Here is a 72,089-nt window from a genome sequence, read left to right on the forward strand (position 1 = left end):
CTCCCCGTTTCTATTAATAGTAAAATGAATATATGAAAGAAGGAGCTGCATATTGAGGTAGAGATTAAATATACCCCATTATTCAAAAGAACCCAGCGTACCAGTGTCAACCCTCAGGTTTTGCAGAGTTACAGGCAAATGGGATTGAAACATGTGGATTTGTGAGTTGATGGGGGAATCTACCCAATTGACTCCTTAAACAATAGACCTCCAACTTTCTCACGAATCACAAATTTGCTGAAGTATGTGTGCGAGGGTGAAAATGGGTTACTTGGTTATACTAGGTGGCTCAATGATCAGGCATTCAAAGTATTTACAACTTGCCAGGCAACCATAAAAATTTGCCATGATGTGATCGCTGCACATCAACTTCATATACAACAGCTCATAGGACAAGTTGTACAACTGAATGACACTGTAATTCAACAAAATAATCAAATTATTTCAATGCAGGATACTATCCATGACATTGGTATCTCATATGAGGAGGCAAAGGCACAATTGGAAGACTTGAGAAAGATCAACAGCAAGCTAACACATGAGCGCAAACGAAAGAAGAAGCCAATTAATGAGTTAATTGTGAATAGTGGCCAGTGGAAGCAACGTATCAAAGCATGTAAGGTAGCTCAGAAAGAGAACCCAGGTAAGGGTGAGGTTGGATCGTGTATTAGTAGATTGCTGAAGGCAAGTACACTGGAAAACGCTTTAAGCAATCGTAACTTTAAGGCTATGAAGGAGAAGGTGATTGAGTGCGCATTAAACGATGTGTCAAATGAGTTCTCAACTGTGGATACACAATCTATTTGTGACAGGGCCGGCATTAGTACAATGACTTACTCAAAGATATTCAAAGGTGTGAAGGCTGGGTTTGGCCATGTGCTCAAGAGAAATAGAATCAGTCTCTTCCTCAATCTTCAAAGTTAATAGAGGCCAAAGCTAAGGTTTCTGATTGAAGTAATGGAGGAAAAACAAGATTGGCCAAAGCTAAGGTTTGGATAAGTCTTAACAAATTGGCTTCCTCACTTTGAAAGATGGTGTTTAACAATGAAGATAAGCAAGAATTTATCAATGCTATGCATAGCTTCTACGAAAACATGGTGGAAACATGGGGCAAAATATCTATCACACATTACATGGTGCATACTAAGTTAATATTTTAAAATTTTATGAATTGTATAAACTATTGAGCATAGCTTTATTCATGTGTGATATGTGTCTTTGTAGCATATCCTTGAGGCACATGGACCATACTTTGCAAAAAAGGGAAGCATTGGAATTTGATCCACACAAGGGATGGAAAATTCACATTGGATAGCACGTGGTGCATATTAAAGAAAAACTAATCATGGTGGAGGGGTGAATGGTATCAATCCAATGATCCAATTGCTATCTTGGTGGTATAGGATTATAGTAGCGGATGAAGCTAAACTCTCGCAAAAGAGAGAAAATGAAAGTGCTGATGAATCAACTGCAGACATGATGGAATCATGTCGTGTCACCAAAAGAGTGCATTATGAAGCCTCAAATGCCAAAGAAAACCATACCAAGTGGCTAGAAACAAGGCTTTGATAAGGCAGCAAATGGGTTCGAAAAGAGCTAAGATAGTAAGATGAATAATGTGAGTCAGTGTGAATGCAATTCATGGTTTAAGAGAGAAAGAGAGTGTGTGCATCTATGTGAATGAGTCTCACAGTTTAGGGTTATATAAAAGAGAGTTTCACTTTCTATCTTATTGATTGAGTTCTCACATCTCTTGTGCAGGAAAGATGGCTAGGTCTAAGGCAGTTGCAAATAAGCTTCTGCTCAAGGCCCCATATCATGTTCAGCCCCTTGGAGCATCTACTAGCTCAGATGCACTCCCTTCTCAACCTAATCCACCTTCCTCAAGTCACCCTCACAAGGGTCCTCCTCAACATCCCCACAAGAAACGCAAGTGGAAGCCAGGTATAGTGGCCTTGAGAGAAATTAGAAGGTATCAATGCTCTTTTGATCACATCATTCCGAAGGCGAGCTTCTCGAGACTTATTCGTGAGATTGTGCAAGACCTCTACCGCACAGAAAGAAGGAGGTGGTTTTTGGTACAAGGTTAGGATAGACCTGATCGCTTCACAAAAGAATGTCTTCATGTTCTACAGTGTGCTGCAGAGGCCTTTTTAGTTGACTTGATGAAACTGATGCTCAACATTGTGCAATACATACGAAGTGCATCACTGTAACTCCCAAGGACTTTCAACTTGTAAGAAATCTTCAAGCAGCGAAGGATGCATTTGTTCTAATGGAATGAACACAGTTTGCAATGTTATCTTTTTTGGCATAGTGTTATCCTTGTACATTGGACATATGACTATGTCCCAGTGCAAAACTATTGTATGTGCCCTTAAAATATGAATTAAAATTTTACACTTGTCCTTCATTCTCAACTTTGACTGTGCATCTTCGCTGTATTTTCAATTCTTACTTACAGTTTTTGTTAGCACTGTCAATTTCAATAGGAATAGCATGCAAAAATTTTCCATTTCTTGTTGTAGACTTTACTCCTAATGCCTCTATATAGTTTATGTGGTGTGAAGTTTCTAAGGGCCAGTAGTCGCAATGTTGATTTCTCAATTATCAATCCATCCATAATTTTGGTGTGGGGTAATTTTTAAAATATTAAACTGTATCGGAATGCAACGAAACTTCACATGCGCACTCGTTGGGTGGCCAAGAGCCCAAATCTTTTTTTTTTTTGAAAAAAAAGTGCCTGCAGACCTGTGGTCCGAAGTCTGGCATCAAGAGCCACTTTTTGAGTGTGCGTGTGAAGTTTCATCGCATTCTGATACAAGGTTATGGATTTATGATCGCATGATGGACAGTGCATATGAAGCTCCATTAACCCGATTTTGGGGTTTAAATGGGTTAAAAGTTCATTCTTCTTCTCATTTTCACATCTTGATTTCTTTGCTTCCTCCATTTTCACATCCCCAACCTCTATCTCTTCTCCATATTGCCCTCCTTGCATGGCACGAACCAAGCAAGCATGTTGCCATTTGGCCCCGGGAAGACATCACGCCAAGGCTCGCCACTTGGAGTATAAAGTGAAGGCTCCTCAAGTGCAGCAACAAGTGCTCCCCGTAGAGCACAAGGACCACCATAGAAGAAGAGGAGATGGAAGCTTCTTTTCATAAAGTTGTTCGAGAAGTTATGAAAGACTTTGAGCTGAAAGGGATGGGAAGATTTTGGGCACGAGTGCGGGATGGCCCACTAGCAGGAAGGTGGACTGCTATAGCCATGGAGGCCCTACAAACCGTTGTAGAGGGGTTTCTCATCGACTTGTTTGATGATACACAGCTTGCAGCCATCCATGCAAAGCGTGTTACAATCACAGACAAAGATATGAACTTTATTATTGGGCTTCGATATGGCAAGGGTGTTACAACTATATTTATCATCTCTCACTTGACTTGGGTCTCACCTATATATACTAACTCTACATCAATATGAATCATTCTTTGGGAGCATGTCTTGTGTATCTCTCTCATACTCTCTCTCTCTCTCTCAACATGGTATCAGAGCTATGGATGCATAGCAACAACAAGGAAGATAAGTTGTTTCATTGTTTATACATGATTGAATTCTTTGCACAAGTGATGATTTGATACGTGAACTTGTTCAAATTAGAAGTATTAGTTAATTTTGTCTTTAAAAACAAAACCATGTTTGGGTATGTAGCTCTCGTCATGCTCTCGAATTTTGTCAAAACCTCTTGTCAATCAGAGTTCTGGATCAAAAGTTATGACAGTTCAAGATTCAAGACAACAATTCTGCTCGAATCTGCGATTCTTTATTTAAAACTGTAATTCTAATTACAATTTGTTAATCACTCGTCTTTATTAATGACGTTGATTACGACAAGTAAACATCTTGCTATTTTTAGCGATGTTTTATTCTCGTTCACGTTCTTTGTTCGACCGAAATAGCACTTTTCTTATATGCGTCATCTCATCTTGCATGTTACGTCTCTCTATTTCGGGCTTTCTTTTTATTCATTCAATACTTTTTGTCGTTCTTACATGCATTTCCCTATTTTGATTGTCATGCGTCTTAACTACGCTCGTCTTGTTCATAGTTTGCAGATTCTGCGATCTCATCTTATTTGTTTTCTCTCGAGATACAGACATGGCCAATTGCGTAATTGTTCACGGATATCCCTCTGGCCAACGTTTGGTTCTTCCAAGGACAAGGATTTCCTGGGTGGAAAGCAAAGATGATGCTAATTCTTGAAGGTGACGAATTATTTGATATTGTTTTGGGTGACCTGTCTTGCCTAGTTCAACCTATTGATGTGATGAATGACAATTCTCTGATTACTGATGGCCCATTATTTGAACAATGGAAAATTGATCATACTAATTGGATTTGTCGTGACAAAGCGGCTCGTCATTATATATTGTCTGCACTTCCTGACTCACTTATGTTGGATGTCTTTCATCTGGAAACCTCTCATGCTGTTTGGGAGTATCTTATCTCAACGTTTGAGAAGAAATCGGTCTCACTAAAATTTTATATCTCCAAACTCGTTTGAAGAATCTTCAATATAAGGTTGGTACTTCTATGCACTCTCATATTGAGGCTTTTAAAGACTTAATCGGTCAGCTTGGTGCTGCCGGCACTCCTATTGCTAAAAAATCAGATTGTTACTCAACTTCTTCATACCATCAAATATCCTTTATATGACAATATCATCACTATTTTGTCTAACAAGGATGATATCCACTTTGAAAAAGCATGTATATCTCTTATTGAATATTTTCAACGTCATGAGTATCATTTGGAAAAATCTAATGTTGTTTTGGTCACTCGCGAACAAAGGGATTTTGATGCTGCTTTTGTTGCTCGCAAGCGTCCCGCTTCACGTTTTCAACAGGGTGGACGCCCTAATCAAGGTGGTAAATCTTCTCGTCTTGCTTATCCTAACAAACATTGTTCTTATTGTGATAAGAAAGGCCATGTGGCTTCTGATTGTTGGGCACGTCAATATGATGAGGAGCATGGAGTTACTACAAAGCAACCTTGCTCGTCCAAAAGTTTTCCTTCTTGTGATTATTGTGCACATACAAATCATCCATCTTGTCGTTGTTATAAACATAGATATGATGAAGAACATTCTCGAGCTTATATTGTTCAACAAACTACAACTGATGATGATCATACTCATCAGGAGCTCAATTTCGTCCATCATGATATCTCTCTAGAAAAGGTACTTCGTGTTCATGATGGTTCTCTATTCATCGTTGATTCAGGTGCCACTTGAAACATGACATACCAATCGCAGTGGCTTCACAATTATCATTCTCTTCCTATCAAGAAGTTTGTTTACATTGCGGATGATATGACTTGTCAAGTCAAAGGAGTGGGTGATTTATATCTGGGGACTATTTCATCCACTAGAATATTAAGATGAGTTCTTCATGTTCCAGATTTGCAAAGAAATCTTCTTTTTGTTGCTCGTCAAGTTGATCTTGGTTTGTTTCTTGGCTTTGATCATAATCAATGTCGTATAGAGAAAGACGGACATACTATAGTAGTGGCTCCTCGACATGGTAATCTATTTGAGCTATCATTGAATGATACAGTTGCAAATGTTGTTACTGCCCCTAGAGATGCAGATTGCAAATTATGGCATCAACGATTTGTACACTCCAATTTTGCCAAAATTCTTGATTTTCATCGTCATGGTCTTGTGCAAGGTATGGATCTTAAATCTCATCCACGTATGGGAATATGTGAGTACTGTGCACTTGGAAAACACCATCGTTCGCCTTTCCACACTTCTACTTCATCACATTCCTGTGCTCTCTTGGATTTGGTTCATACCAATATTTGCGGTCCTTTTCTTGCCTCAAAGTCTCAATATCGATCTTTTATAACTTTCATTGATGATTTCTCACGGTACACACATGTCTATCTTCTTTGACATAAGTCTGAGGCTTTATCTATATTTAAACAATACAAGATAAGTGTGGAGCTTCAAACTGGATTCTCTATAAAGACTCTTCGCAGTGACAATGGCAGTGAATATGTATCCAATCTATTTTATGACTTCTGTAAGGATCAAGGTATTCATCATGAGTTTATTCTCCTCAGCAAAATGGTGTTGCTGAGCGCAAAAATCACACTATTCTTAATGCTATACGGTGCATGCTTATACACTCTGGTTTGTCTCGAAAGTTTTGGATTGAAGCACTTTTAACAATCGTTTTTATTCAAAATCATCTTCCAACAACTGCACCTGCTAGTAAAATTCCTATAACAATCTGGACAGGGAAGACACCTTCAGTCTCTCACTTTTGCACATTTGGCTGCATTGCTTATATTCATGTGCCCAAGGACACTCGACATAAGTTGGATTCTCCAGGTTTGAAGGTTATTTTTCTTGGTTATTCAGATCATTCCAAAGGTTACAAATTTTATGATCCTTCTACTCAAAAGGTTATCATTAGTCGTGATGCTATATTTGATGAGAAGACTATGGGTGGCACATGGTCGTCAGATGTTGCAGATGATACACTGTCTTTGCTTAGTGCATTTCCTTACTTGCTTTGTGAGTCTACTAATTCTAATGATCATAAATCTCCTTCACCTCCAAAGAAGATTGATGAAAATTTGGAGATATATGACAATCTTCCTGTTGAGATAGAGCATGGATTCTATTCTATTGAATATGATGTCTTTGATGATGCTATGTTTGTCCAAGAGGATCCAATATCGTATATGGAAGCTATGAATTTGTCTCACAGGGATCAATGGCAAGAAGCTATGCAAGCTGAGTACGATTCTTTAATCTCCAAAGGTACATGGAATCTTACTGAACTCCCCCCAAATCATGTTCCTATCAAATGTAAATGGGTTTATAAAACCAAGACCAAAGCTGATGGCTCGTTTGATAAGTTCAAAACATGACTTGTTGCAAAAGGTTGCTCGCAAATTGCAGGAGTAGATTATCAAGAAACATTTTCTCCCATTGTGCGCTCCACAACTGTTCGTATGCTTTTGGCTTTTGCAACACTATTTGATCTAGAAATTCACCAAATGGATGTTAAAACGACTTTTCTCAATGGAGATCTTGAAGAAGAAATCTATATGGAGCAACCTGAAGGTTTTATGATTGCACGAAAGGAGCATCTTGTATGCCAGCTTCATCGTGCATTATATGGATTGAAGCAAGCCTCTCATGCTTGGTATATTAAGATTGATCAGTTCCTCACATCTAAAGGTTTTGTTGCATGTTTTGCTGACCCAAATCTTTACATCAAAAGGGAGGACAAATGTTTTATTATTCTTGCTCTATATGTTGATGATACTATTCTTGTGTCAAATAATATTGCTTTCTTGGATGCTATAAAGAAGCTTTTATTGACTGCATTTGAAATGGTGGATCTTGGTGAGATACATTCTTGTTTGGGTATTCAAGTTCAACGACACTGACAACAAGGCATTCTTCTTCTTCACCAGACAAAGTTTATTAATGATATTGTTAAGAAGTTTGGGTTGACAAATGCGCACTCTGCCAACACTCCCATTCTTTCGAGCTCTACCAAGGGTACATCTACAACATACAATGAAGAATCAGCCATTCATCAACCTTTTGCTAATCTTGTTGGTTGTCTTCAATTTAATGGTTTAAACACAAGACCAGATATTTTATTTGCAACTAACTTTTTGGGACAGTATCTTTCTTCCCCTTCCACTATTCATTGGAGTGGTGCAAAATGTATTCTTAAGTACCTCAAGGGTACTAAGGAGTTTGGTCTTATTTATCGTCATCGAGAGGATTCTTCTTTATCTTCTTCAACTTCTCTTGACCTTATTGGATATACAGATGCTGATTGGGCAAGTTCACATTTATCCATGTGATCTATAAGTGGGAATTGTTTCTTTGTAAATGGATGTTTGGTTTCTTGGTCCAGCAAGAAACAACAATGTGTTGCAGTTTCTACAACTGAGGCCGAATATGTTGCTGCATCATTAGCAGCTCACGAGCTAGTTTGGCTTTGATAACTACTTGCAGATTTGGGACATCCTTCATCATCTAGTACACCTCTTCGATGCAACAACCAAAGTGCTATTAGTCTTACCAAAGACTATATACAACATAGTAAATCAAAGCATATTGCTATTCATTATCATTATGTTCGACATGAAGTCAAGAAAGGTTCCATTATAGTGGAGCATTGTCCCAGTGATCAAATGTCTGCAGACATCTTCACAAAAGCTCTTAGTGAAGCTCGCTTTAGTTCATTAAGACATGCACTTGGTATTGTTCCAAGTTCTTGTCTCACTGATTGAGGCATGTATCATTGTATTCAAGAAAACTTTATAGTAAATCATTTTTGTATCGTAGGTATGTGTAGGGGCTCGGGTTTTTCCCTTATTCTCCCCAAGGGTTTTTTTCACTTGCAGCCAAAGACCTTTGTTTGAGTGGGGGTGTTACAAATATATATATGTGTTAGAAATGCGGGATCTAGAGCATGACATAACCGGAAGCTATGGAGGATGGAAGGAGAAGTGTAGACTCATGATGGAATGGACACTGTTTGTTACACAAGTGAATTAGGTTCCAAGATTGAGACTTGGACTCATAAACACAATCTTGTGTATGTGGACAATGACATTGACACTTTACTGAAATGAAAAGAGTACTATCATTGCATTAAGAAAGGAAGCAAGTACAATGCTTTATAGGAAAGTAGGAAACTGCAGTAGGCACCATTGTGCATATGGGATAAGTTAGCCTGCATGTCCTTGACCCTGAGACTCCATACAAAGAGGCTGTTTGAGTGTGATTGCTGATTCTCAACACCCCTCCTCAATCACAACTAGGAAAGGCACAAAGTGTGTAGAGGCTGTAATGAGAACCACCTGCAAAGTGTGGGCATACCACAGACACGGCAAAACACCAGAGGCTGTCGCAGAAAAAGCTAAGTGTGGGTACCATAAACATGGTGGACATCCAGAGGCTGTAACAGGGGCCTCACAAAGTGTACAGGGACTGTAATGCCAAGTTACATAAGGAGTTTACATAGCTTATGGCAGGAAGCATTAGGGCAAGGAAAAATACAAGGCTATTAAAACAGTCTATCAGAATTATGAGAGTACAAGGACTGATGAGTCTTGTCCTTCCGATCCTGGTGATCTTCATCTTCTTCTTCCTTTGCTTCATTTTCTTCTTCTTCTTTGACTGCGACTAGATAGGCCTTTTGGGATCTCTTTCTTGCGTGGCAGAACTTCTCGGTGTGTCCGGTCCTTTTGCAGAAGTCACAAAAGAGCTGATCTTTCTTGCCTTTGTACCTGTTGCCAACATATAATGCATGCTCATCTCTAGAGGTACTTGGTTCTTCTTTAGTTTTTAGCTTCTTTTCTTCTTCTAACAGTGATGCCTGGATATCAACAAGTTCAGGATTTGGCATGTTAATTAAAGTTGTTGATACGTTATTATATTCAGGAGGCAAGCTCTTAAGTAGAACACCGATGCAAACATCTTCATCCATTTTAATGTTTATTCCTGCAAGTTGGGTTAGGAGTCCTTCCATGTAATTGAGATGTGTGGCAAGTGATGTGCTGGACTTCATTTCAAGCCTGAAGAATTCAATCAGGAGACCATACTTTGATGATTTAGATTGTGCACCGAACAGGATGTCAAGTCTTTTCCATGTATCCTGTGAGGTCTCACAGTTATCCACATGATGGATATAACTGTCGTCTAGCTCCAATTTGATAATGGCCTGGGCTCTGTCATCATTCTTTTGCCAAGTAGTTGCAAGGTCCGCGTCCCGCGGTTTCTTCTCTTTGCCATTTGTGATAGCCCAGAGACCCTTCTTCATCAGGATGAGCTTGATGCGGGTTTGCCAAGTGTGGAATCCGACTCCTTTGAATCGAGCATTTGGCGAGTCTTTGCCCATGTTAGATTTACGGGAACAGTAGCAAATCAACTTCAGACTTTATTAGATTTGAGCAACAGAAGAATTGATTGAGAGACACAAGTGCTAAAAAGCACTAACTTAGTGTCAATGAATACCAAATCTGCAAAAGTCTTTTACTCCAAGTGATCTTCCCCTTCTTGATTTGATGTTGATGCCTTCAGATCTGAGTGACAGTACTTTAACGAACTTCAGAGAGTATTGCTCAGTGATTAAAATCACTGTTGATAACTTCAGTGAGAGAAACAGTGAAAAATGTCAAGATTTTGAAGCTTTTGGCTATGGTGAAATTAGGGTTTCTGAGACAGGGGCCTGGTTTTTTGCTGATTGCAGGAGCTACAGTGGATCATTTTCAAAACTTTTTACATATCTAGGAAGCTTATGTCATGGGCTACCAAAGCCCCATCATGATCATCAACATCGTGGTCAGTATGCAATGCGCAGGTGCTGCGAACAGAATCGGCGCAGATCTGGACAGCGAGGTCGAATTTGAGCAATGCTGGAGCTGTAGATCATCAATGTTGGTGTTTAAAGTGACAGGAAGCTGCGCCCTGAGCCAAGGAACATTTCTCCAGAAGAAATCGTGTTGAAATTCTGCCTGGTTGAAGAGTTATGGAAGCTCCAAGCAAGGTAGGTCCTGTCTGGCTATGGCAGACACAGAACAGAGATTGGGGATTTTCACAATGCTGAGCTCCAGATGGTCCAATGTCCTGGATTGATGTGATATAAGGAAGCTTTATGAGTTGGGGAATACTTTTCCAGAAGGAAGCTCCAAGAGATTTGACCTGTGGAGTGAGATATAAGCAGTTCAATCTGACAGGGTGCTGCTGGCTATGGTTGCCATGGAAGCTTCAGTGAGAGTAGAGTTGAGAAAAGAAGTCATACACTGACACTGAGCTGGGTGGAGGTTCAGAAGAATCAAGAGAGGCTAGAGAAGCAATGCCATGCCCAACTGGGCTCTGATACCATGTTAGAAATGCGGGATCTAGAGCATGACATAACCGGAAGCTATGGAGGATGGAAGGAGAAGTGTAGACTCATGATGGAATGGACACTGTTTGTTACACAAGTGAATTAGGTTCCAAGATTGAGACTTGGACTCATAAACACAATCTTGTGTATGTGGACAATGACATTGACACTTTACTGAAATGAAAAGAGTACTATCATTGCATTAAGAAAGGAAGCAAGTACAATGCTTTATAGGAAAGTATGAAACTGCAGTAGGCACCATTGTGCATATGGGATAAGTTAGCCTGCATGTCCTTGACCCTGAGACTCCATACAAAGAGGCTGTTTGAGTGTGATTGCTGATTCTCAACAATATCATCTCTCACTTGACTTGGGTCTCACCTATATATACTAACTCTACATCAATATGAATCATTCTTTGGGAGCATGTCTTGTGTATCTCTCTCGTACTCTCTCTCTCTCTCAACAAAGGGGACCCTGCCATAGTTTACTAGATTGATGATGCAAGGTTTGTAATGGGTGTTATAGCGCCATAACATCTTGAAAGCCCAAAAAATTTTGTGCTCTACCACATTGGAATATTTATTTATATATACATAATATCTCGTACGATGTGTACTGAATTTAAATAATTGAGTAAAGTTTTTTTGTTTTGTTTCTTGAAATGTATGACTCTTAATTTTTTTTAAATGTACAAACACATCAAAAGTAGTATTACAAACGCAAAAAAAGTAGTAATACGCATTGAATTATACTAATATATGCAGATACGTTGTCGAAGGGTTCGTGAAAGCAATATCGCATCCACAGAGGACTTTGAATAATTTCAGGATAGAATGCCAATCAAGTGAATATTGTGTGTATGGTTCAGACTTCAAAATAAAGGGTGAAATCTTGTAAATTCAAGTATTTGTCCAGCTCATCTTATGAGATAATTGACAGCTGCAATTGAGGCTCCTATAACAGAAACACCAAGAAACAAGCCCGTTTTGTACCTATGATGGATGTCATGAATATGATAGAACCTCCATTATTGCTCTCTTATCCACTGTACAGGCTATAAAGGATGTGGTTGAGAAGCTGAACATGGATGAATACAGGATCTGAATACGTAGCTCAGAAGCTCCTAATTCACTCAAGAAGCCATGGCAATAACATTACAGAAATGCAGCAAAGTTCACTGTCAAAATCAGTAACACTTCTGGCTTTGTTGAACTTAGCAATCTCTAGTTCACTGGCACTTTCACTGCAGTTTTCACTGTCACTGCCACTATTGCTGTCAATCCTATAGTTGCCACTGTCACTATCACTGAAATCACTCCACTTTCAAAGTAAACAATGATAAAGCATAGATATTGCACAAATTCTGAAATTATCTCTTTACACCAATCCCTGGAATTCTTTATTCAAGGCTTCAATGAATTTTGTGACAACATTAAGTTCACAATGTCCCGTGCAGCTTCAACCAACTCCTGGAACATCTCAGCAAATTCTGTTTCCTGGTTGTTTGATCTATTAATTGGAGTTCCATTAAAAAAAAACAGCAAGTCTTGCAGTCCTGGCCACAGCATGTAAACGCAACCTGGACCAGAGTAACTCTGTCTGGAACCACCCCTTCAATGTGCATTTGCTGAAAAAGCTAGAGGGCCTCATCAAACTCTTCAGTTTAAGTGCATACACTGATCATCATAGCCCATGTAAAGACGTTCCGTTCACGCATATCCACAAAAACGGACCTGGCATCCTCCACAGCCCCACAGCTTCCGTACATCTGAATGAGGAGGTTAGACAGATATACGTCCCCGTTGAACCTGGTGCTTCTGATATGCGTATGGACGCATCGGCCATCACCAAGGGCTTTCAGCTCTGTGCACTTGCGCAGGCACAACGCATATACAGGGGAAGCGTCTTGAATCCTGCTACCTGTATGCAAGCTCTCCAATTGAGTGAGGTTGAGAAAGGGATATGCCCCGGGGTGCTATCGAGGTTTCTTGAGCCCTTACGACTGATGAGGAGCTCTTCTTCTTGTGTGAGCTGTGCCATCGAGTGCAGAAGCTTTTACAGAGTTGAGAAAGAGCAAAGTCATGGCAGGCGATGGAGATCAAGAGGCAATCCTGTGTTGATGGATGATGATGAAAACCACAGGAACAGAGCAAAGAAAAGGCAAGCTGCTATGCAAGAACAACTGTGTAATAAGGCTACAAACGCGACGGAAAGAAAATAACTTCTGGGGCCCCCGACTTGCAGGCTATGGAGATGAGAGCTCCTCGAGTAGCTGCTCCAGAACACGTCGTGTGTGATGCGCCTTGCTCGGCAGGTTTCCCCTCAGCCTCCCCATCCTCAATTCAATCTCTGTCATTCCTGTCTGCCACAAAAATCAGACCTTCTGTGTTCTAATGTCGCTGACGAAGAGAGTGCAGACCCAGCTTATCCGTAATTTCAGCAGCATTCATTCCTCCTCTTTGTCATCACGCTTTCGATCTTCGTCACCTTCTGGAATGTCTTGATTATCGTCTGATTGTTTTCAGTCGTCCTCCTCAAGCTTCAACTTCGTTAGCTCTTCTTCATCTCGACCTCTCAATGCAGCACGGTGTCGAAGGGTTTACGAAAGCATAGTCGCGTCTTCAGAAGGCTTTGATATATATCAAGATGGAAGATCAAACAAATAAATAATCCAATGTCAGAGATGGTTCTAGCATTCAACTCTGAGTCATATATTAATCATACAATAATTCCAGATTTCAATCAATAAATTCTGTTTTAGCTTCAGCATGTCATACAGGTAAAGTATACCAATAACATTCTTGTAATCCACTGATAGTATATGATGTTATTCTTGTAATCCACTGATGGTATATGACTCTCTTTATAGTGAGCTCAATTATCAAGTTTTCAGGGTTACTCCAAGCTGAATAGGATGAATAGGTGATATTATATTATTATGATGGGCTGTTTCTGTAACCTTTAAAGAACCTTGCAGTTTTCATACATGGTTACCACCTCCTTATGTAAAACCTTGGAGTTTATCTTATCCAAAAATTTAAGGTATGTGTCATGAAAATTGGGCTCAATACTTTGCGAACAGTATTCAGCATCTCAGTTGGTGTTAAGCGAACTTTATCTGCCACCTTCTTCACCATGGGGCTTAGCTTGGGGAAGAGGAAAGCTGATGGTCTGGATTTAGGAGAAGCAGCTGGATTGATATACAGGCATCGATGCCTTGAACAGAGCATTAGATTCAGGATCCACAAAGCTCATAAAAGATGGAGCTTATAAGTAGCATTTCCCATACAACATTTGAATGAGGTATACTGTTTTTGGAAGTGGCATTATTTCATAGTACCCTGTTGCTGGTTAGCTCTTCCTCGTCGACAGAGCAATGCTTATCCTCCAATTGATGATGACGACTCCCAAAACTTCTCCCTTCTCAGATGTTTATCACTTTGTCATACTGACAAAATCCATCTGCATTCTCTGTATACAGTCCAATTCCTGGATGCTATGGCGCGCGAGAGGCAATTCCACAGTCATTATTGCATGATTTATGAATGCTTTTGATTCTGTATGTGCAACAGTGATTGCTCTCAGAGAATCAAAACGCTGATCTTAGTACAAAATCGGGCAGCCTGGTCAACCTGCAAAGAGTCGCTTGCTTGCTCTGTAAGCGATGAAGAAGAACAGGAAATTAAGTGCCATTTTATCACGACAAGAAGAAATTTCCCTCTCGTTGACTCCAGAAATTCTTTCGCTGTTCTTCTCGTCTTTCCTATTGATTCTTCCTCCCTATTCTCTTTCGGCATCGTCCTTCCTCTGCCTCCCAAAAAATTCCGCCTTTTACCCCTTAATTCTCTCCTGCGCAAGGCTTCAGCCCTTCGTCTCTCAATTTAGAGCTTTCTTCCCCATTTGTCTGCTTTTCTGCCCCTTGAGTTGGCTCAGATCTAATCGAAGTAGAGGAACTGCAAACTTAACTTCATGTGCCTTGTCAGCTATCTTAACCAAGCACATCTCCAATCCTTGTATGTTACTGTTCGTGCTGATCTAACGCACTCTGGGATCATCAACTTCTTCTACAAGCCCCCGTTGATACTGCAAGTACTGTAACCTTAAATCTGCGACCAATCTGAGAAATTTAGAAGGATCACTGTTTGTGGAAAAACAACTTGCAGGTGAATAATAGCATAGTTTTGCCCCTTTCCTCTTCGTCCCTCCCTCGTCGCAATAGCGTTCCCCAGCTCTCCTCCAATCCTCTCTCTTTTACCCGACCTTTGCACACCCTCCTCCCTCCACAAGTACAAATGGCACAAGAAGATGGGTAACTGATCAGATGACTTGATTGCAGGCTGGTCATCGGCAGCAATATCTAAAATCCCCACAGCTGTAATCTCTTTTCCTGGAGGCAAAATTCTCTCTACATCTAGAAGACCAACAGGATAAACTCCGCAGAATATTGCTTGCAGAAAAGTGTATGGAGATGCTTGAACAGGATGTAGGTGTTGATAAATAGTAACAAGTGGTAAAGAGTGTTTTGAAGAATCATCCCTTTGTATGTGAGCAAAATCCCGATTATGAGGCCCTCCCAGAGCCTCCCCTGTTCCTCTCGTTCTTTATTACTTCTTTCCCTCCCCTCTCCAAGCAGCCTACAACACAGACAGATCCCTCGTTTTCGTAAGCAGGCTGTTTATCATGTTGTTCTTCCTTCGTCGCTCCTCTCTCCTCGATCCCCTTCAGAGCTCCCCTGTTTTTCTCCTTCTTCCGTATTCGTCACTATTCCCCCCCCAGAGTGCCGCTCTTTTCGTTCATTCTGCCCCCCAGGAAAAACCAGAGAGGCCTCCCTTTTCACTCCTCTTTTTCCAGAATTAGTGGCCCTTTTCTTTTTTTCAATACATACGCAGATTGTGCCTATCAAAAAGTAGCCTCCTTCTTTATAAATGGAGAGTGATAAGGATAGCACAATCTCCAATCAAAGATTAGCATAGCATGTACACAACTTGCCCCTTCAAGACAGATTAAACAGTGATGTACTGCCACCTGAAGTAACACTATTACTTGTCGTGGGGGGGGAAGGGTCCACTAAAGTAATCAAGACGATGAGGCCTATAGAAGCCGAAACATGCTACCACTATGCGTATCCATCTTGGTGAAGTGGGCAAAACAAACACCAGCAACAACAATGTGCACCAAAAAGAACCCACCTCGCACACACAATCTCACCAATTGTATGTACTGATGATGTCTTCCGTTTGATTTCAATGGAAAATACTCCAAAAAGGAACACTTGTATTGTCATCTCACTCGCATACCACAAAGGGCCATTGACACCATACTCCCATGTAACATTAGAGCTTTGCAAAATAGTAGCTGCCCAAGTCCACTGTGATACAATGACACTCACAATCAAGCCTGTCTTGATGCTCCTACTAGTTGTATTGTACCATTCTGAGGTGTGCTAAACATCAAGCAAGCTCTCACATTTGGCAAACATATCCACCAATGTACTTCGATTTGCATCTCTTGGAAATAGTTTAGTACTTCCTCACAAAACCCATAATCGACATATCTTAAAATATCAAAAAAAAATCCCTGCTCTTCTCTGTCTTCAGCATAGAATGAAAGAGCAAACATAACAACTAAATATGTACAAAGTATCAAATCACACGCACAACTTTTGGGTGGTTTTCACACCTCGAATGCACAGCAATACGACATCCACCCCCTCTAATCTTGCGCATCCTCCGGATGGGCCAACTACCCATGATCATTATCATCAAGATCCACAAACAAATCAATCTCTTCGTTATGCATTTCCGGTAGATCAACAAGATTTTCAGCCATATCATCTGTCCCTTCCATTGGAGTTTCTTGTCGTTGCTCTTCTCTTGAAAATTCTTCCAATGCATAATCCTCATCATCTCTTTTCTTGAAAATCTTGATTCTTTTTCCAGCAATAGGCACTCTAAGCACTGTTCCATCCAATTCTGTCAGCTCATATGTTGCATTATCAAAGACATGTCTGACTATGTATGGCCCAAACCATCTTTTCACCATCTTCCGAAAAATCTGCAATAACTTCCTCATTTTCCGCATGGTTCTAGTGTGGCTCTCATCCCAAAATAGTTTCTGCCCCTTTCGAAACAGCTGATAAAAACAATCTGCTATGTGTGCAAAATGAGGTATCCAAATCATATAAAACACACAAGCTCCAATGAATCTCTGTATCTCTGAAGTGATAGAACAATACTCCATAATCTTGCCTATAAAATCCACCTTCTTATCCACAGTCTTGTATTTCGTGTCAACCCTGGCTTCATTATGCCCTTCTGCATTACATAAACCTTGCTGTAAATCAGCAATTCTGCACTCCAATGGCTGAATATTCTCAGCCCTCTGCTCTATGGACTGCATAGGAATAGCCCCAAACTCTGAATGCTGAAATATTTCAGCAGTAGACTCTGTTGGCTGAAATTTTTCAGCCCTCTGTCTCTCTGAAAGCTGATCATAACCAGCTGGAAACTCTGTTTGCTGAATTTCTTCAGCACTCAACACTCTTTGCTGAGTTTCCTCAGCCTCTGACTCAATCTGTGACACAAAATCTGCAATTTCATGAAACATGTCCAGGGACTGCACTAATACATTACCATGACAATTCAGCATATCAGTTTTCAGCATATCTGCCATCTCTGTCATCGTATCTGCACAAATCACACTGTCATACATCCCATCTATGTGCTCATCATCCTCCAAAATTCCTGCATTTTTCAAATTTTTCTCCTTCCTGCATATATACTGCCTGGCAGCTCTAGGCAACCTAGAAGTCTTCTGATAGTTCATCGAACTGTTTGCTGAAATCCCAACATAACCGGAGGAGAAAACACTGCTGCCAGGAGGCGAGAACTCCAATCTCCTCTCCTCTGTACCACCGTCGTCTCGCGAAACGGCGGTACCTAATGAAAACCCGAATCCCTCACAGTGGGCAAGGGTGCATCTCTGAGAGTATCCCTGTTTCTAACATGGTTCACACATACAGTCATAAACTGAACTGCTCTCATACCATCTTTACTGCGAATCCGTGCATATGCAGATCCATCATCCATGACCTTTGTCTCCATGCGCATCTCTGTAATGAATGGCTGACCAAGAATTATGGGATAAGAGCATGACTCCTGCACAAAGAAATGAAAATCCTCCTCTACATCACCAATAGAAACCCTGACACTAGGGCAAGCAGCATATAAATCACCTGTAGTGTTATTGGCGGCTCTCATACGCCACCCATGCTCTACATCCATAGGCCATCTGTTACTCTCATAAACTCCACGAACAATGAGATTAATCTTTGAACCATGATCAACCAATGCAACATAAGGCACCTGTTTTTCTCCAACCTTTACCATCGTCTCTGTAGTTGCCCTAGCCCAATGGCTCCGCGAAAAGTGACTACGGGGTATCAAAACAGGCTCATCAATTTCAGCATAATGCATAGGCTGAACCCTCTTCTCTACCTGTGGCAAAACAGAAGCATTATCAACCATAACCTCATCATCATCCTCATCCAACTCTCCAATCAAAACTCCCTGTGTATCAGTGGTAGCCAATGCATGTCTTTTCCTCTTTAGGACCTCCTGAAACTGATCCTGAAACTCTCTTTTTGAGATGCCCAAAATCTCGGAAATAGTGAAAGTCACCTCACTGCCAAGTATCTTATCATTAAAGGTTTTCTTCATATCTGTAGATGTCTCAATGTCGGACATCAATCTGAATCCTGGCTGCTTTCTCTCTCTAGGCTCTTGCCTCTTTTCCCTCTTTGGAGCATCCTCCATCTGTCGATCTGGCCCTGGTCTTGAAGACGGTCCTGCAGTAGGTGGAGTAACAAACTCACCCCCTCTAGTCTTCTTAGCTGCACTTGGATTTTCTTCAACCCTCTTACGCTTCTCCTCAACAAATACATCTGCACCATGAGATTTAGCCAAATAAGCATAAATAGAATACATGTCAACAGGCGAGTCCCATCCTGTCTCTGATCTGATGCTAGAGCCTGCGCTAGTCAAAACAGTTTGCTGAATTTTCCCCTTGTTTGCAGTCTCCATAGCATAAGTCCATAGTGCGGACTGAGTCTCTGATCCCTTCTCAATCTGTACTCCATATGCAGAAGCATCACCTCTAGCCGTCACATAAGAAGTACGCGCCCATGTCCTCCACTAACTTCTTCATTCCACCTTTACCAAAGTTGGTAGCAAGTGGAGCTCCTGTCTCAGTCAACCAAATCTTACCATCTTGCCCCCAATATACCAAATTCTGCCTCCTTGCATCCTGGAAAGAGTCACAATCCCTGCAATGCTGATGCTCCGTACTATCACACCAAATACATCTCCGATCTCTCCTAGGTGCACTAGGAGCACTCCTAGGTGCAATAGGAGCACTAGAAGAAGTAGCAGGCGCAACCGAAGCAAACTGCTCCTTCAACTTACCCACCAACTCCGCTTTGACTGACTCAAGTGTCAAATCTGTGATACCTTTGATTATGTCATCAAGAGAAGTAGGCACGGATGGAGCGGATGGTTTTGGAGCAGAAGGTGTAGGCATCGGTCGTGGAACAGGAGGAATAGGTGGAGTAGAAACAGTAGGCACTGGCATAGGCCAAGAAACTGGCTGAGGAGGAGAAGAAATAACAGGGATAGAAGTAGGTATAGGAGCAGATGATGGTGTAGGTGTCATGGAACCATTCTGTAGGCGAGTTTTCCATATCCTCCTCTTGGTCAAAGTCGAGACTGCATCCTGAGCATCCTGCCAATCAGTTTTAAGACCCATAGGCTTCGTGCGATCTTCAAGAAGCTCACCCAATTCTTCTTGAAGAGCAGGATCTGCAGCTTGCAAGAAAAGCTCAACTTTTTCAACATCCAATGCTCTTTGTTCAATGACATCAAGCTGACTATACCTCTCTTCGAATTCTCGAATCAACTCCGAAGCAGCAAGACCTTTGTTTGGCATGTAGACCCACTCTCGGAATGACCGCCGAGTAGCCATACCAAAGTCCTCAAGGAAATATTCTTCTTTAAGAGCCTTCTTAAAATCTTGCCAATGTGTATTTTGAATAAATAAATCAGTCACCTTTGTCCTCAAAGCAGGTGTGACAAGACGAAGGAAGTACTTACTCATAAGTCCAGCAGGAACTCCAAAAAATCCCATCTTGATCTCATATGTCTTCAAATATGCTGAAACATTTCGCCCATCAAATAGTTTCTTCTCACTCTCAACTGCTTCAATAGCCTTAGTCGCGCTGTTTGCATTCTCCTGCTCCGAATAGAGTTGCCTTTGCTGAGACAACTGCTGTTGATGCAATTGTTGTTGCTGCTGCATATACATTTGTGTTTGCTGATTTTGGAGCTGCATATACATGGACATATTCTGCAAAATCTGTTTTAGATCCTCCGTTGAAGTACTTGACGCAGCAGTCATTGATGGAGCTGAAGTAGAGGCAGCTGGAGTTGTAGAAGAAGCTGAAATAGAAGCTGAAGTATCTCCCATCCTGAAATTTCTGCGACGCTTTCACGTCGGGTTCACCAAAGATGTCGAAGGGTTTACGAAAGCATAGTCGCGTCTTCAGAAGACTTTGATATATATCAACATGGAAGATCAAACAAATAAATAATCCAATGTCAGAGATGGTTCTAGCATTCAACTCTGAGTCATATATTAATCATACAATAATTCCAGATTTCAATCAATAAATTCTGTTTTAGCTTCAGCATGTCATACAGGTAAAGTATACCAATAACATTCTTGTAATCCACTGATAGTATATGATGTTATTCTTGTAATCCACTGATGGTATATGACTCTCTTTATAGTGAGCTCAATCATCAAGTTTTCAGGGTTACTCCAAGCTGAATAGGATGAATAGGTGATATTATATTGTTATGATGGGCTGTTTCTGTAACCTTTAAAGAACCTTGCAGTTTTCATACATGGTTACCACCTCCTTATGTAAAACCTTGGAGTTTATCTTATCCAAAAATTTAAGGTATGTGTCATGAAAATTGGGCTCAATACTTTGCGAACAGTATTCAGCATCTCAGTTGGTGTTAAGCGAACTTTATCTGCCACCTTCTTCACCATGGGGCTTAGCTTGGGGAAGAGGAAAGCTGATGGTCTGGATTTAGGAGAAGCAGCTGGATTGATATACAGGCATCGATGCCTTGAACAGAGCATTAGATTCAGGATCCACAAAGCTCATAAAAGATGGAGCTTATAAGTAGCATTTCCCATACAACATTTGAATGAGGTATACTGTTTTTGGAAGTGGCATTATTTCATAGTACCCTGTTGCTGGTTAGCTCTTCCTCGTCGACAGAGCAATGCTTATCCTCCAATTGATGATGACGACTCCCAAAACTTCTCCCTTCTCAGATGTTTATCACTTTGTCATACTGACAAAATCCATCTGCATTCTCTGTATACAGTCCAATTCCTGGATGCTATGGCGCGCGAGAGGCAATTCCACAGTCATTATTGCATGATTTATGAATGCTTTTGATTCTGTATGTGCAACAGTGATTGCTCTCAGAGAATCAAAACGCTGATCTTAGTACAAAATCGGGCAGCCTGGTCAACCTGCAAAGAGTCGCTTGCTTGCTCTGTAAGCGATGAAGAAGAACAGGAAATTAAGTGCCATTTTATCACGACAAGAAGAAATTTCCCTCTCGTTGACTCCAGAAATTCTTTCGCTGTTCTTCTCGTCTTTCCTATTGATTCTTCCTCCCTATTCTCTTTCGGCATCGTCCTTCCTCTGCCTCCCAAAAAATTCCGCCTTTTACCCCTTAATTCTCTCCTGCGCAAGGCTTCAGCCCTTCGTCTCTCAATTTAGAGCTTTCTTCCCCATTTGTCTGCTTTTCTGCCCCTTGAGTTGGCTCAGATCTAATCGAAGTAGAGGAACTGCAAACTTAACTTCATGTGCCTTGTCAGCTATCTTAACCAAGCACATCTCCAATCCTTGTATGTTACTGTTCGTGCTGATCTCAAAACGCACTCTGGGATCATCAACTTCTTCTACAAGCCCCCGTTGATACTGCAAGTACTGTAACCTTAAATCTGCGACCAATCTGAGAAATTTAGAAGGATCACTGTTTGTGGAAAAACAACTTGCAGGTGAATAATAGCATAGTTTTGCCCCTTTCCTCTTCGTCCCTCCCTCGTTGCAATAGCGTTCCCCAGCTCTCCTCCAATCCTCTCTCTTTTACCCGACCTTTGCACACCCTCCTCCCTCCACAAGTACAAATGGCACAAGAAGATGGGTAACTGATCAGATGACTTGATTGCAGGCTGGTCATCGGCAGCAATATCTAAAATCCCCACAGTTGTAATCTCTTTTCCTGGAGGCAAAATTCTCTCTACATCTAGAAGACCAACAGGATAAACTCCGCAAAATATTGCTTGCAGAAAAGTGTATGGAGATGCTTGAAGAGGATGTAGGTGTTGATAAACAGTAACAAGTGGTAAAGAGTGTTTTGAAGAATCATCCCTTTGTACGTGAGCAAAATCCCGATTATGAGGCCCTCCCAGAGCCTCCCCTGTTCCTCTCGTTCTTTATTACTTCTTTCCCTCCCCTCTCCAAGCAGCCTACAACACAGACAGATCCCTCGTTTTCGTAAGCAGGCTGTTTATCATGCTGTTCTTCCTTCGTCGCTCCTCTCTCCTCGATCCCCTTCAGAGCTCCCCTGTTTTTCTCCTTCTTCCGTATTCGTCACTATTCCCCCCCAGAGTGCCGTTCTTTTCGTTCATTCTGCCCCCCAGGAAAAACCAGAGAGGCCTCCCTTTTCGCTCCTCTTTTTCCAGAATTAGTGGCCCTTTTCTTTTTTTCAATACATACGCAGATTGTGCCTATCAAAAAGTAGCCTCCTTCTTTATAAATGGAGAGTGATAAGGATAGCACAATCTCCAATCAAAGATTAGCATAGCATGTACACAACTTGCCCCTTCAAGACAGATTAAACAGTGTTGTACTGCCACCTGAAGTAACACTATTACTTGTCGTGGGGGGGGGAAGGGTCCACTAAAGTAATCAAGACGATGAGGCCTATAGAAGCCGAAACATGCTACCACTATGCGTATCCATCTTGGTGAAGTGGGCAAAACAAACACCAGCAACAACAATGTGCACCAAAAAGAACCCACCTCGCACACACAATCTCACCAATTGTATGTACTGATGATGTCTTCCGTTTGATTTCAATGGCAAATACTCCAAAAAGGAACACTTGTATTGTCATCTCACTCGCATACCACAAAGGGCCATTGACACCATACTCCCATGTAACATTAGAGCTTTGCAAAATAGTAGCTGCCCAAGTCCACTGTGATACAATGACACTCACAATCAAGCCTGTCTTGATGCTCCTACTAGTTGTATTGCACCATTCTGAGGTGTGCTAAACATCAAGCAAGCTCTCACATTTGGCAAACATATCCACCAATGTACTTCGATTTGCATCTCTTGGAAATAGTTTAGTACTTCCTCACAAAACCCATAATCGACATATCTTAAAATATCAAAAAAAAATCCCTGCTCTTCTCTGTCTTTAGCATAGAATGAAAGAGCAAACATAACAACTAAATATGTACAAAGTATCAAATCACACGCACAACTTTTGGGTGGTTTTCACACCTCGAATGCGCAGCAATACGACAACGGTCCAATCTCGTCTTCCACAACAACACTCGCCTATACTTCGTTTTCCTCCGTCACAACTTCGACTTTCTCCTTCAGCTTCCTTTGCTCTCCGTTTCTGCCTTTCCAGCCTCTGCGCCACAGTAATCTTCAAAAGCTTCTCCTTTCGTTACGTCCAAATCTCTTCGTTCCTCTCCCGTCCATCCTTTTTTTCATGCTTTTTTTTCTTTCTCCTTTCTTTCTGTCCTTGAACTCCCGAATCTTCCTTGCCTTTTTTTGAATCTGCTTTTTCCCTCCCTTGTTTTTAGCCACCCTTTTCTTTCCCTTTCGACAGGATTAGTGGCCCTTTTCTTTAGCTCTTATGCTAGCACAAGCTTTCAAGATGCTAACAAAGGTGACACCGTCCGGAGAGACACCCTCCAGTTACATTCGCTCAAAACATTTAAGTGCTTGGCTACCATGTCCATATTGGCTATAGCCTACAATTAATACACTCCACAACACTACATTACAAAGTGGAAGCTTGTCAAACTCATCTTGTGCTTTTACAAGCAAGCCACATTTGCCATACATATCCACCAATGTACTTCGATTTGCATCTCTTGGAATTAGTTTAGTACTTCCTCACAAAGCCCATAATCGGCATATCTTGAAATAAGTGTAGCCCATGAGATTGCATCTCGAGTTACCAATCTATCAAAAACTCCCTGTTTTTCTCCGTCTTCAACATAGAATGAAAGAGCAAACGTAACAACTAAGTATGTACAAAGTATCAAATCACACACACAACTTTTGGGTGGTTTTCACACCTCGAATGCGCAGCAATACGACATCCACCCCCTCTAATCCTGCGCATCCTCCGGATGGGCCAACTACCCATGATCGTTATCATCAAGATCCACAAACAGATCAATCTCTTCATTATGCATTTCCGGTAGATCAACAAGATTATCTGTCATATCATCTGTCTCTTCCATTGGAGTTTCTTCTCGTCGCTCTTCTCTTGAAAATTCTTCCAATGCATATTCCTCATCATCTCTTTTCTTGAAAATCTTGATTCTTTTTCCAGCAATAGGCACTCTAAGCACTGTCCCATCCAATTCTATCAGCTCATATGTTGCATTATCAAAGACATGTCTGACTATGTACGGTCAAAACCATCTTTTCACCATCTTCCGAAGTGCAGTATGCTGATTTTCAAGGCTACTATCAAAGACCAATACCCAATCTCCCTCTTCTATTGCTCTAGGCCGCAAGCGATGCCTGTTGTCAAACCTGTCCTTATTCCTTAGTCTAGCAACCTTCAATCTGTCAATAGCTAGCTGAATATCCTCTGGTCTCCTCTCCAACTGTCGAATCCGAAGAGCTAAGAGCTCCTCTCTCGTCAAATCCTCCTGCCAAGGTAAAACTGACCAAGTCAAAGCACAAGTCTCAATCAGCATAACCGGTTTCTGACCATACATCAACTCTGCAGGCATATATCCTATGGTAACACTATGAGTCGTACGATCAGCCCATAAAGCAAATGGTAGAAGTCTCGGCCATTCTCCAATCCGTCCTCTGCATGCTTTGGCTAATGCTTTCACTATCGGCGGATGCCCTCTTTCACTCTTCCCATTTCCCTCTGGATTATATGCTGTAGTTAGAGCCAACTTGATTCCTAGCTGAGAGAAAAACTCCCTAGCTTCATCTGCATCCAATTCACCACCATCCGCAGTGACCTTACCCACACAACCATACCTGCAGAAAATTTCCTCCAATAAGAACTTACACACTGCACTAGTGGTCTTCGTTCTCAAAGATCTGCCCTCAACATGATTGGTAAGATCCTCTCTAGCCAAAACAATGTACCTCATCTGCCATAGACCCATAGGCATGGTAACCAAATCAATTACCCACTTATAATGAATGCATAGCGGATAGGTCGGATGAAGCTCATCTCGATGATGCACTACTGAATACATCTGGCAGTCACTGCAAGTCTCAACAAAGTGAGAAACATCTCTGTACATGCCTTTCCACCAATATTTCTCCTTAATTTTCTCATAAGTAGCCCACACTCCTCTATGACCAGCCCAAGGACTCTCATGAAACTCCCTCATCACCTGTAACTGTGTCTCTATCGCAGACAACCCGCAAAGGTAATCCGCCTCTTTTCTTCGAATGCTTCCAAAGAAATCCGTCCTTGAGAAAATAACCATAGGCTTTCCTTTTGATCTTCTTGAACTCTTCATCTGTCCATTCATCTCTTTTGCTTAGTGTACTAAGGTACCTGCCAATCTGCAACCAATCTCCCACATAGAGTTCTTCTATGAAAGCCACAATATCATAGACATGACAAACATGATCAACCATAGTGGCTGAAATTTCTGCATCATCCTCTTCTGCAAGTAGAGTCTCCTCATCATCATATTTGGCTCTAGACAACATATCTGCCACTGGATTATCCTTCCCTGCTATGTGTTTAAATTCCGGATTTAATGACTTGATGTATGCAATCCATCTCAACACAGCTATATCCGGAGTAGAACAACTCGTGATCATACCAATCAATGGCAAGCAATCTGTCTCTACCACAATTGAAGCTCCAATAAAGTACTCCTTGTCACATTTAAGAGCCGTGACAATCCCCAATAGCTCCCTCTTGATTTGCGGATATCTCCTCTGTCTCTCGTTTAGGACTTTCGCCCCAAACCGAATAGCATACCTATTTCCTTCTGCATCATCTTGACCCACAGCCCAACCTATGCCAATTGGACTAGTGTCAACTGTCAATACAATAGGCCTTTCACAATTATAATCCGCTTTTCTGAGAGGAGCATTCTGCAATAACTTCTTCAATTTCCGCATGGCTCTAGTGTGGCTCTCATCCCAATAAAATTTCTGCCCCTTTTGAAGCAGCTGATACAAACAATCTGCTATGTGTGCAAAATGAGGTATCCAAATCATATAAAACACACAAGCTCCAATGAATCTTCGTACCTCTGAAGTGGTAGAACAATACTCCGCAATCTTGCCTATAGCATTCACCTTATCAGGTGAGGGTTTCCTGCCATAATATCCACACATATGTCCAACAATGACAACCTCATTCACTCCAAAAACAGATTTTTGCCCTGAAAGTGTCAAGTTCACTTCTTCTAACCTGGCCAAAATCTTCTCACATGCTGAAATATGACCAGCCACAAAATATCTGCATCCCTGCTCATTTAGACTCTCATTTTTCTCTTCTTCTGCACACCCCTTAATGGGCACATCATCCAAGAAAGGCATAGTAAGCTGAGGTATATAATCACGAAGGACCTTATGCATGGCATTCATCATATGCGCAACAGAATTAGTGGCACCTTGAGGCAAGGTACACATCCTGACAAGCCCAATAGGAGTTCTCATGGTGGTTATGTCCCTGCTTTCCAAAGCCAGCTGAAACTGATCATACCCTGAATACAAATCACCTAAAGAATAGATGGCACGTCCAGCAAATGCCTCTGCAAACTCATCCACAACTGGACCTATATCAACATTCTTGATAGTAACTCTGTTCACTGGCTGCATGTCCTGAATAAATCGGAGAGTACCATTCTTCTTTGGAACTGTAAACCACCTGTTTGAGTATGGTGCAGATGAAGGCTCAAGGATTCCCATCCTGATTTTCTCATTCAATAAATCAATCAGCTTTGGCAAGTGTGCTTTAGGCACTGGAATAGGTCAGAGATTCCATGGGATATGAGGAATAGTAAAAATGACCATAGGAGCAACAATATCAGGATTCACATATCCAATCTCATGCGGGAAAAAAACAAATCCCCTTCCATGTCGCTCAAGCATCTCCTGAAAGCATTGCTTCTCTATGGGTAACAAGAAATCACCATTTCCTATTTTCAATTCAGCAAGAGTCTCTGCTGAAAATTTATGACCAATATGCTCCGGATTCCTCAAAATTTGCTGTTTAGCAGCCCTCTCTATTTGCTGATCACTGTCAGGTGGAAGAGATACAGCAACCGGCTTCACCTTCTTATCCACAGTTTTGTATTTTGTGTCAACCTTGGCTTCATTATGCTCTTCTGCATTACATAAATCTTGCTGTAAATCAGCAATTCTACACTCCAATGGCTGAATATTCTCAGCCCTCTGCTCTATGGACTGCATAGAAACAGCCCCAAACTCTGAATGCTGAAATATTTCAGCAGTAAACTCTGTTGGCTGAAAATTTTCAGCCCTCTGTCTCTCTGAAAGCTGATCATAACCAGCTGGAAACTCTGTTTGCTGAATTTCTTCAGCACTTAACACTCTTTGCTGAGTTACCTCAGCCTCTGACTCAATCTGTGACACAAAATCTGCAATTTCATGAAACATGTCCAAGGACTGCACTAATACATTACTGTGACAATTCTGCATATCAGTTTTCAGCATATCTCCCATCTCTGTCATCGTATCTGCACAAATCACACTGTCATACATCCCATCTATGTGCTCATCATCCTCCAAAATTCCTGCATTTTTCAAAATTTTCTCCTTCCTGCATATATACTGCCTGGTAGCTCTAGGCAACCTAGAAGTCTTCTGATAACTCATTGAACTGTTTGCTGAAATCCCAACAAAACCGGAGGAGAAAACACTGCTACCAGGAGGCGAGAACTCCAATCTCCTCTCCTCTGTACCACCGTCGTCTCGCGAAATGGCGGTACCTAATGAAAACCCGAATCCCTCACAGTGGGCAAAGGTGCATCTCTGAGAGTATCTCTGTTTCTAACATGGTTCATACATACAGTCATAAACTAAACTGCTCTCATACCATCTTTACTACGAATCCATGCATAAGCAGATCCATCATCCATGACTTTTGTTTCCATGCGCATCTCTGTGATGAATGGCTGTCCAAGAATTATAGGATAAGAGCATGAATCCTACACAAAGAAATGAAAATCCTCCTCTACATCACCAATAGAAACCCTGACACTAGGACAGGCAGCATACAAATCACCTGCAGTGTTATTGGCGGCTCTCATATGCCACCCATGCTCTACATCCATAGGCCATCTGTTACTCGCATAAACTCCACGAACTATGAGATTAATCTCTGAACCATGATCAACCAATGCAACATAAGGCACCTGTTTCTCTCCAATCTTTACCATTGTCTCTGTAGTTGCCCTAGCCCATGTTGAGATATCGAGCTCCACTCGTGATACGCCAGGGTGACCGTTGTGCATTTATGTCACCGAGGTGTCAGTTGCAGATGCGGCTGGTACACCGCCCATGAATAATAGCTACATGATAGCTATCCTTATCTACTCTAGTTCGTGGCTTGGTTAGTATGCCACCTTAGTTAGTTGAGTTTGGTTTGAGACCCATATATAGGGTTCTTCTATTTCTTTGTATGAGAGTTCTTTTGGCTTCCACAACTAAGAAGAGGAAAACTGTTTTCAGCCTCCACCCTTGTGTGTATTCCCCCATTGTGCAAGCAAGAAAGCTACAAGTGAGACTCCTTCCTTCTCTCCCACAATCTTGACATGGTATCAGAGCCTTGTTCGTGGTAAGGAGCTCAAGAAAGCAAGCCAAGCTCGCGGTGGTCTGGTAAGAGGAGCAGTGTTGCTTTCATTTTCTGTTTTGGGAGCAGATCTTTGCAGGTAGCAGGTAGCACAGCCGAAAATTGCAGGAGTGCATTGTCTCAGGTTGAGACGCCCTTCGCGGTGAAGCAAGAGGGCAGTATATACTGTGGGAAAGGCTTTAGCCTTAGGCGACCCTGTTTTTTTGATTTGAGGCCATTTCGGGGCCTGTTTTGGAGGCGGAAGTTTTCTGCATGCACTCAGGAAAAGGCCCTGTTTTATGCTGTGCGACCACTATTCTACAAGTCGGTGAAAAGTTATTGTAGAAATTGCATCGTATGCTTGTGCGCAGAGACATTGGGAGTTTCAGAATCATCCTTGGTTCCTGTTTATGCAAAATCGTCACTAGGAAGTGACTGTGTGGTCAAATACCACTTTCGCCAGTTTTGCAGATTTGCCCTTGTGAGGGTGAAGCTGAGTTTTTGCAGTGACAGAATTTTTCGCAGTGTTCTGTAATGGCGTTTGATTCTCTTTCACAGATTGTAACTGAAAAGCTTGACAAGAACAACTTCCAGGCATGGAAGTTTAGAATGACGAATTTCCTTATGGGAAAAGGATATTGGGAATTTGTTGCAGGAAATGAAGAAGAACCAGTTCTTCCTGATGTTCCCAATCAACAGCAAATGCAGGCATTCAAAGCATGGCATGAGAGAGCCAGGAAAGTTATGTACTAGCTGTCTATCAGCATTTCAGACTCTATGATTGTGCATATTCAGGATGCAAGTACGCCAAAGGAGGCATGGGATACTCTGTCAAAAATGTATAGCACAAATACGCAAGCCAGGAAAATGCAGCTCAAGCAAGAGTTGCACAATGTGCAAAGAGAAAGTATGAGCATCAATGACTACCACATGAAGGTGAAGAAGATTGCATATACACTTGCTTCCATTGGGTCGCCAGTGGAAGATGATGATTTAGTTTCTGTGACCTTGAATGGTCTAGGAAAGGATTATGCACAGTTCCGAACATCCATTTCCGTCCGTGAAAGATTTCTTGATTTTGAGGAGTTGATTGCTCTTCTAATTTCTGAGGAGCAGAGAAATGGTGGTGCATCTTCTTCAGGAGGAACTTCAAAAGAAGCTGTCTTCTACTCAAATGCTGGAAGAGGTAGAGGCAGAGGTAGAGGAGGCCGATATGGAGGCCGTGGTAGAAATCAGAATATGCAGCAAACTCAAGAAAACCAGTCCTATGGAGGAGGACGTGGTAACTCTAGAGGCAAGGGGAGCCAAAGAGGTCGTGGTGGATGGCAAAGAGGCCAAAATGCAAACAGTAATGTTGAATGCTACTACTGTGGTAAAATGGGTCATATGGCTAAAGACTGCTATAAAAAGCAGAATGACATCATGAATGGAAAACTGCAACAAGAGAATTATGCATCTTCTAGCAGACAGGGTGATGACAGAAATGAGCACTTGTTTATGGTGCAGCACATGAACAATTCTGTGACAAGTGCAAAAGAAAGCAATGATGTATGGTATGTTGACTTAGGTGCATCAAACCACATGACAGGTCATGCAGAATGGATGGAGGATGCAAGAAAAATGGAAAAACCAGGATTTGTGGAGACTGGTGATGATACTGCACATCCTATTGTGCAGATTGGAAAAATTCATTTGTCTATGCAGGATGGGAAAAAGAAATACCTGTCCGATGTATTTCATGTCCCGAATATCACCAAGAATCTGGTTTCTGTTGGTCAAATGGTTGAGCAGGGCTTGCAGGTCAGATTTAATCCTCATGGATGCTTTGTTGAGGATATGAAAAATAAAGGTCGCTTGATAGCAAAAGGAAAGAAGAAGGGCAGAATGTTTACGTTGGATGCAGACATGTCTGAATTGAGTGCAGCAATGTTTGCACATGGGACCGGTGTAGTTGCAGATATTGATATCTGGCATAAACGCATTGGTCATGTTAATGTACAACGGCTTAAATCAATGCAGGCCCAAAATATTGTTGCAGGATTGCCAAAATTCAAGCTTGCAGAAATGCATAAGGTATGTGAAGCCTGTTAGTTTGGAAAACAGGCAAGGAAACCATTTCCTAGACATGTTCAAGAGAGTGAGAAGCCATTGGAATTAATCCACTCTGATGTGTGGACTACTAAAGCTGCATCTCTTGGAGGCTGTCATTATTTTGTCACTTTTATTGATGACTATAGCAGAAAAGTTTGGGTGTATTTTATGAAAAAGAAAAGTGAAGTTTTTGGGCATTTTAAAACCCTTAAAGCTATGGCTGAAAAAGAAACAGGTCTGCAAATAAAATGCCTAAGGTCAGATGGAGGGGGAGAGTACCTCTCAAATGAGTTTACAAAGTTCTTGCAGGAGCATGGCATAAAGCAGCAATATTCATGCAGTTATACCCCACAACAAAATGGAATTGCAGAAAGAAAAAACAGACATATTGAAGAGGTGTCTCGTGCCATGCTCAATGAAAAAGACCTGCCAGATTTTTATTGGGCTGAAGCAGTTACTACAGCAGTCTACATAATGAACAGGACTCCCACTGCAGCAATACATGGAATGACTCCAGAGGAGAGATATACTGGTAGGAAACCAGATATTTCTCATTTGAAAATTTTTGGTTGCATTGCCTATGTACATGTGCCAGATGAGCTGAGATCCAAGTTGGATCCAAAAGCTGAGAAGTGCATCTTTATTGGTTACTCTCTGCAGCAAAAAGGGTATAGATGCTATAACCCTTCTACTCGTAAGTTTACAGTGAGTAGAGATGTTGTTTTTGATGAGATGAGTAGCTGGTATAAACCAGTAAATGTGATTGATGATGTAGATGCACAAAATGGTAATGCTGCACAGAATTCACAGCAGCAGTCACAAAATATTAGTGGACCTGGAGCATCCTCTAGCAGTGGTTCACATTCTTCACCATAGACAGGCAGATTGAGATCAGGAGAATCTTCTCAAAGCAATGCAGATAGTGGTATGCAGGTATCACGAAAAGGAAAAGAGAAGGTTGATCAGCCCATGTTTGATGTGAATGCAGGTCACTCTTATGTGGATGGTGAATCCAGTGGCTCAGAACAGAGCATTGATGATGAGTTGGGTATTCCTTCTATTGTTACACCTGGAGTAAGGAAGACCAGGGATGTTTTGAGAGCACCTGGGAGTGAACCTACTTTGCGCATACTCAGGTATGTGAAGTCCACATTGCAGTATGGACTATTTTATGAGACTGGGGTTCAGATACAGTTGCATGGATACACTGATGTTGATTGGGCTGGTAGTATTTCTGATAGACGATCTACCAGTGGATATGTGTTCTCTTTTGGGAGTGCTGCAGTCACTTGGAGCAGAAAGAAACAGCCTACAGTTGCCTTGTCGAGCACAGAGGCCGAGTACAGGGGTGCAGCAATGGCTGCATGTGAGGTAGCTTGGTTGCATAAGCTACTTTATGATATGCATCAGTCTACAGATGGGCCAGTTGTCATTTATTGTGACAACATGAGCAGTATACACTTGGCAAATAACCCAGTCTATCATGCTAGAACAAAGCACATTGAAGTGCATTATCACTATGTGCGGGAGAGGGTTTTACTAGGTCTTATTGATCTAGTTTATGTCAGCACAGAGGATCAGGTAGCTGACATATTCACGAAGGCATTGGGGGCAGAGAAGCTGCGCAAGTTCAGAGACCTGCTTGGTGTGCAGGAATTGGGATTGAGCTCGAGGGGGAGTGTTGAGATATCGAGCTCCACTCGTGATACGCCAGGGTGACCGTTGTGCATTTATGTCACCGACGTGTCAGTTGCGGATGCAGTTGGTACACCGCCCATGAATAATAGCTACATGATAGCTATCCTTATCTACTCTAGTTCGTGGCTTGGTTAGTATGCCAGCTTAGTTAGTTGAGTTTGGTTTGAGACCCATATATAGGGTTCTTCTATTTCTTTGTATGAGAGTTCTTTTGGCTTTTACAACTAAGAAGAGGAAAACTATTTTCAGCCTCCACCCTTGTGTGTATTCCCCCATTGTGCAAGCAAGAAAGCTACAAGTGAGACTCCTTCCTTCTCTCCCACAATCTTGACAGCCCAATGGCTTCGCGAAAAGTGACTACGCGGTATCATGACAGGCTCATCAATTTCAGCATAATGCATAGGCTGAACCCTCTTCTCTACCTGCGGAAAAACAGAAGCATTTTCAACCATAACCTCATCCTCATCCTCATCCAACTCTCCAATCAAAACTCCCTGTGTATCAGTGGTAGACAATGCATGTCTTTTCCTCTTCAAAACCTCCTGAAACTGATCCTGAAACTCTCTTTTTGAGATGCCCAAAATCTCAGAAATAGTGAAAGTCACCTCACTGCCAAGTATCTTATCATTAAAGATTTTCTTCATGTCTGTAGATATCTCAATATCGGACATCAATCTGAACCCTGGCTGCTTTCTCTCTCTAGGCTCTTGCCTCTTTTCTCTCTTTTGAGCATCTTCCATCTATCGATCTGGCCCTAATCGTGAAGACGGTCCTGCAGTAGGTGGAGTAACAAAATCACCCCCTCTAGTCTTCTTAGCTGCACTTGGATTTTCTTCATCCCTCTTACGCTTCTCCTCAACAAGTACATCTGCACCATGAGACTTAGCCAAATAAGCATAAATAGAGTACCTATCAACAGGCGAGTCCCAACCTGTCTCTGATCTGATGCTAGAGCCTGCACTAGTCAAAACAGTTTGCTGAATTTTTCCCTTGTTTGCAGTCTCCTTAGCATAAGTCCATAGCGCTGACTGAGTCTCTGATCCCTTCTCAATCTGGACTCCATATGCAGAAGCATCACCTCTAGCTATCACATAAGAAGTACGCGCAGCCATGTCATCCACTAACTTCTTCATTCCACCTTTACCAAAGTTGGTAGCAAGTGGAGCTCCTATCTCAGTCAACCAAATCTTACCATCTTTCCCCCAATATACCAAATTCTTCCTCCTTGCATCCTGAAAAGATTCACAATCCCTGCAATGCTGATGGTCCGTACTATCGCACCAAATACATCTTCGATCTCTCCTAGGTGCACTAGGAGCACTCCTAGGTGCAGTAGGAGCACTAGAAGAAGTAGTAGGCACAGTCGAAGCAAACTGCTCCTTCAACTTTCCCACCAACTCCGCTTTGACTGACTCCAATGTCAAATCTGTTATGCCTTTGATTATGTCATCAAGAGAGGTAGGCACCGATGGAGCGGATGGTTTTGGTGCAGAAGGTGTAGGCATCGGTCGTGGAACATGAGGAATAGGTGGAGTGGAAACAGTAGGCACTGGCATAGGCCAAGAAACTGGCTGAGGAGGAGAAGAAATAATAGGGATAGAAGCAGGCATAGGAGCTAATGATGGTGTAGGTGTCATGGAACCATTCTATAGGCGAGTCTTCCATATCCTCCTCTTGATCAAAGTCGAGACTGCATCCTGAGCATCCTGCCAATCCGTTTTAAGACCCATAGGCTTCGTGCGATCCTCAAGAAGCTCACCCAATTCTTCTTGAAGAGCAGGATTAGCAGCTTGCAAGAAAAGCTCAACTTTTTCAACATCCAATGCTCTTTGTTCAATGGCATCAAGCTGACTATACCTTTCCTCAAATTCTCGAATCAACTCCGAAGCAGCTAGACCTTTGTTTGGCATGTAGACCCACTCTCGGAATGACCGCCGAGTAGCCATACCAAAGTCCTCAAGGAAGTATTCTTGTTTCAAGGCCTTCTTAAAATCTTGCCAATGTGTATTTTGAATAAAAAGATCAGTCACTTTTGCCCTCAAAACGGGTGTGACAAGACGAAGGAAGTACTTACTCATAAGTCCAGCAGGAACTCCAAAAAACCCCATCTTGATCTCACATGTCTTCAAATATGCTGAAACATTACGTCCGTCAAATAGCTTCTTCTCATTCTCAACTGCTTCAATAGCCTTAGTCGCGCTGTTTGCATTCTCCTGCTCCGAATAGAGTTGCCTTTGCTCAGACAACTGCTGTTGATGCAATTGTTGTTGCTACTGCATATACAATTGTGTTTGCTGATTTTGGAGCTGCATATACATGGACATATTCTGCAAAATCTGCTTTAGATCCTCTGTTGAAGTACTTGACGCAGCAGTCATTGATGGAGCTGAAGTAGACGCAGCTAGAGTTGTAGAAGAAGCTGAAATAGAGGCTGAAGTATCTCCCATCCTGAAATTTCTGCGACGCTTTCACGTCGGGTTCAGCAAAGATATCGAAGGGTTCGTGAAAGCAATATCGCATCCACAGAGGACTTTGAATAATTTCAGGATAGAAGGCCAATCAAGTGAATATTGTGTGTATGGTTCAGACTTCAAAATAAAGGGTGAAATCTTGTAAATTTAAGTATTTGTCCAGCTCATCTTATGAGATAATTGACAGCTGCAATTGAGGCTCCTATAACAGAAACACCAAGAAACAAGCCCGTTTTGTACCTATGATGGATGTCATGAATATTATAGAACCTCCGTTATTGCTCTCTTATCCACTGTACAGGCTATAAAGGATGTGGTTGAGAAGCTGAACATGGATGAATATAGGATCTGAATACATAGCTCAGAAGCTCCTAATTCACTCAAGAAGCCATGGCAATAACATTACAGAAATGCAGCAAAGTTCACTGTCAAAATCAGTAACACTTCTGGCTTTGTTGAACTTAGCAATCTCTAGTTCACTGGCACTTTCACTGCAGTTTTCACTGTCACTGCCACTATTGCTGTCAATGCTATAGTTGCCACTGTCAGTATCACTGAAATCACTCCACTTTCAAAGTAAACAATGATAAAGCATAGATATTGCACAAATTCTGAAATTATCTCTTTACACCAATCCCTGGAATTCTTTATTCAAGGCTTCAATGAATTTTGTGACAACATTAAGTTCACAATGTCCCGTGCAGCTTCAACCAACTCCTGGAACATCTCAGCAAATTCTGTTTCCTGGTTGTTTGATCTATCAATTGGAGTTCCATTAAAAAAAAACAGCAAGTCTTGCAGTCCTGGCCACAGCATGCAGACGCAACCTGGACCAGAGTAACTCTGTCTGGAACCACCCCTTCAATGTGCATTTGCTGAAAAAGCTAGAGGGCCTCATCAAACTCTTCAGTTTGAGCGCATACACCGATCATCATAGCCCATGTAAAGACGTTCCGTTCACGCATATCCACAAAAATGAACCTGGCATCCTCCACAGCCCCACAGCTTCCGTACATCTGAATGAGGAGGTTAGACAGATATACGTCCCCGTTGAACCTGGTGCTTCTGATATGCGTATGGACGCATCGGCCATCACCAAGGGCTTTCAGCTCCGTGCACTTGCGCAGGCACAACACATATACAGGGGAAGCGTCTTGAATCCTGCTACCTGTATGCAAGCTCTCCAATTGAGTGAGGTTGAGAAACGGATATGCCCCGGGGTGCTATCGAGGTTTCTTGAGCCCTTACGACTGATGAGGAGCTCTTCTTCTTGTGTGAGCTGTGCCACCAAGTGCAGAAGCTTTTGCAGAGTTGAGAAAGAGCAAAGTCATGGCAGGCGATGGAGATCAAGAGGCAATCCTGTGTTGATGGATGATGATGAAAACCACAGGAATAGAGCAAAGAAAAGGCAAGCTGCTATGCAAGAACAACTGTGTAATAAGGCTACAAACGCGACGGAAAGAAAACAACTTCTGGGGCCCCTGACTTGCAGGCTATGGAGATGAGAGCTCCTCGAGAAGCTACTCCAGAACACGTCGTGTGTGATGCGCCTTGCTCGGCAGGTTTCCCGTCAGCCTCCCCATCCTCAATTCGATCTCTGTCATTCCTGTCTGCCACAAAAATCAGATCTTCTGTGTTCTAATGTCGCTGACGAAGAGAGTGCAGACCCAGCTTATCCGTAATTTCAGCAGCATTCATTCCTCCTCTTTGTCGTCACGCTTTCGATCTTCGTCGCCTTCTAGAATGTCTTGATTATCGTCTGATTGTTTTCAGTCGTCCTCCTTAAGCTTCAACTTCGTCAGCTCTTCTTCATCTCGACCTCTCAATGCAGCACGGTCCAATCTCGTCTTCCACAGCAACACTCGCCTATACTTCGTTTTCCTCCGTCACAACTTCGACTTTCTCCTTCAGCTTCCTTTGCTCTCCATTTCTGTCTTCCCAGCCTCTGCGCCACAGTAATCTTCAAAAGCTTCTCCTTTCATTACATCCAAATCCCTTCGTTCCTCTCCCGTCCATTCTTTTTTTCATGCTTTTTTTTTCTTTCTCCTTTCTTTCTGTCCTTGATCTCCCGAATCTTCCTTGCCTTTTTTTGAATCTGCTTTTTCCCTCCCTTGTTTTTAGCCACCCTTTTCTTTCCCTTTCGACAGGATTAGTGGCCCTTTTCTTTAGCTCTTATGCTAGCACAAGCTTTCAAGATGCTAACAAAGGTGACACCGTCCGGAGGGACACCCTCCAGTTACATTCGCTCAAAACATTTAAGTGCTTGGCTACCATGTCCATATTGGCTATAGCCTACAATTAATACACTCCACAACACTACATTACGAAGTGGAAGCTTGTCAAACTCATCTTGTGCTTTTACAAGCAAGCCACATTTGCCATACATATCCACCAATGTACTTCGATTTGCATCTCTTGGAATTAGTTTAGTACTTCCTCACAAAGCCCATAATCGGCGTATCTTGAAATAAGTGTAGCCCATAAGATTGCATCTCGAGTTACCAATCTATCAAAAACTCCCTGTCGTCTTCAGCATAGAATGAAAGAGCAAACGTAACAACTAAGTATGTACAAAGTATCAAATCACACACACAACTTTTGGGTGGTTTTCACACCTCGAATGCGTAGCAATACGACAACGTCATTCACATACCACACATTATCGTCACACTTACACAATCGCAAGTGCAGTACTACGCGTTGAATTATGTTAACGTATGCGAATGCATCATTCACGTACCACACAATATCATCACACTTATATGAATCACACATTTATTTAATAAATATTTATTTATAGGGACCAAGTAAAGTATCTTATATTCATTAAGAAAAATACATGTGATGGTTGTTAGTGATGGTAGATACAAAATGTCGATAGCCAACAAGAACTCTCAATTGTTCCTTGGCTTTTTCTTCGATGGAGAGAAGGGGCCAACTTCTGATGAAAATATAAGTTCCTTCTTTGCTTCAAAAATGATGTGCTCCCCCTTTAGCTCTTTCTCCAAGAGAAGCGGATCCGACATTTTAGCGAGGTCGCCTGATGTCACAAGCACACACATAGCTCTACCCCGCGTTTGATCAAACGAATAAAGAAGCTTTGATGGCTTAATTAGCTTCTCTAAGCTAGATGTCATAGGTATCGCTCAAAAAGGTCCAAACTTGGTCAAAGATTGAATTTTCATATTTATTTCTTGCCCTCTTGGTGAGCACTTCTTATGGAAAACCACCAAATCTGTAACAAGGTTACCAATATACTCCTTAAGAGCTGAATCCTTGCGTTGGCGGTCTGCATGTCGAGCTCCTCCTTGCCTTGATGCAAAGTCATCTATATACAATATATCCTGAATGACAAAGTCAAATCAAACAATATATTGAGCGACTAACCTAGAGTTATCAAAAAGTGATGAAACTTGATGATAGGGTGCATCAGGTCCCCCGAAGTCCACCGGTGAGATCTTGGCCAAAAATGATGCCTGCCCCGCTGCCCTATTTGAAGTTTGGCGTCTGGGGCCACTTTCTAGCAAATCTTGGCAAAAAATGATGCCTGCAGCTGCCCTGTCTGAAGTCTAGCATCTGGGGCCACTTTTTGGCCAGAAACTGGCCCCAGATGACAAACTTCAAATAAGACAGTTGCAGGCATCATTTTTGGCCAAGATTTCATTGGTGGACTCCGAGGGACCCGACGCACCCTACCATCAAGTTTCATTGCATAAAAATATATGATAGTTAAAAATATCACCTTCTCCAGATCATCTTGTATCTTCATTTCCTCTTGTGTCAGGGAGGCACCTCTTTGGGCAGAGGGATCTACAAACTCCTTGGTAGGAAGCTGGGGCCTTGGCCCGAACAAATCATGCTGTAGTGCTTCAAATTCAACATCGGGCACAAGGTAATCTTCTTCAATCGAGGTTATATGCTCCTGTGCTGCTATGATGGCACTCACAGTATCTAAGCTTGTGCCACCATATCTTCCAATCTCTGCCATTGTTGGTTGCACATCCTTGTAATCATAATTGATCAGGTCTTCCATTGAATCCCTGACTAGGATAGAAAACAACTCTTCTTCCTTCATTTCGAAGTATTGCAGTACATCTGATAGAAGTAAGTATTGCACACCATTTAATTCAATGGATGTCAAGGAGGAAAGGTTGGGTTTGTGGACTTGTGGCTGTTCTGAAAAGATGGCACCATGAGAGCCAACCCTTGCTCTGTCACCACTCGATGTTCCTCTTCAACATTTATGAGCTCTTCAATCGGTTCTTCTCCGTTGTATGTGATAGAAACAACTTCTGGAGTTGTATCTTCATCACTCTCCTCCTCTAGGGGTGTATCCTAATGCAAGGAGGTAAATTGCCAATGCGCAATCACACTCCATGAGATCCAAAGGTGATGCACTTGGTGCACTTCCCATGGGAACAGTGCATACTCTATGCGAAGGATCCACATGGGCTAGACACCTACTCACCACTTTTTGGTGATTCTTCCCTACTTGAAATACCATGAGCTGTTCTAGAGGCACCCAAGTCATGTCGGATCCCTCAATGGAGTATGTGTATGTAGCAATGGTGCTCACAAAGTTTTCCAAAAACGGAAGGGGGGGATCCAGTGATGAGAGCATGCTTTCAAGGTTGAAGTTCTTACAGAAAACTTAGAATATCTCGTCACCCTGGTTGGCAAAGATAGTCTCGTGGATCCACTCATCAAAGTGTGCGTGAGCATTCATCGTAGCAAGTAGGAGGGATGTGGTGGATATAAAGAGATGAAGAGAGAAAGTGTAAAATGAAACAATGAAACAAGAACTAAACTAGTTCTACCTTAAAAACCTTAAGTTTTAAACCATTAAGGGTTGTTTGCATACGATATTTAGTTATGGCTTTACTTACATCTTTGTAAAGTTTACATGCATATGTAAATGTGTTGATGTGGAAAGTGTGTAACAAGTGTATGATTTTGCATAAATACCATAATTTTTAAATATTGCAAGTTTGTAAGCGACAATATTTTATTGGCCAAAAAAATCCAAAAATTTACAAGTGTTGGATATTACAACTTGTGGTGTTGGGATTTTTAGGGAGACTCTACAATTTCTAAAATATGTGGAGCCACACACTTTCCACCAGTAACAGTATCCTCAGCTCGGCTTCGAATTTTCCTACCATCTAGTTTAAAATAGAAGATAACATGTGGATTTTGCATTAACATTGTAATTTCCTGGTGCATTATACTCAAGGGCCAATCATCCTCCATTTGCAACACTTGGGGCTCGTGGCCCTCACAAATGACAGTAACATCCACAGGTGCACTTTCACGCATGTCTTGATCAAGGCACAACCATTTACCCTTGAGCATCCTCCATCTATGATACTTGAACACTAGGCATAAAGTTTGTCGTGCGACAAAGTACCTGTAATTGGAAAGAAAAGTTAGCCGATTCATCCCAAAGTAAGATAATAGTCAACTAAGAGAGAAAATTTTTACTTGAAAGCCATGTCCCTTGTTGTGACTCGACACTCCACTATGTCAAGACTGTGAGTTATTTTTTATGTCCAAGTTTTGCCTAGAATCCTTGTTACATAGCCCTTTGATGTATTTTTTATGACGTACATGCTTTTGGTACGTCTCAAACCCTTATATTTCTTGAATATGTGTGCAAAAATTGCAATTGGTATGAACCGGCTTAGATGTACATTCTTTGAGCCGGTGCTTGATTCATAGAATTCAATGTCTGCGGAAATTTTTGTGTTACACATGTGCAAAATGTTGCTACTACACAATGGCCATTCTATGCTATTGAGATTCGATATGTGCATATACTCAAGGGTTCCATATTCTCGACTCCCCTTGGGTAATATGTACTTGGAGTCATAGAAAAAAACAAGGTCCTCTACGAGTTGCTTAGCTGTACGCCCCTCAAAGAGCAATCTACCAATTTCGAGGTGGTAACACTTAAAAGAACCAGTGAAACTCTCAACATTTTGCCACTCACAGCAATCCGAAGGGTATACTTCTATAAATACAAGACAAGTTGTTACATAGGTATCATGAAAGTTCTCATTCTCAATGAGTTGCAAATACTTAATGTTTGCAATGTTTCGTTGAAAGGGCATAGTGGGCGCAATGTCTATTTGTTTTTGCATGAATACATGTTGTACAAACGCCTCTATTTCAAGGTGAGAATCAACTTTTCTTTGTCTGAGAGCTAAAATTTTACCCTTCGAGTGCTTTGATACATCTGCAATTGCAGATGCTTTTACCCTGAAAGTTCCCTTCATAATTGGATGCATATGTACCCAAGACAAGCAATGATACATATCAGTGATCCAATTCCCTTCTTCATCTTTTCTGTTACGTACTTCTATCAAGAGAATGCTTGTTCTTCTCTTAGGCATTATAATCTATGCATTAGATGTAAAGAAGTATGTATTAATCCCTAAATAATAAGAATTTTAAGTATGTCCAGTAATCACTAATGTTCCATACAATTCAACATGGCATTAAGAGATGTTTACAGTACTTTTGTAAACAGACATAAACATCAATATCGAAATGCATGTGGATATATACAGCAACACAAAGTATATATTTAATTTCAAGGCATCACTTTAATCATACCATTTACATGAAATATAATGAAAACAATAGCACAAGAATACTCAGAGAATTTCGCCAAAATAAATTTTATTATAATGAAGAGGAGTCTAATTTGACTCAATACATTGTATGAAATGTGGGTATTATAGAGTAGTTGTTACAAGGATAGCAGCCACATGGCATGCAAATCTTAATAGGCACATTGGATTGACACCTGAGATATTTTAAGACTCAACACATTGTGTGTTATATGGATGATATGATACAAGAGTTTCATGGATCATTGCCAATTGGCATGGAGATCCAAATGGACACATAGGACCAATAAAGCAGAGGATGTTTGAACCATCGACTTCCAGCAGATCCATATCATCCAACACAAAGGAATCACTCACCACATCAAAATAGTTGATGGAGAATTATATGCTTCACCTAAACCTTGTACAATACCTGCATGTACAAAAAAACACATGCATGAATCCCTTTTAGCAAAAATACTTGTATAAATCCCTTTTAGCAAAAAATATCTAGATAACTGCATGAATAGAAGCAATACAAAACAGTGCCAATTTACCTATAAGCTGATTTGCTGAAGATAAGATTGAATCATTGCTAATCAAAACCCATTGCAAATGATGGACATAAGAAAACATCAATTCCATCAAATGTAAAAGTCACTAATTAAATGAATAAATTTTGGCACCACAAAATATGGTAGATTTACCTGTAAATTGAGCTACTGAATCTCTGCTCTACCTTGTGTTAAGTGCTGCAACAACAATTGATCCTTAAGTTAGAACTAGCATCAAACCCTATTGTAAAGATAGTAGAAAAGAGATAATGCAGAGAGGAAGAAAGAGAGAGTTTGTGTGAGTACGCGGGAGAGAGAAATAAATGAGCACCTATCCAATCTTGCCCAAAAATTGATCTCTGCCAAAGACAATTTTGCAAGAGTTAGTATTTACATGAAGGTATACTGAAAAAGCAGTAGAAAAGAGGAAACATACACAGAGAAAGAGGGAGGGAGAGAGAGATAAGCACTTATGCAATGCCACCCAAAATGATCTCTGCAACAAAACAACAACAAGGGTTAGAACTAACATTGTGTTGTATTGAAAAGATATCAGCAAAAAAAAAACCAAACAGAGAGAGAGATTAACATCTTTGCCTCTTGCTCCAAATAAACTCTGCAAGAAAACAACAATTAGAACCAACATCAAATTCTATTGAAAACACAACATAAAAGAGAAACAACACATAGAGAGAGGGGGGAAAGAAAGGAGAGAGAGACGAGCACCTCTGTCTCTTGCCCCAAACAACCTCTGCAATAAAACAACAACAACAATAAGAAACGACATCAAACCCTATTGAAAAAATTAAAAAAAAAGAAAATGCAAAGAGTGATGGGCACGTATATTTTGCCCAAAATCTGGAGCTACATGGAGAAGAAAGTATAGAGGTAAACAAAATGCTCAAAACCCTAATTACTCTTAGCAGGGAGCTTCAATGGAGATGAAAATTCAGGAGTATAGAGAAGAGATGGAAAGTGGTATGTTGCTCAACTTTTGGGTCAAACTAATTTCGTGAGAGGAAAAAAATCGAAATTAAAAATTCTCTACAAAAAGGGGAAAAAATATGAGGCGAGAGAAACTAAATTTTTGTATACTATTCATTCTCCCTTTTTTTAATCCCCCACTACCCCTTTTTTTAATAGAAAATCAAAGATTTGAAGAGAGAAGATTCACCCTCCATGGATGTCAATATCTAGCCTTCCTATTGGACAATCCAAAAGCCCCACATCTTAAACTATATTATTTTTAAGGGCCCATTTGTGAGTTCATTTTTTTCCTAATGCATAACATATAGGCATAATGCCTCATAATACACACATAGGGAAGCACCTCTCGGCCAATTGCCTCGGCTCCATTGCGACTCTCCTACACCTTGGGGATTGGCCCCTCAATGTGTTGCTCCAACATATAAGACATAACACACAAACTCCACTCTTTTCAGCGCGATCCAGGAGATACCATGCTTTCTCACCAATGATTTCTCCGAAGAAATAAACGACTAACCTACGGCAAGGGGAATATCACCCTCTCAAGCGTAGGTCAACTATAATTCAAACAATTGCTATGCATGCCACGAATAGATACCATGTGTATGATCAATGCAATAGTGGGTGTCTCATCGCGCACAAACAGTTATGTTTCAAAATTAGCCTATGTGCTAGTACACAAACAGTCCTTCCATGAATTCCAACTAATATGTATATGCTTTGTTGCAAGAATCTAGTACCAAGGCAAACCTTGTGCTACTAGATCCCTAATTTCCAAATAGGCCATTTTCTAAATGCTATGCATAGAAAAAACAATCATAATTCATATTATTTCAGACCCGCCAACTGTTGTACCAAATCCTACTCCCCCTCACCGTTTAAGTTTTGCTTCGTTGCATAGGTGTATAGAGGTTGTTTTGTCATGGTTTAATGTATAAAAAGAAATAAGTCACTCACTATGACAAAAAGATAGGGAAAATTGAGGCGAAACCTCATGCTTTGCCACTACCATAGATCCACAACCACTTATATATTTTTCCATATTTTTCCAAGGCATGTTCCTATTTTTTTCCTATTTTATCTCAATTTTTTATATTTTTATCTATTTTTCCAATTAAAAATTGATATATTTTCAGAGCTATTACTCTTGATTCTTAGAACAACAGAAATATAGATTTTATTGGCATTTTATTCCATGTGTATTGGTTTATCCCACCCGAAAACACTAAAAAACCTCAATTTTCTCATAAAACCGTGTTTTCCAGCATTTTGACTTTATGTTTTCTAATTTTTCCATCATGGAAGCATTAAAAAAACAGTAATAAACATGCCTACTAATTTTCACTCAATAAGAACAACATTGACTCAATCAAATATAAAAAACAAGCAATTTTCCTTTGTAAAATGGAATTACCGATTTTTTTTCCTCTTTTTGCGGGTTTTAAAATTTGATGCGGGATTGCAAATCAGCCCTCATTCAATGCTCAGCCCACCTTCAAACAACAAACTCCATCCCTCCACCAATCCGAGGATCATCGGTCTTCAATAGATCTTCAATCTTCCTCATGGGCATTAATTGCCTCTTAAGGGGAGAGAAAGGGAGGAGAGAGAAAGACTAGATCTACATCTCCACAACCGAGCAGCCATTGGAGGAGTGGATTGGAGCGATGGAGAGCAAAGGTAGAAAGAAGAACATGCCCAAGATCAGTTGGGGGGTTGTTCTTTGCCCCCATAATCCATCTCTCCTCCATATGGATTCATGGTGCCTTCTTTCTTCTCTGCATGAAAAAATTAAGGCCCCCCCATCCCCCCACATTTTTTGATTTTTGGGGCTCCCCAAAGGGATCCCCTAAGGATCACACCCTTTGGACTCTCCTAAAGTCCTTTCCTACTTGGCATTTTGGCCTTTGGCCTTCCGAGCACTCCCTCTTCCACGTCCGGTACCCGAATCGTGGTCTGAAAAATCCTAGGCATCTGTCTTGAAGTCCTCCCCTACTAGGAATCTCCTCGGGTCTCATTTGTCGTGCCAAAAAATTATGAAAAATCCCTGATCTCTATCTAGTGGCTCATTTAAGCACTTTCCGGGCATTGCCGCTTAAAATCGTACTGATTGCCACCGCTGCCTTCGACGAAGTCTATTTTTTCCCTGAAATTCATAATTTTTGGCTACTTTTAAGCACTTCTCGGCATCAAAAGTCATCTATGCTTGGCAACCATGGGATAGGGCGACTTGGCTCATCGAATCCCATGAAGAGATTTGCACATAAGCACCACCAAAAGAGCATCAAGCTGATACAAAATAGATACACAACAAAACACATCACAACTTTCACTACCCCCTGTCAAAACCAAGGCATGAAATCCACGAGGAGTAGGTCTAGCATAGTCTAGCATAGTCTAGCAGAAAATCCACGAGGAGTAGGTCTAGCATAGTCTAGCAGAAAACCCAAGCTAGTCACTAATCGACTACTGCAACACAACCAAGCTAAAAAGAACAAGCAAAGAGGTCATCCTATGTGGTAGTCTAAACTACCTACCTAACTAAGGACAACGAAACCAGGAGCTCCTCCTAATAGACAAGGACTCCTATAGCCTGATCAAAATGTATTATCTTTTTAAGCACAATTTTTCCCTTTTAGCATCTGATTGTCCATACTCGGGCATGTAAAAAGGAGGGAGCTGAGCGTAGTGACCCAAGGAGAATAGGGCATTGGCCTCAGTTTCTATATCGGTACCCAAAAACCTACCAAGCCCTCGTGACGCGACACTTAATCCTTTTCTAACGCTCACTTTTATTTTCGCTCCAACCTTCTTTTATTTTCTTTGCTTTTCAACTAGTTGCCACCCCTAGGAAGACAAGGCATCAACCCCAGGTCTTCCTCGTCCTCCCCAGGAACCTACCAGGCCTGCGCAAAGGCGATAAACAACTACTCAAGGATTTTTCTTTCTTTTCTATTGTTATAGGGGTTAGAACCCCTTTTTACACACCTCTGTATATTCATATAGTTTCCTTTCTTTCAGATATTCAAGGTTTCTCTTTCTTCGCACATATTTGTTTTAGTAGGCTTTTCAAATTGTCTCACAACTAACAAAAACTCCTAGAACAACTGCCTAGTATGTCAGCAGAACAGGGCCACTAGAATGCCCTTCTAACACATGTGTTTTAATGCCTGACAAGGCCTTGGCAGGAGGCAATGACTACTCAGACCTCCCTCAAACATGCCTAACCTACACCTAGGACTTCATGCCTTGATTGCCGATCCCCAAAAAGAAAGTGAGGGACCCTTACATACACATGTATCATTAATTGCGTAAAGGGAAAGACTCAGAGAGGGGACGAAACCACCTGGAATGGCCACACGAAGCTTCTTTGTAGCAAAGGCTCCCTCCAGCGACTTCGTCAACCTGTATGCTGCAATCACTGAAACAGCAAACCATTAAACGCACCTACACCAAATGGACATAGGGCCCTCTTGGCCTAAAGAAGTAGCACATTACACTTCAAACTAATGGGCTCTCTTGGCTTAAGAAAATCAAATGTTAAAACCTGAAAGCAATTGGCCTCTTGGCCTAAAGAAATCAAGCAAACCAGCACATAAACATTCCTCCTTGGAATAAGCCAGATATACAAAAATATGCAAATTCCAATGGGAAAAATAGGGCTCTTAGCCCTAAAATAAATGCATCAAGTTATGACCCATACCTCTTGCATATATAGCAAGAGGCATACGCATAACATGTCATCTGATCAACCAATGGGTCCAAGATAATAGTGGTAGATGGGTCTCAGCCACTCTTCGCATTACCCATATCAACCATTGCCTGCCATATAATGCGTGGTCTAATAACATTCCCCACAAGCGACCAAGTCTCATCTCATTATCAATAACAACATCCGGACTAGGACCACAGTTGAAGAAGAGGTCCTCCTCATAAGCAAAATTTGCTAATGAATCCGCAAACTGATTCCAATAACGTGGAATCAGCTGAAGAGAGACGCTCTCAAATTCATCAAGTAGGATTATAATAGTTCAATGATACATACGAAGGAGGGTTATAATAGTTCAATGATAGATACAAAGGAGGGGATTCTGGACTGTATATGTCCCATTTAGTTGATTTAAGATCAGATGGGAATCCCCTTTTACTAACAACCGCCTAATTCCACCTTTCTTGGAAATATTCAGTCCCATAATCAAGGCTTTATACTCCGCCGTGTTGTTAGTGAATCCTACCCCGAGATAAGCAGCTAATTTCATTGTAACTTTACATTGGGGATCTTGGATAACTACTCCAACACTCCCTTTTCTATTAAAGCCCCTAGACACTCCATCAAAATATAACATGCACATCCACAATGGGTTTACAAAGCCAGTCATCAAGAACTCCTCTATTCGTAAGTATGATAGTCAAAATTCAACATATTGAGAGGATGAACCGACGGCTCCATCCCACCCTCGTCATCAAACTTAACAAGGATGCTTGTCAAGATTTGTAAGCAGTGATGGCAGAAAACTTTAATTTCCCAGACAAAGGCACCGTCTTCTTGCTCAATCACTTTGTATCCTTTGGTCCACCAAATAAGTTTCCCTTGATGATATCTTTGCTCTAGATATGGGTGCTCCAAATAAGGGATTAAACGCCCCATCAACCAATTTAAAGCTCTCTTTCAGGTCTCAAATTAACCACAGCATGGTCCTACAATGCATTTAGCGCGTTAGCATACTAAAAAATAATAAGGTTTAATCTTATTAAGATTAACTTTATTTTAAATCCTATGCCCTATAAATCAGCCAATAAAGTTGTGGACTTATTTTTATCTATCCTAACTATCTTGTAAGGGCCATCCCATCTAGGTTCCAACTTTCCTAGAAATAGCTCCCTACATGCATCGTAATATAGAACTAATTGGCCCTTTTTAAAAGTATATTTCTTCACTTTCAAATCATGCAACCCCTTCATCCGACATTTAGCTACCTCTTGGTGCAACAAACTCTAAAATTTGAGCTCCTCCAAGTGGGCTATAGTCATAAACCGCTCAAATAGGGCATCTTCATCACCCAGAGAATGATTGATTGCAAATCTAATGGTTGGCAACTCAATTTCTAAGGTCAAGACACACTCCTCCCCGTAAACTAATTTGAATAGGGTGTGGCCAGTGGCTCGTTTAAACGTCGTATTATACGCCCAAACTGCCACATATAATTTTGTATCCCAGTCCCGCTTCTTTCCAGAGACTATCTTGGATAGGATACCCATAAGCTGCTTATTGGTACTTTCAACTTGTCCATTTTCTTGCAGATTATAGGGGGTCATCTTCTTATGCTTGATTTTCCAAGCTTTAGTCAGACTTTTAATCACTTTATTTAAAGAGTGAGTTCCACGGTCCGATACTATTTTCTTTTGGCGAACCAAATCGGCAGATAATCTGCTCTAATAGAAAACTGGCAGTCTCTTTTGCATTGTCCTGCCTTGTCGCCCATACTTCTGACCACTTTGTAAAGTAGTCAGTGGCTACTATAATATATCTCTTCTAAGTAGTAGACGATGGGGTAATAGGACCCACAAAGTCGATGCCCCACTTCTCAAATGAAAGGGTAGCCATAATAGGCGTAAGTGGCCACTTCCTGTTCTCTCGACTATCATGTCTTTGACATGTATCGCAGATTCTCTTAACATATTCAAATGAATCCTGGAATATGGACGGCCACCAATAACTAGCTTGTAAAGTCTTCTGTGCCTTTAACCGCCCAGCAAAGTGCCCTCCACAAGCGGAGTCATGGCACTCTTTCAAAATAAAGGGAACCACGTCAGGCATCACACATCAGTGATAGATATCATCAACACCTTGCCAATATAGTATTCCTGTAATTAAGGAGAATTTCAATGCCTGTTGTTTAATTTTCCTCTTCTCCGATTTTGATAAAGTAGCTCCAATCTCTCCCGTAGAAAGATAGTGTGTTATAGCAGCATACAAGGAGGGAATAGATGTCGTATCAATCTTGAACAAAGTTTTCATGTCACTTCCTTCAGCCAAGACCACTTTTAACTCTTTGAAATCCACAAGGCATTCAAAAATGCCCAGAAGCTTCGGTGGCTTGCTCTTAATCTCGTAATTAAACTCTTGCAAAGTGATTAACCACTTTGTTAAACGATTCGACAGCTGTAACTTATTCAGCAACAATCGAAGCCCTTCCGCCTTCATATAAAAAACCACCGTCTCATAAAGAATGTAGTGCCTGAACTTTTTGGTCGCAAATACCATCGCAAGGCACAACTTCTCCATATAGATATAGTTAATTTCCGATACACCCAACTTTCGACTAGCAAAGGCTATCGGGTGGTACCACTTTTCCTCCCAGATTTGGGATAAGCAGCAGCTAATGCTATACATGGTAACTGCTGAAAATATATTGAAGATTTCACCCCTTTTGGAGCTTTTAAGATAGGCGCTTTGGCAAGCTCCTGCTTCACATCATCAAAGGATACTTTGCAAGCATCACTCCATGCAAACTGACAGTTAAAGGATAATATGTTCGTCAATGGCAACGTTCTTTCTGCTAGGGCATTTATAAACCTTCGATAATACCCTAGTGATGATAGAAAGCTATGCACTTCCTTTGGAGTACGTGGTGGCCTCATGGTGACTATGACCTTGATATTTTCAGGATCAGTCGCAATCCCTACGGAACTGACCACATGGCCTAACAAGAGCCCATAAGGGACTCCGAAGATGCACTTCTGTGGGTTAAGAGCTATGCAAAATTGTCTGCAATGCTCAAAACACTTATGTAAGATAATTAATTGTCTATCCCTTACGGTGGCTACCCCCAGATTGTCAATGAATACTTTCAATTCTTCGGGGAAAATGTCACCAAAGGTTTTGTTGGCTGTTCTCTGCCACGAACCTGGTGTATTACACAAACCAAATGCCATCACACGGTATGTGAAGGTATCGAAGATAGTAATAAACGTCGTTTTCAGCTTATCTTGCTCAGCAATCCCCATTTGGTTATACCCTGCAAAGCAGTCCATGAACGAATATATTTCCCTACCCACTAGTTGATCCAAAATTTGGTCAATAAAGGGAAACAGGTAGTAATCTTTAATAGTTTGCTTATTCAGCTCTCTAAAGTCTATACAAAGCCGGATTTGATTATTCTTCTTCTTTCCTGATCATTACTGGTGAACACCATTCTGTATGTTGAACAGGGAAGATCAAACCTGCTTTACACAACTTTTGTAGCTCCTGAAATAGTCCGTCCCTTAGTTCAAAAGGCATGCGCCTTACTTTCTAACGTACAAGATGGGTACCTTCCTTTACAGGAATAGTATGCACTGCTAGGCTGGGAGGAATGCCTCTAAGCTCATCAAAGCTCCAAGAAAAAATGTCACGAAACTCTCAAATTAAGGTCACATAGTCCTCTCTCTCTTCCGAATTGAGCATGGATCCTAATTTAATTGGCCACGAATCATTTAGCAGACCAAGATCCAGCTCAATAACGTCCGCGTCTCTTATCCTATCGTGTGGCTCTATCAGCTCATTCAAAGCTATTTGGTAAATGTCATCTGTAGTGGACCCTTCTTTAGATACATCACTTGATGACGTCTCACTACCAGATGAGTCATCTACCATTTCTAGTTCAGTAGAGGATAAAGGAGCTCTCTCACTTTGAGGAGACTCAGGGTAAGCATCCACTATTACATGATTGGTACCTCTACCTAGAATCACTAGACCAGCGGGTATATCAACCTGACAGTCTGTTCATAAGATCCACAGCCTACCTAGCAAAACTCGATAGCTAGGACATCCTACAAACCTTATCACCCTAAAGTCCAGATAGCATTCCATGCTTGCAACAGTGACATGGACTTTAGTGATGCAACCTTCCAGTTGTCTCAGACTATCATCCACCATCCTAAGAAGCATGGAGCCGTCTTTTTGAATTTTGAAACCTAGCCGCTCCATCAAGTCTGAACTTATGATATTGACGGAGGATCCATTGTCCACGATAGCATGCTCCACTAATATTCCATCCACATATGCTAGAACCCTCGGGCAGTGCTTTTCAGCATGATCAAACCAATCTTTGCCCACTCTAGCTATGCCCAAAGGCTCTTTAATATACCCAATACACAGGATTTTCTTGAATTCCTTGCATACTCCTGGGGATAATTTAATCAATTGCTAGAGATTTACGTCTGCTTTGACTTCACAAAGAGAACTTGCTAAGTCAAAGTCGTGGTAGTTTGCCAAAGTTCTCTTCTCTTGCCAAACCATCCTCTCCTTTGGTCTTGGGACCGGCTTTGGTGCCTCTTTTTTAACTTTTGCCTTCTTTCTTGGCAATCCTTTATCCTTCTTGGGATCTACTTTACTATCAATTGAGAGGTCCACCTTCTATGTCAGGGTTCGGAACTTGCTTCCCCCTAGCATCTTGCTTAGGGCTTCCCTCAATAGGTTTTGCATTATCTTTTTCACCCTCTTTAGCCTTATGGCCTCTTGTTACGGCTCGTAGGTTAGAGGTTTTAGCATCATTGATACGTACAGCCTCAATAAGGCTGACTTTACTGCCATGAGGTAACTCCTCTACAACAACCTTTTCTCTTTGCAGTATTTGTCTTGGTCCATCATCTTGCTGGGGATTATTCCCTTGTGCGCGATGGCTAACTGGACTTGTTTGTCTACTTCCTTGTTGGAGAGAACTTATTTTTCTCCAACAGGTAGTTGCTAAGTGGCCAGACTTTCTGCAAATATCACATTTGATATTCAGGCAATTCCTAGGGAAATGCTGGCCACCACACCACTTACAGCTGAATCTTGAGGGGCACCCTCTTCAAGGCGTTGACTCCCTATCAAATTCTACTGCTTCTTAAGGAAGTTGACATCCACAGCTATTTGTCGATACTGTTCAGAGATCATATCAGTATAGTGCTTCATCATGTCCTTAACTTCACCAAGGACATTAGAGCCACTCAACTCATAGCTGCGATCATCAATCTGTCGTCCCATCGGCCTAACTACTTAATTAGGGATTGGCCGTTGACCTACTAGGACAACATTCAAGTTTTTTGTTTGGCCTCCACTATTTTGCGGGGCCGTTTGACTAGCCATAGGCATAGTCATGCTAGGAGGAGCTAGTAACATAGGCAAATTCAGCATGATACTCCCTCTTCCATTCGCATTTGACATGGGGTTCCCTTGACTCCCATTGTTTAAGGCCAAATTATTGCCATTCCAATTTATCCTTGCTGCATAAGCTGCTTGTAAACAGGATTCTACTTCTTATGCTCGTCTAATAGCGGTGTCCACATCCGACAAAGTGACATTACTCAGGATATTAAAATCTGACCCATGCAAGAAATATTGCAGTTGGGCAGCCACTGGAATAGGAATAAAGGCTTGCAATTTGCGAAAAACCTCCTTTAAATTCTTAGCGTATGATCGGATGTCCTCATGTGGCTCTTGACATGTTATATTTAATACACGCATCCAATATTGTCCACCCCTCTCAGGGGCAAACTCCCTTCGAAAAGCTTCGAAGAATAAATTAGTGGTTGTTATGGTTCTAGCTTCTAGGCCATGATACCATATCAAAGCTCTTCCTTTGAGGGCTATATTAAAGAACATCATTAGATGTCCTTCATCCTAGATGCGACAGTTGAACATCAATTTTTGGAACTTATGAATGTGCAATTCCACATCCTCCTCCACTAACCCATTGAAAATAGATAGGGGGAAACCTAGACCTGGAAAATCTGCCATTCCAGCAGGTATGGCAATAGGTTGTGCCGCCATGGTAACAATCGGATTGGCTACTACTACGGGGGTTCAAATAACCCAAACTAGAGGTCCACTCGAAGTGGAAGGGCTGATTGGAGGGGAGGAAGAACTAGAGCTTTCTCTCCCTAATGGACTATGCACCGAGCTAGGGTTATTAGAACCCCGCCCTTGCAAAGCTATTGGGCTGCTCCTTTGTGGAGAGTATCTTCGATTTATTTCAGCCCGCTGTCTAGCTCGTTTAGCCCTCTCTTCCTTTTGGAACTCCGCTTGATGGTCTTGTGAGCCTAGCTCACTATTTTCTGGCATACACGAGAAGATAGGTCCTTATAAACTGAGGTACGAAAACCCTCACTTATAGGCAGCTCTCAACAGATGCACCACACTGATGGGACCTAAAATGGGTTGGCACTGGCTATGGCACTAGCCGGACCTCATGTACACAACAGACAACCCCACCACACGGCCTCGCGGGCTAGGATCGTCTAAAACTCACTTTGCACTAAATGATTATGAAGATTTTACATTTGTATCCAATATGTAGTCCAACGTTCACCTTCCCTTCTCCTTAGGGGGAGATCCCATAACATATAGGCATAATGCCTTATAATACATACATAGGGAAGCACCTCTCGGATGATTGTCGTGGCTCCACCACTGCGATTCTCCTACACCTCGAGGATTGGCCCCTCAATGCGTCGCTCCAACATATAAAACATAACGCACAAACTCCACTCTTTTCAGCGTGATCTAGGAGATACCATGTTTCCTCACCAATGATTTCTCCTAAGAAATAAACGACTAACCTATGGCAAGGGAAATCTCACCCTCTCAAGCATAGGTCAACTATAATTCAAACAATTACTATGCATGCCATGAATAGATACCATGTGTATGATCAATGCAATAGTGGACGTCTCACCGTGCACAAACAGTTATGTTTCGAAATCAGCCTATGTGCTAGTACGCAAATAGTCTTTCCATGAATTCCAACTAATATGTATATGCTTTGTTGCGAGAATCTAGCACCAAGGAAAACCTTGTGCTACTAGATCCCTAATTTCCAAATAGGCCATTTCCTAAATGCTATGCATAGGAAAAAAAATCAGAATTCATATCATTTCAGCCCGCCAACTATTGCACAAAATCCTACTCCCCCTCACCATTTAAGTTTTGCTTCGTTGCATAGGTGTATAGAGGTTGTTGTCATGGTTTAATGTATAAAAAGAAATAAGTCACGCACTATGACAAAAAGATAGGGAAAACTGAGGCGAAACCTCATACTTTGCCACTACCATACATCCACAACCACTTATATATTTTTCCATATTTTTTCAAGGCATATTCCTATTTTTTCCTTATTTTATCCTAATTTTCTCTATTTTTCCAATTAAAAATTGATATATTATTAGAGATATGGTTCTTGATTCTTAGAACAACAAAAATATAGATTTTATTGGCATTTTATCCCATGTGTATTGGTTTATCCCACCCGAAAACACAAAAAAAACTCATTTTTCTCATAAAAACCGTGTTTTATGGGTTTCTAAAAATTATTTCCAGCATTTTGACTTTATGTTTTCTTATTTTTCCATCATGGAAGCATAAAACAAACAGTAATAAACATGCCTACTAATTTTCACTCCATAAGAATAACATTGACTCAATCAAATGTCAAAAACAAGCAATTTTCCTTTGTAAAATGGAATTACCGATTTTTTTCTCTCTTTGAGGGTTTTAAAATTTGATGTGCAACTGCAAATCAACTCTCATTCAATACTCAACCCACCTCCGAACAGCAAACTCCATCCCTCCACCAATCCGAGAATGATCCGGTACCATGCCGGATAAGCGATCTTCAATAGATCTTCAATCTTCTTCATGGGCATGAATTGCCTCTTAAGGGGAGAGAGAGGGAGGAAAGAGAAAGACTAGATATGCATCTCCACAACCGGGCAACCATTGGAGGAGTGGAGTGGAGCGATGGAGAGCGAAGATAGAAAGATGAATAGGCCCAAGATCAGTTGGGGGGTTGTTCTTTGCCCCCAAAACCCATCTCTCCTCCATATGGATTTATTTTTGGGTCCCTAAGGGTCAAACCCTTTGGACTCTCCTAAAGTCCTTTCCCACTTGGCATTTTGGCCTTTGGCCTTCTGGGCACTCCCTCTTCCACGTTCGGTACCCGAATCATGGTCTGAAAAATCCTGGGCATCCGTCTTGAAGTCCTCCACTGTCAAGCATCCCCAGGGTCTCATCTGTCATGCCAAAAAATTATGAAAATTCCCTGAGCTCCATCTAGTGGCTCTTTTAAACACTTTTCGTGCATTACTGCTTAAAATCATACTGATTGCTACCGCCGCCTTCGACGAAGTCTATTTTTCCCTTGAAATTCGTAAATTTTGGCTATTTTTAAGCACTTCTCGGTATCAAAATTCATCTGTCAAAAGTGTCATGTGTGTTCTATGGACAAGTGACACTTTCATTTAATTGCCAGCTTGCATTGAGTGCAAGGACATGGGACATGTTAATTAAGATATGCCTCGTGATCTCTTGGACATCACGACAATCATTGTTTTCCATTTGGTCTATGTTATGGGAAACAATAGGTTTTTGTTCCCCTCATTGGCAATCTTCCTCCATTTTTATCTCTTCTCTTCTTTCTCTCTCTTTCCCTTTATTTATTTTCCTTCCTTCATCTCTCTTTGCCCATTTGGCTCCCTTCATCCTTCTTTGTTTCTCTCCCCATCCATCTCTCTCTCTCTCTCTCTCTCTCCCTCTCTCTCTCTCTCTCTAACTCTCTCTCTCTACGTTTTTTTCTCTCCCCCATCTTCCCTCCCACTCTCAGTTCTTCTCTCTTTTTCTTTCGCTCCTTTCTTCTCTCTATTTCTTTCTCTTTATCTCTCCACTCTTACTCAATCCATCTTGTTATAATTAAAATGAAAGATAGAAAATAACAAACTTATAAAACAAGGACATTGAAATACCCTCTCTCCCTACCTCTCTTTGTGTCTCCCTTTATTTTACTATCATTACATTCTCTCTAACTCTTTTGGTGTTTTCATTTTTCTCTTTCCCTCTCTCTCTCTATTTATTGTTCTCTTTATTTCTCCCTAGCTCCATCCCTTTTTCTCCCCCTTCCTCTCTCTCTTTCCTTTTCACTCTCCTTACCCCACCCTTTTCTTCCACCTCTTTCTTTATTCTCCATTTCTCTTTCTTTCCCTCCTCTCTTTCTATTTATTTTTTCTCTCTCTTTGTTTCTCTCTTCCCCTCGTTGTTTCTCTCACTTGTTCTCTTCTCTCCCTCCCTTCATTTCTCATTTCTCTCTTCCTCTCTCTCTTTGTTACCCTTCCCCCATTTCTCTCTCTCTCTCTCTCTCTTTCTTTGCCTTCCTTCATATACCGTTTCTCTTTTCCTCTCTCTCTCTCTCTCTCTCTCTCTCTCTCTCTCTCTCTCTCTCTCTCTCTCTCTCTCTTTGTTACCTTTTCTTTATTTCTCTCTATTGTTGTCTTTTTCTCTTCCTTCCTTCGTCTCCCTCTCTCCTTTCCTCTCTCCCTCTCTCTCTTTCAATGCATCTATTACAAACAAAAAGAAAAAAAGGAAAGAAACACTATGGCATACATGCCTCATATCGACGTTCAAAGTGACACAAATGTTCATTAAAAATTTTACCTCCATCGTCACTAAAAGTGTCAATATAAGCATCTCTACAAATTAGTTACAGAGGGCGTTGCTATATTTGCATCACAATTAGTGACACAAATAGCGATATTTTGTGACACTAATAGCAACAAATATAGTAAATTTGTGACACAAACAATGACGCTTATAGAGGGAAAAAAAAGTGTGGCAACATAGCCACCCATAGCACCATATGTCAAGATTGTGGGAGAGAAGGAAGGAGTCTCACTTGTAGCTTTCTTGCTTGCACAATGGAGGAATACACACAGAGGTGGAGATTGAAAAACTGTTTTTCTCTTCTTAGTTTGTGTAAGCCAAAAGAACTCAAGTACATAGAAATAGAAGAACCCTATATATGGGTCTCAAACCAAACTCAACTAACTAAGGTGGCATACTAACTAAGCCACGAACTAGAGTAAACAAGGATAGCTGTCATGTAGCTATTATTCATGGGCGGTGTACCAACCGCATCTGCAACAACTGACAAGTCGGTGACATAAATGCACAACGATCACCCTGGCATATCACGAGTGGAGCTCGATATCTCAACACTCCCCCTCGAGCTCAATCCCAATTCCTGCATACCAAGCAGATCTCTGAACTTGCGCAGCTTCTCTGCGCCCAATGCCTTCGTGAATATATCAGCTACCTGATCCTCTGTGCTGATATAAACTAGATCAATAAGACCTAGTAAAACCCTCTCCCGCACATAGTGATAATGCACCTCAATGTGCTTTGTTCTAGCATGATAGACTGGGTTATTTGCCAAGTGTATACTGCTCATGTTGTCACAATAAATGACAACTGGCCCATCTGTAGGCTGATGCATATCATAAAGTAGCTTATGTAGCCAAGCTACCTCACAAGCAGCCATTGCTGCACCCCTGTACTCAGCTTCTGTGCTGCTCAACAAGGCAACTGTAGGTTGTTTCTTGCTACTCCAAGTGACTGCAGCACTCCCAAAAGAGAACACATATCCACTGGTAGATCGTCTATCAGAAATACTACCAGCCCAATCAGCATCAGTGTATCCATGCAACTGTATCTGAACCCAGTCTCATAAAATAGTCCATACTGCAATGTGGACTTCACATACCTGAGTATGTGTCTAGCCGCATCTAAATGCGGTTTCCTTGGAGCCTGCATAAACTGACTGACTAATCCAACAACATAGCTCAAATCTGGCCTGGTAATAGTCATATAAATAAAACTTCCTACTATGCGTCTGTACATAGTAGGGTCTTCGAGAAGCTCACATGTATTTGCGCTCAACTTCACATTCTGCTCCAAAGGAACTGAAATAGGCTTACAGCCTGTCATCCCATATTTGGACAGCATGTCCAATCCATACTGCCTCTGCAAGAGCTGTATCCCACTTGGTGATCTAATCACCTCAATGCCCAAGAAATAACGCAGCTCTCCCAAATCCTTCATCTCAAACTTCTGCTTCAATAGCATTTTCACATGAAGGATATCTTCATCACTGTCACCTGTCATAATCAAATCATCAACATAAATGACAAGTAGCATAATACCTTTCTCTGTTTTTCTCACATAAAGTGAGAAATCTACCTTGGAAATCTGAAAGCCAATAGTGACAAGATACTATCCTATCTTGTCAGACCATGCTCTAGGTGCTTGCTTCAAGCCATACAAGGCTTTCTTCAACCTGCAAACAAACTCAGGATGAACAGCATGCACATAACCTGGTGGCTGCTCCATATAGACCTCTTCTTGCAAATCACCATGCAAGAAGGCATTCTTTACTTCCATCTGATGTAAAGACCATCCCTTTGATGCAGCCATAGCAATGACTGCTCTTACGGTTGCCATCCTTACAACCGGACTGAATGTTTCTCCATAGTCAATGCCATATGTTTGTGCATACCCCTTGACTACTAATCTTGCCTTGTATCTGTTCACAGAACCATCTGCATTATGCTTCACCTTATAAACCCACTTACAACCAATTGCATTCTTACCTTTAGGCAAAGGTACCAATTCCCATGTAGCATTTGCTTCCAAGGCATCCATTTCTTCATCCATGGCTTTCTCCCATTTTTATTTTCCCATGGCTTGCTCAAAAGAAGTGGGTTCTGGTTCCGGTACCACTTTGACCATATATGCATAGTGAATGGCTGTAAATCCATCATATTTCAGCCTATCCACAGGACACCTAACTCTGGTAGACCTGCACAAAGTAGGTTCACTCCCAGATGCTCTCAAAACATCCCTGGTCTTCCTTACTCCAGATGTAACAATAGAAGGAATACCCAACTCATCATCAATGCTTTGTTCTGAGCCACTGGATTCACCATCCACATAAGAGTGACCTGCATTCACATCAACCATAGGCTGATCTACCTTCTCTTTTCCTTTTTGTGATACCTGCATACCACTATCTGCATTGCTTTGAGAAGATTCTCCTGATCTCAATCTACTTGTCCATGGCGAAGAATGTGAACCCTTGCTAGAGGACGCTCCAGGTCCACTAATATCTTGTGACTGCTGCTGTGAATTCTGTGCAACATTACCATTTTGTGAATCTACATTATCAATCACATTTACTGGTTTATACTAGCTACTCATCTCATCAAAAACAACATCTTTGCTCATTGTAAACTTACGAGTAGAAGGGTTATAGCATCTATACCCTTTTTACTGCAGAGAATAACCAATAAAGATACACTTCTCAGCTTTTGGATCCAATTTGGATCTCAACTCATCTGGCACATGAACATAGGCAATGCAGCCAAAAATTTTCAAATGAGAAATATCTGGTTTCCTACCAGTATACCTCTCCTCTAGAGTCATGCCATGTATTGCTGCAGTGGGAGTCCTGTTCATTATGTAGACTGCTGTAGCAACTGCCTCAGCCCAATAAAAATCTAGCAAGTCTTTTTCGTTGAGCATGGCACGAGATACCTCTCCAATATGCCTATTTTTTCTTTCTGCAATTCCATTTTGTTGTGGGGTATGACTGCATGAATATTGCTGCTTTATGTCATTCTCCTTCAGGAACCTTGCAAACTCATTTGAGAGGTACTCTCCCCCTCCATTTGACCTTAGGCATTTTATTTGCAGGCCTGTTTCTTTTTCAACCATAGCTTTAAGAGTTTTGAAATGCCCAAAAACTTCACTTTTCTTTTTCATAAAATACACCCAAACTTTTCTGCTATAGTCATTAATAAAAGTGACAAAATAATGACAGCCTCCAAGAGATGCAGCTTTAGTAGTCCACACATCAGAGTGGATTAATTCCAATGGCTTCTTACTCTCTTGAACATGTCTAGGAAATGGTTTCCTTGCCTGTTTTCCAAACTGACAGGCTTCACATACCTTATGCATTTCTGCAACCTTGAATTTAGGCAATCCTGCAACAATATTTTGGGCCTACATTGATTTAAGTCGCTGTACATTAATATGACCAATGTGTTTATGCCAAATATCAATATCTGCAACTACATCAATCCCATGCGCAAACATTGCTGCACTCAATTCAGGCATGTCTACATCCAACGTAAACATTCTGCCCTTCTTCTTTCCTTTTGCTATCAAGCGACCTTTATTTTTCATATCCTCAACAAAGCATCCATGAGGATTAAATCTGACCTACAAGCCCTGCTCAACCATTTGACCAACAGAAACCAGATTCTTGGTGATATTCGGGACATGAAATACATCGGACAGGTATTTCTTTTTCCCATCCTGCATAGACAAAGGAATTTTTCCAATCTGCACAATAGGATGTGCAGTATCATCACCAGTCTCCACAAATCCTGGTTTTTCCATTTTCCTTGCATCCTCCATCCATTCTGCATGACCTGTCATGTGGTTTGATGCACCTGAGTCAACATACCATACATCGTTGCTTTCTTCTGCACTTGTCACAGAATTGTTCATGTGCTGCACCATAAACAAATGATCATTTCTATCATCACCCTGTCTACTAGAAGATTCATAATTTCCTTGTTGCAATTTCCCATTCATGATGTCATTCTGCTTTTTATAGTAGTCTTTAGCCATATGACCCATTTTACCATAGTAGTAGCATTCAACATTGCTGTTTGCATTTTGGCCTCTTTGCCATCCACCACGACGTCTTTGGCTCCCCCTGCCTCTAGAGTTACCACGTCCTCCTCCATAGGAAAGTTTTCTTGAGTTTGCTGCATATTCTGATTTCTACCACGGCCTCCAAATCGGCCTCCTCTACCTCTGCCTCTACCTCTTCCAGTATTTGAGTAGAAGACAGCTTCTTTTGAAGTTCCTCCTGAAGAGGATGCACCACCATTTCTCTACTCCTCAGAAATTAGAAGAGCAATCAACTCCTCAAAATCAGGAAATCTTTCACGGATGGAAATGGATGTTTGAAACTGTGCATAATCCTTTCCTAGACCATTCAAGGTCACGGAAACTAAATCATCATCTTCCACTAGCGACCCAATGGAAGCAAGTGCATCTGCGATCTTCTTCACCTTCATGTGGTAGTCATTGATGCTCATACTTTCTCTTTGCACATTGTGCAACTCTTGCTTGAGCTGAATTTTCCTGGCTTGCGTATTTGTGCTATACATTTTTGACAGAGTATCCCATGCCTCATTTGGCGCACTTGCATCTTGAATATGCACAATCATAGAGTCTGAAATGTTGATAGACAACCAATACATAACTTTCCTGGCTCTCTCATGCCAGGCTTTAAATGCTTGCATTTGCTGTTGATTGGGAACATCAGGAAGAACTGGTTCTTCTTCATTTCCTGCAACAAATTCCCAATATCCTTTTCCCATAAGGAAATTCGTCATTCTAAACTTCCATGCTTGAAGTTGTTCTTGTCAAGCTTTTCAGTTACAATCTGTGAAAGAGAATTAGACGCCATTACAAAACACTGCAAAAAATTCTGTCACTGCAAAAAACACAGCTTCACCCTCACAAGGGCAAATCTGCAAAACTGGCGAAAGTGGTATTTGACCACACAGTCACTTCCTACTGACGATTTTGCATAAACAGAAACCAAGGATGATTCTGTAACTCCCAATGTCTCTGCACACAAGCATACGATGCAATTTCTATAGTAACTTTTCACCGACCTGTAGAATAGTGGTCGCACAGCATAAAACTGGGTCTTTTCCTGAGTGCGTGCAGAAAACTTCCGCCTCCAAAACAGGCCCCGAAATGGCCTCAAATCAAAAAAACTGGGTCACCAAGGGCTAAATCCCTTTCCCGCAGCATATATTGCCCTCTTGTTTCACCGCGAAGGGCGTCTCAACCTGAGACAATGCACTCTTGCACTTTCCGGTTGTGCTACTGTAGAGATCTGCTCCCAAAACAGAAAATGAAAGCAACACTGCTCCTCTTACCAGAACACGGCGAACTTCGTTTGCTTTCTTGAGCTCCTTACCATGAACAAGGCTCTGATACCATGTCAAGATTGTGGGAGAGAAGGAAGGAGTCTCACTTGTAGCTTTCTTGCTTGCACAATGGAGGAATACACACAGAGGTGGAGGCTGAAAAACTGTTTTTCTCTTCTAGTTTGTGTAAGCCAAAAGAACTCAAGTACATAGAAATAGAAGAACCCTATATATGGGTCTCAAACCAAACTCAACTAACTAAGGTGGCATACTAACTAAGCCACGAAGTAGAGTAGACAAGGATAGCTGTCATGTAGCTATTATTCATGGGCGGTGTACCAACCGCATCTGCAAAACTGACAAGTCGGTGACATAAATGCACAACGGTCACCCTGGCATATCATGAGTGGAGCTTGATATCTCAACACCATATGCTATGTGATATTTTGCAAAGCAATTACATATTCGATATGCAATGGTTATCAAGATAGGCACAAAAACTACTTAAAACCGTAAGATTGATAACTCATAAAATTCATACAAGACTAGTGATAACAACTCGTGAAATTACATGGAACTATGGAGATGAGAGCCAAAAAAAACATGAAAATCTATATGTAAATATCACAAAGTGTGAATTTATACAAAGGATGATAAGTAAATAAAAAATGAGTGCTAGATGGGAGAGACCTAGGAAGATCACATGACCAAAAAAGAGGATGATGTGCACTCCGCGAATCCAAGCTCGTGCTATAAATCCTCACCATCTGAAAGCTCATCCCAACGCAAAGGAGCATCGAACGGACTCTGCGATATGAATAACTAGACAATTACTCTCATATACATAATGCATCATTAAAAAAACTAGTGACTACTGACAAGAAAGAGGATTGACTTTTATTGGGCTGTTGCATACATACAATCTATCGATAAGTGTAGTGAGACCGTGTCTCTCTGTATATCGAGTCTCCAAACCTATGGGATCCTGGTTTGTGATGCAGTGTTGCAAAGAAAATAAAATAGCATTGTTAAAAATACAATTGTTAGTACAAGTGAGATTCCAAATAAGAAAGCAAGAATAGCCAAAAGAAAACTTACAAAGTCCTCTAGATAAGTCATGTGGCCGCCACTCCCCAGATGAAGCATAATCCTTGTCTTCAATCGTACCCTCGCTACCTCCTGCTTTGTTATTGCCACCATCATCCCAGAGAATTTGTGGCCTTCTCCCTTATTCTTTGCCAATCCTCTATATATATCCACTCGGGATTTGAGGCACCACTCTTAATTTCCTTGCATGCATCTAATCATCTATGTGACATGTACACACACATACACTTCATCATCCATGCAAGGGAGAACTTCTATGCCACCCCTCATACAAGGATACCACTACATAGTCCTTGCTCCTCTCGGGTATATTCTTCCACTGGTCTAGAACGTTGTGTCTAAATACTTGTTGGCACAACTCCCTCATGCAAGGCATCACCTTCCTCTCCTCATCATTCATGATTATAGCACATGTCCTATCATCGAGGAGGTAGTCGTGTTCTACTTACTAGCATCAAATGACTCAGCATCCATGGGCATTAATGCATTGATCATTGCCTCAATCTTAGGTTCCAAGATTACAGAAAGGTTCGAAAGCCCCATTGTCTCCTCTGGTATTGAGGATGTTGTCTGCAGAGTGCCCTCCAAATGGTATATTGGCTCAAGCAATCCATCCATCGCATGCCCACAAACTTTTCTAATGGGCCACAATAGGTGCATTCCTTGGGCTGAAGCATCACTTCTATGTACAAATTTCATGGGCGCGTCTAATATTTTTATATATGATATTCAATTACTTTACAAATGTAAATCATGATTGATATACTATTTTTTACCATTCACTCAAAGTTTGAGATTGCCTAATCAATGATCTCCGATTGAAACTCACCAAAGTGTTGTGTGTGTTCTATTGACAAGTGACACTTTCATCCAATTGCCAGCTTGCATTGAGTGCAAGGACATGGGACATGTTGATTAAGATATATCTAGTAATCTTTGGGATATTATAACCATCATCGTTTTCCATTTGGTCTATATTATGGCAAACAATAGGTTTTTATTCCCCTCATTGGTGATCTTCCTCCATTTTAATCTCTATTCTTCTTTCTCTCCCTTTCCCTTTTTATTTTCCTCCATCTATCTCTCTTTGTCTATTTGTCTCCCTTCATCCTTCTTTGTTTCTCTCCTCACCCCTCTTTCTCTCTCTCTCTCTCTTTATCTTTTTTTATTTGCCTCCCTTCTTCCTTCTTTGTTTCTCTTTGTCCTCTCTCTCTCTCTCAATGTTTCTTTCTCTCACCCATCTTCCCTCCCACTCTCACTTCTTCTCTCTTTTTCTTTCCCTTTCTTCTTCTCTCTATTTCTTTCTTTTTTCCTCTCCACTCTCACTCAATGCATCTTGTCATAGGTAAAATGAAAGATAGAAAATAACAAACTTATAAAACAAGAATATTGAAAGACCCTCTCTCCCCACCTCTCTTTGTGTCTCCCTTAATTTTACTATCATTACATTCTTTTTAATTTTCTTGGTGTTTTTGTTTTTCTCTCTCCCTCTCTCTTTGAGTGGGTATCTGCATACCGGGCTACTACTAGGCAGAGCACATCTAGGGGCTCAGGAGGGGTGGCAGTTCTATTCCGTCAGGGGATACAGAGACATATCCAGTTAGTGAGACGAGATGAGAAGGCCAGTTACATATGGATCAGAGTGCAGATATCAGATGAGAGATGGATCTATATGGCAGTATGCTACTTTTCACCACGAGGGTCCAGATATGCTACTACGCAGGGTGATATTCAGGCCAGAGATTCCCCCTCCCCTTATTCACAGCTCTCAGGGTGTATTCTAGTTTGGGTGAGGTCTTCCTTATGGGGGACTTCAACGGGTGCACACAGAGCCGACAATGTGAGAGTTTTGATATGGAGTAGCCAGAGATCATGAGAGCATTAGACCTTGAGGAGTTGGGGATCAGTAGGGAGTCAGCAGATACTGGGCCAGACACCACAAGGTATGGAGGGCATTTACTTGAGCTTGGTAGTAGACATCATCTCGTTATTTATAACGGGATGGCACGATGGCCATATTCAGGAGGCCTTACATACTTCCCACATGGGGGGGCGAGAGTACTGTAGATTATCTGCTCGGACCGATCGATGGGATGCATACTATCGAGTCCTTCGGCCTTGGGAGACTTCCACTCGGTGCCGATCACACCTTTCTCAGTTTCTCACTCCTCACCTCATTACCATCACCACTTGCAGATATCATACCCCACATGCATACTACCATACACTTCACTCATGAGCTCTCACATATTTACTCACAGCATCTGGAGGAGCACATCACGTCACTTGATCCATACGCACCCCTTGATACACTGACCACTGATATCACACGCATTCTGCATGATTCTGCTACACTCAGTTTTCCACATCACACATACACGCACCCCCTCAGACCGGTACCATGCCACAGAACAGGTGGTATGATGATGAGTGCAGAGATCTACGTCGACAACTACGCGATTTGGAGGCCAGAGGAGAGATCACACACAGACAGGCGCAGAGACGTATGCACCGCTTGACCCGCCGTAAAAAGCGGGAATGGGAGGAGGAGAGATATTGGGATATATACCACCTTCTTATGAGCAGAGATTGTGCAGAGGCATGGAGGCAGATCAGAGAACCACGCTCACCCACACCGATACATGACCTTGCAGTATGGTATGGATACGCACAGAGTTTATATCATGTACCCGCACAGCCGCTGATACCCACACCATGTACACCGAGATCGGGTATTTCATCCTTTTTCACCACTAGTATGGTGAAACATGCTATCTCACGGTTACAGCATGGCCGCGCTCGAGACCAGTTTGATCTTCAGGCAGAGCATATTATATATGGCAGAGACACATTAGCTCCACTCATTGCTCACCTCTTCAATCGTGCATTGTCTGAGGGGTTCCCTGACTTGTGGACAGAGCACACCATTGTACCTATCCAGAAGTTAGGGGATCCTATGGATCCTAGCACATATAGGACCATCATGATTGGGCCAGTTTTGTCCAAACTTTATGGCACGGTGATGGAGGAGCAGCTCAGCATGCTAGCAGAGAGAGAGTGCATGCGCACACCCGGACAGGCAGGGTTCAGACGGGCATTTTCTACCATAGACCACATCTTCACTCTTCGTTGTTTGATCGACCAGACAGGAGTGAAGAAACAGAGATTGTATTGTTGCTTTGTGGATTTCCGCAAAGCCTTTGACACGGTTCCGAGAGAGAGGCTTTTTAGACGCCTACTTGATCTGGGGATGGATGATGACATGATGTGGGGTATTTATGCACTATATGAACGGGTTACTGGCAGAGTCAGATGTCCGGAGGTATATCAGATCCCCTTGTGAGCACCATTGGTGTGAAGGATGCCCACTCTCACCGACTCTATTTGGGCTCTACATTGATGAGATAGCAGAGTTTATTCAACAGCGAGCCGGTGGAGGTATAGATCTCAGTGGAGCCACAGTTCATATCTTACTATATGCAGATGACATTGTGTTGGTCTCAGACTCAGGTCAGGGATTACAGCAGCATTTATTAGCATTGGATGATTTTTGCATACAGAGAGGCATGACAGTGAACCTTGATAAAACCAAGGTTCTTATATTCCATACATCAGCTCAGATACGCAGACAGAGTATTTTGATGGCAGCAGGAGGGAGTATTGAGGTCATTGGATCATATGTATATTTGGGAGTCACCTTTACAGCAGCTTCAGGGACTTTCTCGATGACACAGGCAGCTCGTGACCGCCTCACTAGAGGATACTCAGCATTGGCTCTTATGGAGCGACAGTGTCATCAGGCACATTTCCAGGAGCCCCGCACCAAGGGGTGGCTCTTTGATACTCTAGTCACTCTAGCACTGATGTATGGAGCAGCTATATGGGGGCCAGGCCTTGCCGATTATATATGGACATTGATGGAGAGACCTCAGGTGATCATGATATCTAGATTGATTCGTAGCAACAAGGCCTCAGTCCCACATGACATTGTGCGAGCAGAGCTTGCCACACCGCCCATACTAGTCGAGGCATTATTTCAAACAGTCTGCTTCCTACACAGATTCCAGGATATGGACAGAGATCGCATTGCATATAGAGCATATATGGCATCTCAGGAGATGGCTCGAGCGAGGGATACCACATCATGGTATGCACAGACTAGAGCTTGGTTTGACAGACATGGGCTGGACATTGATAGACTCCCACCTCTTCTATATGATACTCAGGCTCCCATTACACCCTCTCCCTCTCTGAGAGGAACAGAGTCATCAGACAGGAGATATGGCATATTTATATACAGAGGACATGGGTCAGCCCTGCACAGCCACTGCCATCGAAGATGGCACATTATTATACACAGTTCTTAAGTATATCAGAGCAGGGATTCATAGAGATTCTGAGATATATGCAGATCTATATGTCACATCGATTGAGAGTTCTTATTGGACAGCTCAGGGTATCATCACATCAGCTTATGATTGAGAGTGGCAGAGCCAGTGGCATCCCACGGGAGGAGAGGATATGCCCCCTTTGCAGATCAGAGGTGGAGAGTGAGGAGCATTTTGTTCTTAGATGCCCGGCATACTCAGAGTTGAGATCTAGATACACATTGAGAAGCTCACTTTAGGGATGTATGAATGATATGGATCAGAGATCATTTGGCCGTTTTTTGGGAGAGGCATGGCACATTAGAGAGCAGAGCACACAGCAGGTCCCAGTTAGAGAGGGGCCCACCCAGACGACTAATACACAGTTCTTTTAGACAGACAGAGTGAGAGCTACTGTACCAGCCTCCAGCTAGACCTCCGGGCTCACACTACAGTAGGCTGAGGACCAGCGTACCCGACGCCGCACGAGGATCCGTGGGTTTCGGACCCCACAGCCACAGCGATAGGAGATCCGGAGGATTCTTGATCTACATCGACAGCAGACTGAGATCCGACAACACTCGACACATTGGATCTCAAATCTCCAGTTTGCTCTTTCTCCACTGCCCGCCGATGTACCACATCCTGCATCCAGGAGGGATCACCTGCTATTAGCAACTTCGACGACTGCTACTACACCCCAGGATAGTATATCTCCCTGCATCTATTACATATACACATCGCACCACTTTATCACAGCCGACAGTTGTTCCCCTATCACAGCCGACATTTGTTCCCCTTTTGTAGCCATTATCTGGAGTACCAGAGCTACATACGCACATACACATACACGACACTTATCACACTCACAGCACTGTATTTTCAGTTTCCAGTTTTTAGCTTTTCATTCAGCACTTTTATTTTGGATAGCTGGACCTCATCAGTTGTATCACAGTTTGTCTCATAGGCCAGTTTTGGTCTTTAGAAGACGTTAATATAACTTTCTTTCTTTGTTTCTCTCTCTCTCTCTCTCTCTCTCTCTTTGTGCATGTGATATATCATGCTTCTTCATATGGTTTTTCCCAAGAATGGCATGAGAATTGGATACAACCATTGTATAAGGGAGGAGATTGCAATTTTCTCACAAATTACCACATGATTATGGTCAATTCAACCATGGCAAAGCTATTCAACACTATCCTAGAAATTCAATTGAGTAAATGGGTAGAAATTAATAACAAATGTGCTTATGGACAAGCATTTTTTCACCCTCGTCATAACACCATAGACATTTGGTTACTTTATGTGTGATTATGGATGAGAGTCGGCTTGAGAGAGCAACCTTGTATTGCTGTTTTATGGATTTTAACAAGGCTTTTGACACCGTACCAAGAGTTGTATTATGGAAAAAAATGCAAGAATTAGAGATTCCAAATGATCTATGCATGGGAATTTATAGGATATATCAATGAGTGGTGTGCCACCTTAGAGGTTGCAATGGGCTGTCACAAGGAGCGATGATTAGCGGCAAGGAAAAGCAAGTATTATCGCTTTGAAAATGACTACAACTATATAGGTATACTAAATGCTCGAAAATACACTATATGATTTTTGATGCATATGTTCTATAGATAGAATTATATGGAGTAGAAGTGTGGGGGGGAGTATCTCCTCATCTGCATGGAATGACATTGAGAAGTTGCAAAAAGCTTTTATTCATAGGCATTTGGGTATCAAAAGCACCAGACCATATGTACCGGCCATCGGTTGATTGAGGGGTACATGCTATGATCCGAGTATTGAGATATGCCACCTGCTGAGTACATCAAATGGATGATAGTAGGCTCACCAAACGGGCATGGGATGCTAGCACATGCCTACAAAAAATGTGGAAAAGTAAAGTGCTTTCAACAAGATGGGTGTTGGATATGCAAAAATGGTTTAAAGAGTGTGGAGTGGATAGATATCTAGATATGGCATCTGAAGATATATGCATGGACACATTTCAATCAAACCTCTTATGAGAGTATCAAGAAAAACATCAAAGCAAGGGAGCAAATGGAAAATTTTCTTATTACAGTATGCATATCTATCCTTCATGTTGGGAATCCTACATGCAAGTAGAGGCACACATGTAGCCATACATAGCCAACCTGCTCTTAGTGGTATTTAGACAAAGTATTGCACAACTTTGAACTCGATCACACACTTTATTAATCGAGACAAGTGCATGGAGTGGACAAGCAAGAGAGATGAGGTTATGCAAGGTGTGTGGACTACAAAGTGTAGAATCAAAGGAGCACATGATTATGACCTACGGTTTGACTTTGATATCCCTTTACAGGGGCCACTTCACCAATTCTTGACCACTACTCCTATATTGAAGTTAGGGGCTCTTATCACCTGCATGTTACGCTTTTGGGAGAACCACACTGCATAGATCGCTCTTTCACCATAGTAGCTACCCCTTTCCTACCATTGGGGGGGGGGGGGGGAAAGAATCATTGTACTACTCTACTCTACTCCACTCCACTCCACTCCACTCCACTCCACTCCACTCCACTCCACTCCACTCTCTCTCTCTCTTTGTTACATTTCCTCTTTATCTCTCTCTTGTTCTCTCTTTCTCTTCCTTCCTTCTTCTCCATCCCTCCTTTCCTCTCTCTTCCTCTCTATCTTTCAATGCATCTCATTAGAAGCCTCATACTGACCTTCAAAGTAACAAAAATGTTCATTAAAAAATTTACCTCTGTCATCGGTAAAAGTATTGGTATAAGCATCTCTATAAATTGGTTGTAGAGGGTGTCGCTATATTTGCATCGCAATTAGTGACGCTAGCAGCGAAAAAAATAGCAATGTTTTGCGATGCTAATAGCAATACAAATAGCAAAGCTTTGCAACACTAATAGTTACACGTGCAGTAAATTTGTGACGCAAATAATGACGGTTATAAAGGAGCAAAAATTTTGTGCAGAGGGCACCAGCCCATAGCACCATATGCTATGTAATATTATGCAAATCAATTATATATTTGATACACAATTGTCATCAAGATGGGCACAAAAACTACTTAAAACCACAAGATTGATAACTCATAAAATTTGTACAAGACTAGTGATGACAACTCATGAAATTACATGGAACTATGGAGATGAGAGCCAAAACAAACATGAAAATCTATATGTAAATATTACAAAGTATGAATTTATACCTCGGGGGGGTCACTCGTGAATATATGTATATATAACGTTGTCGTAGAGTTCACGAAAGGGCTGCAGAACACGGGGTTCAAGGTACAGCAATGGAAGAGACTAACAAGAAGAACTCAAAAATTTGATGCCAAAGTTCACTATATTCCTTGTCAAATGAGTTACAAGAAGTTCATGTTCAGAATAATCTGAAGTTTCTAATAAACTTTTTACATTCAGGTGTATGATGACAGTTGCTTGATCAGCAGAGATTTTCAGAAGAGCAAGATAGTTGAAAGGTTATATGTGCTGGAACCTGCAATACAACTCTGTTTTTAGAGTATCAAGTATCCACCTCTGGAATTGTATAAGCATAAGAGTAGCTGTTCTTTAATTTCCAGCATGACCTGTTCTTCCAGAAATGATGTATGAATGTATCATAGCATGTATATGTGGAGGATTCAGACATTTCAGTTCAGCCACGCACCCTGTTCTTCAATTCAGCATATATTTTAGTGATCATCTCTTTCGTACATGAAAAGCAGTTATAACAGGCTGTTCATCCTTAAAGTTGTTTAGGAAAGACACAAGATTGACAGCTGGATGTGAGACAATGGCACAGAAAACTCCTGTAATGTAGCCACCAGCAAAGCTAACTGCAAGCTGTGTAGATTTTTGAGCACTCTTCTTTAGGAATAGGCACAACATTCTTATACAGCAGCAAAAAGCTCATCAAGTATTGGATTGTAGACAACTCCCACAGTTGGTATTGGCCCAATGGTTAAGCCAATTGATACACAAACAAATGGAAACCTGTGAACAATATTTGTAGTTCCATCCAAGGGATCAACAATCCACGTTGGTGCATCTGTGAGATCAAAACCCCCAGAAAGAGCTGTTGTCTCTTCTTCTATCAGCTCATGATCAGGGAACTTTCGAAAATTAGTTTTTCACAGGCCTTGTCAGTCTCTGTCACAAGATCAACTTGTCCTTTATGCTCGATTGTCTTCGCCTCATGAAAGTTGCTCAAGATGACCCATCCAGCTTGCTTGGCAGCATCGACAGCGACGAGGAAGAACTGCTGAAGAT

The sequence above is a fragment of the Lygodium microphyllum genome, chromosome 12 (assembly GCF_053477565.2).
Source record: "Lygodium microphyllum isolate KBCC chromosome 12, Lygodium_microphyllum_v1.1.10, whole genome shotgun sequence".
In the NCBI taxonomy this organism is placed as follows: Eukaryota; Viridiplantae; Streptophyta; class Polypodiopsida; order Schizaeales; family Lygodiaceae; genus Lygodium; species Lygodium microphyllum.